Below are 72,089 nucleotides of genomic sequence, written 5' to 3' on the forward strand. Positions count from 1 at the left end.
TATTCTGAAATCAGTGCAGAACAAGGTACTGTTGACCGAGGGCGGTCTGCGTTAACATAAAAGCAATCACAGAACGACATACAGAAATATCGTTCACCTGTAACTACACAAGTTTAACTGAGAATACTCGGGATAGAGAAAACTGTACCATGAGAACGAGCCTTAGGTGAACCTCAGCGCATGGCTGGCGCTGGTGCTCTCCCGTAGTGTCGCGAAATACTCGCGACCGCCAAACGGTCGAAACGCAATAGAATTACTAGGCTGTGCCCGAAGGCGTTAAACTTTACTGCAGCATGGCGGCACGTACCTCTAGATAAGACACGGTCGCTAGCGAGACGGAAGTTGGTGAGTCTTCCAAGGCGTTGTAGAAAAGGGCGCAGAGGTGATGCTCAAATGGTTTAAATGGCTCTGAGCACTATGGGACTTAACTACTGAGGTCATCAGTCCCCTAGAACTTAGATCTACTTAAACCTAACTAACCTAAGGACATCACACACATACATGCCCGAGGCAGGATTCGAACCTGCGACCGTAGCGGTCACGCGGTTCCAAACTGAAGCGCTTAGAACCGCACGGCCACACCGGCCGCCCAGGTGATGCTCAGGAGTTTTGTTAGCTGGTCGGCATCTCACGCTAGTGTACTTACGGGTGGAGAAAGTAGTTCTGGTGCTGAGTTGCTGGGTGTTCAAGCAGTTAGTTGTCGCCTGCTGGCCCACTGAACTGGCCGCTTCATTTCTACTCCAGAGGCTTCCTAATCTGGCGCAACCGTGGCCGCTGTACCGGCGGGCTTTTGTGTGTCTCAAGACCAGGGAGACTCACCGTTTAAACTTGCACCGTTTTTTAACGGCCGCCGCCATACTGAAAAATTTATTAATTCCTGTCAGAATTACGGCAGCCGAAATCGATTTACAGATTTCGCGACCTCTATATGTAGGGATTTATTATCATAAGGCTTCTTTCCTTTCTTTAATTCAAGGATGAATCCTTAGATACTTCGAAACAAAACTGATATACAAATTATAGATAGAGCAGCGGTTTGTTCCTCATCAAAAGGTACCGAATCTGTCACCTGGTTTCATATTCATGAATGATTTTTCGATTTATCCCTTGTTTCCGACCTTGCGCGGCCGGCCACGCGCTCGTCACGGCGCCTGGTCGTCTTGGGAGGGTTCGTAACACGATGTGTTATAAATTATTTCATTTCTAGCTCTGCTTATTTGATGTATAGGTTGAACAGTAAGGGCAAAAATCGCCTCCCTGTCTTTCATCCATTTTAGGTCTTCCATTCTTATTTCTTTCCTCTTGCTTCTGGTGCGGATTATATATTACTCGTCTCACAGCTGTTTCACTGAGAATTTTGAATGTCTTGCACCATTTTTCATTGCAGAAAGATTTTTTCAGGGTAAATCGTATCACAATGACCCGAATTTTCCTAAGCCATGGTTCCATTATCAAACGCAACGTCAGAACTGCCTATGTGGTGCCTTTACATTTCCTAATGCTAAACTGATAGTCAGCTAAAGTGCGCGTCATTTACGACGGCGGCCGAGTTTAGGTTCGTTCTGCGCATCTGACGTCACAAAACACAGTCAGTCAATGAACAGAGAACGACGTTTCCAGATCTCGACTGCAGCGCAGAGCACGGACGAGTGTCTTCAGTTTTAGAAACGTTCAGTCATAAATAAAGTAATTGAACAAAAGCAATGTCTTGATAGCAGACTTTTATAGAAAGTTTGGAACAAGCATTCTTTATACCAGTTGCTTCATATTCTATTAATTAATTAAACCAAACAAGCAATAAGCCTCCTAATTCAGGCGATAGCAAGGAAAGGTGTTTGTATCATTCTCACGAACCGCTTTTTCGCAATAGACAACAGTAGTAATTGTTTAGTTCGCATTGTACTTCGACGAAACGTAAGTAATTCATAGTCATACCAACAGTGTTTGTCGGTATTTTGCATGATATTTTAAAGTTCTCCAGGAAATCTGTTGAATGACGAGCTGCATCAGCATAATGGTTAAAGTATTTGGCTGCTAAGTGAAAGTTTCTGAGTTCAAACCTTCTTCAGTGCTTAATATTTTGTTTATCTAAAAACAATATCGAAGTGTCTTACCTCATGAATTTTATTCGTTTGAATGTAATTTTTTTGAAATTTCTAGTGGCAACTAAAATCGACCATACGGAAAGTATACGCTACCTCTGCAAACTCTTCAAAATTTCGTGCAATGGTTTACTACATTTAATGCTGCACAATAACTGCATTGAACAACGACATAAAATTAAGTCATTTATGAGGGGGAAGGTATCAGTCAAGAAGATGTGTAAAATCAAATTTTGGGCCAAATAGTTTTTGTGAAATCGAATGATAAAGTGTGTCAAAGCAGTCGAAACACCATGTACCTGCACAGGCGAGCAGAGCAGTGATGACAAAATCGCGCACAGCGCGGAATGCGGGGAGCACGTCTCTGTAGCAGGTAAAGGGTTAAAGCCGCCGTGGTGGCTTCACTTCATCAACTGCGCGCTCCCCCCTAAACGTAAGTTTGCGAACTAAACTATACTATGGCGCTGCTTCTCTTGGCGCGTGCAACTGGCAACACAGAAATCTCCCGCGTCTGGGCGGGCATGCCCGAACCGCCAAGATAGAAGAATTGAACTATAGCAGATCCATATCTTGCTGTAGTTACACTTTGTTACGCTACCCAAATGTACGCCCCGCGCGTAGTGTGGTAAAAACTTGCTACGCTACCCAACTGTATGCCCCACGTGTAGTGTGGTAAAATCAGAACGGCCGCCGGAGTATGTCCCCGCGAAACACAGACACGCTGCTCGTACGTCACTGTGGCTGTTCGTCGGTCAAGAGCGGAGTTCGGCAGAGCGCGGGCTAATGAGTTTACGGCGCCCCTCCAACGACGAGATGCACAGGCAGTTAGGCCGCGCGCGTCATTTCCTCTGGGCGCGACATATCGGTTATCGAGTTTCGCGTCTGTCGCGCCGTACCATCCATGTCACTGTTGTCCGATCTGCCTATTGGCTGCGACCGGTCCCCGGGGGAGGGGGGAGAGGGGTATCCGACGACACGTGTCGCTCACATCTGGGCAAAACGGGGTATCTGCTATTTGACACATGCACACACACACACACACACACACACACACACACACACAACGATTACCCTTTCTGTACTGAAAACCATTGTCCCGCAGGGACACACACTGAACTCATTACAATAGGAAAGTGTGCAAGTGAATGAAAAATGAGGCTAGTCGTGGTAGACGTTATTTCCAGTTTGCTACTGTAATTAACCTAGAACACCAAGTAATGGAGAAACGTTATAGTGTTGCTATACTGTCAGAAATTTTACTGCTGCACATTTTATTCAAAGGACGTCATAATGTATAGTTTATGCACTAGTTAATTAGAATCACGAAGCTGCTTCGATAAGCATGGTAAAAAAAACAGAAAAAATGTTTGTTTCATAAACAACTCACCTTACTTCTCTACATAGTCTCCTTTGAGGGATGTACACTTGCACCAGCGATCCTCCAGCTTTTTCATCCCATATGGAAAATAGTCAATTGGGGTCAACAGGGTGGGTGAGGAATCAGTTCAAAGCCCAATTCATCCGCTATCGCCATTTTTATGGTGGAGTTGTGGGATGATGAGTCATCCTAGTGAAAGAGCACTTTTTTTCGTGGCAACTTTGGTCTTTTTTCAGGCAGCGCAAGTTACAAACGATCCAAAAGTGAAGCATAACCTAGCATGACCTAGTAGATAGTGTCGAAGTTCCATGCGACCTTTCGCGGATGATGCTGTAGTATACAGAGAAGTTTCAGCATTAGAAAATTGCAGCGAAATGCTGGAAGATCTGCAGCAGATAGGCACTTGGTGCAGGGAGTGGCAACTGACACTTAACATAGACAAATGTAATGTATTGCGAATACATAGAAAGAAGGATCCTTTGTTGTATGATTATATGATAGCGGAACAAACACTAGTAGCAGTTACTTCTGTAGTATGCGTACAGAACGATTTGAAGTGGAATGATCATATAAAATTAGTTGTTAGTAATGCGGGATGTGATTCATTGGGAGAGTCCTTAGAAAATGTAGTCCATCAACAAATGGGGTGGCTTACAAAACACTCGTTCCACATATACTTGAGTATTGCTCATCAGTGTGGGATCCGTACCAGGTCGGGTTGACAGAGGAGATAGAGAAGATCCAAAGAAGAGCGGCGCGTTTCGTCACAGCGTTATTTGGTAAGCGTGATAGCATTATGGAGATGTTTAGCAAACTCAAGTGGCAGACTCTGCAAGAGAGGCGCTCTGCATCGCGGTGTAGCTTCCTGTCCAGGTTTCGAGAGGGTGCGTTTCTGGATGAGGTATCGAATATATTGCTTCCCCCTACTTATACCTCTCGAGGACATCACGAGTGTGAAATTAGAGAGATTCGAGGGCGCACGGAGGCTTTCCGGCAGTCATTCTTCCTGCGAACCATACGGGACTGAAACAGGAAAGGGAGGTAATGACAGTGGCACTTAAGTGCCCTCCGCCACACACCGTTGGGTGGCTTGCGGAGTATAAATGTAGACGTAGATGTAGATGTGCAGTTATGGTTCTGCTGTACATTGATGGAGTCCCTTACGCCATCTTTGGAATAATCATGCTTACCAGTCACAATCGCGCAACAAAAATGCTCCGTTCTTTCATGGAAATTTACCATGATTATCAAACCTCCCTCGTATTAGATCTCCAGTGGTATGTCACATACAAAATAAGTACAACACATCCTGTTTTAGACACTATACTGACGATACGAGATCGGAGGGTACCACGAATCGGTACCAATTGCAATCGTAAATTTTACGAGGCTTTAGTAATCTTTGACTAAAGTGTAGCGGGAGATACCAGATTCTATCTAATAACAAGTACTGATAATATCTGAAAACTGTTTTAGCACTCACCACCTATCACTGCGAATACTTTCTGCTGGATGAAGTGGAATGAATACCTCTTTCGGGTACAAATACTACCGATACTATAGTTTTATGGTCGGCCAGTCATTACTACGTTAGGTTGTAGGAAGAGGCCATACGAATTTCAAAAACCAACAAGTGCGAGTAGTGGTCGTGCTCTGAGAGTTCCGTACAGACTTAATTTTGTACAAAGGTAATAATAATAATTACTATTTCTAAACGGCCTGGCGCAAGTTATTATCTTGGACGCCGCTTCAGCGACTTGCGAGTCCCCAACTTACTCCAGCCATCCAGCCGGGGAAACATAAAGTTGATCGTGGAATCCAAATCATTATTGCTTCTGGTTAGTGGGGACCCCTATCAATGTTGAGAGGTGAAGGTTAGATTAAAACCAGGACTGATAAATGATTGGCCTGACCGAGATTCGACCTAGCGACCTCTCGCTATCTCGGCACGCGCTTTAATGCTACACGAGTTTGCAACAGTAGCACTCAACCGACTTTTCTTTTCTCCCGGTCTGTCTATCTATTTCGCCGTTATTATTTGTCATTAGGCTTGAGCAGACGTCGAATGACACATTTCATTGTTGAGAACTTGGGTCGGGTTTTGCCCTGACCGAAGACGCTCAGCTTCCGTGTCGTCGCTAGACCAGCTCGTCCGACATTTATATAGATTGCCAATGTCAATAAAACTTACCAACAGCCGTATTCTTTACGATATTATTTTATTTTATCCTTAAAGCGACCAGTTTCTGTATTTCATTATGCTGTCTTCAGGCCCCATAGGCTTCTATCCAAATAAATGAATTTGTCGAATGGATCAATGGATATCGTGAATTCCAATAGTTATACAATTGCCTCATGAAGATGTTACAGCAACGTTGCTGTCAGCCTTCGTATGAAGCAAACCTGCCTAGTGAGCAGCAGACCCGGGTTCGAATCCTGGTTCCCCACAAATTTTCAACTTTTCACGTTTATTTCAATCAGTGCCCAGTCATAGCCAAGATCTGTAATTTCTTTGCCTCTTAATGCATAAAGGCTGCTAGACTAAAAATGATGTCTGTTCTTTCGGACATGTCCGAAAAAACAAATACCACATATATGCATAGGAGTTGTTTATCTAAACAACTCCTATCATTATGTGGAGCAGTGACGTTCTTGGTGTTGCCCCCTACTACAGCAAACCGAAGCTCTGATGCCCATCTGCCTCTTTCTTCCACGAATGTGTCAGCATACGACTTTTCCCAAATAATTCTGTCTGCTGTCAGGGCACTCATACCCCTCTACCCTCATCAAACTGACAAAAATAAAGACGTTCTCAAATTATTATTGGTGATTATTTTGCCGATCTATGCGTTAACTACCGCTTCATCGAAATCCAAAAATATACTCGGCTTTGTAAAGTATGAGTATGCGAATGAGAAAGCCAGTTAATTATCTTCTGTGACTTTAATAAAAACGTTGTTAGCTTGTTTCTCCTCACGTATGTTCGCGGCACAGTGATGTGTCGATCATTCCTTTCTGCAACGGCTTTAATAAAGATCCCTAAGTTTTAAATTACGTACATTAGTAAACATTAATTTTTCACAGGATTATATGTTCTTTTCAGAACACTTTTATTGCCATACGGCACGTTCAACATAACAAAGTCCTTCAAACTCGCTACTACTACTGACAAGACATCCTCAGGCGCAACTCATTACACCTCTTTCGCAACGTCCTCGCACCGTAACGTAAGATACATTCCCAGTGAACAACAACAAAAACAATATAACACTCACAAAACAGCGATATTATAAAGAAAAACAATATTATGTCCACAGAGTCTAAGTCTACTACTTACCATTTATTTTACAATTGTTTTCAGAATCAATTTACACATATAGCCTTAATGATAACTACTAATGTAATTTTGATTTAAAATTAGACTGAAAATATAAAAAATTATTATACTTTCTGTAAATTAAATCCTACGTCAGTTCAATGTTTCATTTCTACCTACTAAAAATAAGACAGACTAACGTTATCAGTTTTGCGATTTTGATTCCGTTTGGATGGTGTCGCCAATGTAATGCGAGTATCGTATTCTGCAGTGTGTGACAGAGATAGGCGAACTGACCACTTCCATTACAACATTCAGTGCAGCATCCCAAAGCCTGCGGCTGTTGTCCTAGATCCACCAGCTAACCAAGAAGCGACTATTTTCTCTCTTTTGAATTCTGGAACGTTAACCATGTCGATAGATCATTACAATTCCGCAACTTTCGCAGATATGTTGATTTCTTACACTACTTCCAGATGTTTTACGGTAAGACGGGGAAGATACAGTGTCCTTGCGTTGTAGATAAGTCAGAAACAAATGCTGTAACATATGGACAAGCATATTGTTTCATACACAGCTCAAAATACCACAACAATATGCTGGAGTAGTGTGAGGACGGAGAGGGCTGAGAACCTTGTTGCGCTGACAACACTCGTAATTTTTTACCAAGTGACGAAGAAACCATGAGTTTCGTAATGGATTGATGTATTTAACTCCTGAGAACTGATTATAAATGGAATAGTGTTACACAATACTAGTCAGTATCCGGAATGAAACAACCGTCTGATGTAGGAAAAGTGACGAACAAGGCCGCCACAGGTTAGTTATGTCTGCAGTGGCACACACACGTTGACAACGGATGTGAAAGTGCAGCAGAGCGGATGCCTTCGTCGTGAAATTTTGCACGTGCTGCTTACGATTCGCAGTAAACATTAACAAACATCAGGTAGTTGTATGAATTTTTCACGATCCTTGAAATCCCGTTACAAAAATACCATTGTTCACAAAAAGCAATTGCTTCAATGTCTAGGTAGTTTAAGATAGTTACAAGTGTGATCTTGCCGAATCCATAGTGCTACAAATTGAGGACAGCTGTGACATATTTTGTCATGTACAACGAAGTCTGTTCTCTGACTACTTTTCTTCAACTCAGCTGTGGTTATTGTTTTAATTGATCTGTTATCGATTTCGAAGTAACTACGGTTTCTTCTTCAGCCACATACTCACCAGTCTAGAGGATGTTATGCTACATAAACAGAGTGTAATTTCAATGGTATATCACAATTATAACAGTGCTTTAGTGGCTGAAGAAGGGCCATAGTTGCAAGTAAATTAAAACAATAAACAGAAATGAAAGGAGGGGAAGTTGATCTTCATAACATTATTACATGTACAAACAACACAGCAAACCTGTAGCTTCTCTACGTATTGTCACTTGCTAAAACGTTGTTACGATATCTTCAATCATTTATTAAATAACTAAAGAGGCTGCAATATTCCGTACCATGTCAAACGCACTTTTATCGCGCCTAGAGTTCCAAAATTACCGAACCATACTTTACGGTTGCTCTGATATTGAATAAAACATAGATGAATGGTGAGACAGAAATTGGGATCCATCGACCGTTCTTCGTCATGACCAAAGCAAGACTGTCCTTTCACCATTGATAAATGTGAAACTCGTTTATGAACAAGAAGAATATGTTTCATGTAAGCTCGACAAAGAATTGAAGTGATATTTTGATATGTTTTTTGCATTTTTTATGAAATTGCGTTTTCTATCGCTATATGATAAATTTGTGTTGATTTTTTTTTAATTTTTACTACAACAGCTCTGTATTTCGCACTACACACAACAATTTTGCAATAAAAGAAGAATCAAAACAGCGATAATTTTGGTTTTACTATACATACTGTTTATTTTTTAGTGACAGACAGGAGGATAACTGAGTAGAACAAAAATATTCGTTAGGTTATGATCACCTTTATATATCCTCATTCAGTTTCTAGACGGTTCTCCGCTAGGTGAACCTAGTAAGAGACAGATCAAAATGAGGTAACCCCTGATAGGTATGCAATACATACAATTTTAACTGTCGAGAGCTTCTAGGGAAACTACGTAGTAAACGCTTAGTTACGATAGTCTATGGTAGACTGCGGTAGTCCACATTTCCAGTCATGCCTGCAGCCACAGAGATACCTTGGCAGATTCTGCGGCGACACGCCACGCTTGGACCGATGTGCGAGGACGAAGGAGTCAACACACTCAATCGGCGAACAGCAAATGAGTATGCTACTGCTCCAGGGTTCGAGCACCCACGTGAATGATACTGTGGATATTCCACATCCTCAAGATTTGTAGTTTGGTAAAAACAAAATAAAATAGTTGTTTCTCACATTCTGTTATCAGAAAATTATAAGTAATTGAAACATTGAGAATTTATGGGAGAAGTGTCTAAGCCATTTGAAATTAAAACAGCTGTTAGACAAGGATGTGGTTTATCACCTTTACTGTTTAACTGCCTTCTAGAAAAAAAATTGTAACGATTCTGAATTTGGAGTTAAAAAAAGTCATAAAATTGATACAGTAATTCTGGGAAGAAAAACAAATGGAATTAAACTAAATTTCCTGGCTCGGGCAGACGATTTCGCAATACTTTCAGCAAAGCTGGCAGAAGCAGTTATTCAAATAAATCTTCTAGGAAAACAGCAAATATAAGTGGTCTCAAAATTTCAGTTGAAGAAACCAAATTCATCACGAATATAAAAAATTGCCAAGGGTTCCATACAAACTTAATTACTTCCATTCCATCACTTCTGCTGATACGGCAACCACTGTGAAATTTGTGATAAAAATATAGTTTTGGTTGCGGAGGTCTTTATTTTCAAATTTCAATGACGCGTTTCGCCTGTGGTAGGCATCTTCAGGCTTTTAAAACTGGTCACACCGTTCGTAAAATGAATACATGATATGAATACATAGGGAATTTTCAACGTTTTTATATTCCAATCGCATTTTGCCCTTGTATTTGTATCGTGTAATCATTTTACTGACTGCATATGCCGTGACCAGTTTCTATAGTGTGAAGATGCCTACCACAGGCGAAACGCGGCATTGAAATTTGAAAATAGAAACCTCGTCGTCCAAGTCTGTACTTTTGTCTTAAAACTGTGTACATATACGGGACATCCATCCTAAGAACTGAGAATCTCAACGACTTTTGCGTGTTATCATATCGATACTGGTAAGATATTGTTCTTGAGAATTCGAAGTCCGTATTAAAATATCGGCAGTAGTTCCTCAGACTATCCCAGACATACAAAAAGAAGTGAGCAAGGGACCTCAGTTTATATGTGTAGAGGGAGAAGATTTATTAAAATATTTTTTTGTTTACTTACTAGAACATGACTACAAATCACATTTTATATTTTCATGCAGCAATGTTCCTCTGCTATGACTTTTCCGGACGATGAACGCAATGTCTGTTCAAATGGCAAAAGATATTTCTTCTCTGGTGTAGTAACACTTTAATAAGTTTCAAATTTTTTCCTTTACTTGCACCGTGAAACTTTGTTTCTTGTCAAATTTCATGATTCTCGATCAACAAGAAGCATACTATAGTTCAAATGGCTCTGAGCACTATGGCACTCAACATCTTAGGTCATAAGTCCCCTAGAACTTAGAACTACTTAAACCTAACTAACCTAAGGACATCACACACACCCATGTCCGAGGCAGGATTCGAACCTGCGACCGTAGCAGTCCCGCGGTTCCAGTCTGCAGCGCCAGAACCGCACGGCCACCGCGGCCGGCAAGCATACTATGGGTTTCGATGAGTGAGTATCAGTACATGTGAGATAAATAGCCATATCATTTGATTGAAGTGACTTAGAAACCTAAAATTTTTTTGCCTCCAAGAGAATACAGACTTTAATACGTGGCATAAATTTGAACGTAATAGGTCTACCTGTTCATGAGAAAAAAAAGGTTCTTAACAGTCGGACAGACGGACAACAAACCGATTCTATAAGGGTTCTGTTCTTACGGATTGAGGCACGGAACCCTAAATTCAGAGAAATAGAAATAAGTGCCATAGAGCGAGTAACTAAATTTAAATATCTTGGTGAAACTATACGAGAGAATTGACTACAAGAAATTTGCAATAGATGTAGAAGTTGACAAAATGGAAGAGCATGTGGTTTGATTTGGCAAAGAATGTTTACCAAGAAATGCATATCTAGAAAAACAGAACTAAAGCACTAGAGTGCAGTGGTACAGCCAGAATGTCTATAAGGATATTAATGCCTAACGATGAACTACAAGATGGGCAGAACAGAGGTAACTGGAAGATGGAGTACTTGAAAAATAATAGGTGCCACACAAACTATAGAGGGTTGGAAAAGAATAAGTAATGAGGAGATGTACAAAAATATAGAGAAAATATCAGAAGCAATGGCTAGGCGAAGATGATTTTCTTTTTTTTTTTTTTTTTTTTTTTTTGACACATCCACCGAATGAATCAGCACAGACTAACGAAACAAATATTCTTGTATTGTTGGAAGAAGAAGTCGACTACAGCATGTTTACAGAGATCAGGAAAGAAACAGAAAGAAACAACATCAAAGAAAAACGAAGTAACAGAAAGAAATCTTTTTGAGAACAGAATACTAAATGTAGAAATCTTTCAAATCAAAAGAAAGAAGAAATGGGGAACAACATGGTCAGAAGAAAAGAAAAAAAAACAGGGGAGAAAATGAGGGAGTACTAGAATAATAGGAAACAGTAACAGAAAATATTGGCCTGGTGCGGGTAGTATTCAAGCACTAAGGGTTCCATAAAAACTTAATTATGTATGCAGTCAGCTCATCCATTCCCAGATTCGAGAATCACGACCATTATTGCCTGTTATCGACACTGATACTGGCAAGATATCGGTCCCAGAAATTGCAAGATCTTCGAGAATGTTTAATTTCAATAACTTAAATGTGACATAAAGTCATGCGGGAGGCAGGCGACCATTATTATAATAATCAGTAGTTTTCGATTCGGGTTGGTTGGGTCGCAGTGGTGAAAGATAAATGTAGGCAAAACACATCGGAGATTAGTCTGCGAATGCTTGTGTCATGGACTACTTGAAACGCCGTATCTGCGTGCAGTGATCGCTTCTAGATACCTGATGACGGATCAGTTACGAAATGCGTCATATGAGCAATGAAGTCATTCCTTGCCTGATGTTTGACTTTTACCAATGCGATCCAGTCGGCCTGAATGCAGAACTACCGATTGTTTCAATTTCAAGTTTGACATCTGATAATAAATGACGAAAGAAATATTTTTTCCGTGTGATATAAATAAAAATTTACAGTTTTCGGATTTTTTTCCTTTGGTTGTGTTGTAAAACCTTGCTTCTTGCCAAATTTCATGATTATGGCCCAACGGGATGTACCGTGTAGATTTTGGTGAGTGAGCTTGCGCGTATCAAAATATGTTACATAAATGGTCGTTTGTCTTGAATGCATTGACTTAGTACCTTGAGTCTCTTGCAGCATCAAGCGCACGTAGGCCTCAGTGTGTGACACAAATTTCAACTTGATACGTCCACCTGTTCCCCAGGAACTGGGTTTTTAAGTGTCGAACGGACAGACAGACAGATAGGCGGACGGACTGAATACGTGGCGATCACATAAATGTTCCGTTTTTACTGATTGCGACACGGAACCGTAAAAAAGAGGGAGTGAAGTCATTACATCACCCTCATTGATCAATACGGAATAAAAAACGAACATTGAGATGGAAGTTAAAATGTCATAGGTCTAAAATATAATTGTTTCAAATGTGTTTGTGCAAAGGCAACCAAGCAACACACATCCCCTTTCCTTCCCTGTCTCTGGCCAAGTCAAAAGTAGTCCCCATACTAACAGTGGAAGTATTCGTATATCGTGAATAGAATCCAGTCTTTTCGGCTTATTTGTATGTTTCCTTACGAGTAACACACTATAATACGTTCATTCCATTCGTCAACAATTACTTCAAAAAAGAAAAACTAATCGTCCGGTGTGGCCGAGCGGTACCAGGGGCTTCAGTCTGGAACCACGCGACCGCTACGGTCGCAGGTTCGAATCCTGCCTCGGGTATGGATGTGTGTGGTGTCGTTAGGTTAGTTAGGTTTAAGTAGTTCTACGTTCTAGGGGACTGATGACCTCAGATGTTGTCCCATAGTGCTCAGAGCCATTTGAACCATCAAAAAATTACTCCCCGATATTTAGCACTAATGAGTAATAACCGAAACCCAAGAAAGCTGATCCTCACAGAGTCGATTCTTTATTCTTTTGTTCGTTTCAATCAGGTAAAAGTGTCGTTGTTTACTATATCAGTGAAGATGTTTTCCTGTATTCTAGATTGTTATTGTTATTCTCCGAGAAAGAGTGGCTTGGATGCACGAGAGCTTATACTGCAGACCGGGAGGTTCTTATTTTTACAAAAAAAATGGGAGTTATCGTGTTAATAGTTGGTAAAAAGAAGAGGTTCCATTGACCGGATGGATATAGCAAAAGCTCTTCGCGTTTCGAAATTTTCAGAAGTGCCAAAATTACAGGACGCGTGTGGAACACTGAAAGACAATATGGAGTATTGCTTCTTTATATAGTGCAACGCAGCGGTTTTCGTTGTCCCTACAGAAAATGTTCAAGTCACCTTGCGGTGATCTTTTCGTCTTCTGCAGATCGAACACACGCCTTCTCTGTTAGCAAACGAAAAAAGTTACTCGACGGGGAGAGCTGTAGGAGAACCAGCTGCATTAACTGTATCTGAAGGGTGCGTCAAGTTTTCCTAGTATCAGGTCAACTGAGCTGTTAAAGGTTAGATAACTTCTGAGTGTAAAGTTCAATATATTGTTGCTAATCTGAAGTTACAGTCTAGACATTAACGCAATGGCAGCCACTCATTATAAACAGCTTATGGTATCTAACCGAAACCTTTAAAAAAAAATAACAGTAATAAACGGGTAGTATATGACAGAACGCTCGCTCTAATATTGTCCAAATCGATCTCTTTGAACGTTCGGTTCTCGGCCGCAATGTGTACAGCAACAATGCGATTTTAGTTAATTCAGCAGTCATATAAAATCCGGAATTTTGCTCATTCATCTTTAGCAACTGTTTGAATTCACTTTGTGGCACTCCATGGTCAAGTTTAGCTCAGAATTCCGCAAAATTAATGCACCTATTTAGAGCTCCTAATACATCTACATCTACATTTATACTCCGCAAGCCACCCAACGGTGTGTGGCGGAGGGCACTTTACGTGCCACTATCATTACCTCGCTTTTCTGTTCGAGCCGCTTATGGTTCGCGGGAAGAACGACTGTCGGAAAGCCTCCGTGCGCCCTCGATTCTCTCTAATTTTACATTCGTGATCTCCTCGGGAGGTATAAGTAGGGGAAAGCAATATATTCGATACCTCATAGAGAAACGCACCCTCTCGAAACCTGGCCAGCAAGCTACATCGCGATGCAGAGGGCCTCTCTTGCAGAGTCTGCCACTTGAGTTTGCTAAACATCTCCGTAACGCTATCACGGTTACCAAATAACCCTGTGACGAAACGCGCCGCTCTTCTTTGGATCTTCTCTATCTCCTCTGTCAACCCGACCTGGTACGGATCCCACACTGACGAGCAATACTCAAGTATAGGTCGAACGAGTGTTTTGTAAGCCACCCCATGTGTTGATGGACTACATTTTCTAAGGACTCTCCCAATGAATCTCAACCTATTACCCGCCTTACCAACAATTAATTTTATGTGATCATTCCACTTCAAATCGTTCCGCACGCATACTCCCAGATATTTTACAGAAGTAACTGCTACCAGTGTTTGTTCCGCTATCATATAATCATACAATAAAGGATCCTTCTTTCTATGTATTCGCAATACATTACATTTGTCTATGTTAAGGGTCAGTTGCCACTACCTGCACCAAGTGCCTATCCGCTGCAGATCTTCCTGCATTTCGCTACAATTTTCTAGTGCTGCAACTTCTCTGTATACTACAGCATCATCCGCGAAAACCCGCGTGGAACTTCCGACACTATCTACTAGATCATTTATATATATTGTGAAAAGCAATGGTCCCATAACACTCCCCTGTAGCACACCTGAGGTTACTTTAACGTCTGTAGACTTCTCTCCATTGGTAACAACATGCTGTGTTCTGCTTGCTAAAAACTATTCAATCCAGCCACACAGCTGGTCTGATAGTCCGTAGGCTCTTACTTCGTTTATCAGGCGACAGTGCAGAACTGTATCGAACGCTTTCCGGAAGTCAAGGAAAATAGCATCTACCTAGGAGCCTGTATCTAATATTTTCTGGGTCTCGTGAACAAATAAAGCGAGTTGAGTCTCACACCATCGCTGTTTCCGGAATCCATGTTGATTCCTACAGAGTAGATTTTGGGTTTCCAGAAACGACATGATACGCGAGCAAAAAACATATTCTAAAGTTCTACAACAGATCGACGTCAGAGATATAGGTCTATAGTTTTGCGCATCTGCTCGACGACCCTTCTTGAAGACTGGCACTACCTGTGCTCTTTTCCAATCATTTGGAACCTTCCGTTCCTCTAGAGACTTGTGGTACACGGCTATTAGAAGGGGGGCAAGTTCTTTCGCGTACTCTGTGTAGAATCGAATTGGTATCCCGTCAGGTCCAGTGGACTTTCCTCTGTTGAGTTATTCCAGTTGCTTTTCTATTCCTTGGACACTTATTTCGATATCAGCATGTTTTCGTTTGTGCGAGGAATTAGAGAAGGAACTGCAGTGCGGTCTTCCTCTGTGAAACAGCTTTGGAAAAAGGTGTTTAGTATTTCAGCTTTACGCGTGTCATCCTCTGCTTCAATACCATTATCATCCCAGAGTGTCTGGATTCACTTACTGATTTATCGTAAGACCAGAACTTCCTAGGATTTTCTGTCAAGTCGGTACATAGTATTTTACTTTCTAACTCACTGAACGCTTCATGCGTAGCCCTCCTTACGCTAACTTTGACATCGTTTAGTTTCTGTTTGTCTGAGAGGTTTTGGCTGCGTTTAAACTTGCAGTGAAGCTCTCTTTGCTTTCACAGTAGTTTCCTAACTTTGTTGTTGAACCACGGTGTATTTTTCCCGTCCCTCACAGTTTTACTCGGCAGGTACCTGTATTAAACGCATTTTACGATTGCCTTGAACTTTTTCCATAAACACTCAACATTGTCAGTGTCGGAACAGAAATTTTCGTTTTGATCTGTTAGGTAGTCTGAAATCTGCCTTCTATTACTCTTTCTAAACAGATAAACCTTCCTCCCTTTTTTTATATTCCTATTAACTTCCATATTCAGGGATGCTGCAACGGCCTTATGATCTCTGATTCTCTGTTCTGCGCTTCGGGTCTGTTTGTTATCAGTAGGTCCAAGATGTTATCTCCACGAGTCGGTTCTCTGTTTTATTGCTCAAGGTAATTTTCGGATAGTGCACTCAGTATAATGTCACTCGATGCTCTGTCCCTACCACCCGTCCTAAACATCTGAGTGTCCCAGTCTATATCTGGTAAATTGAAATCTCCACCTAAGACTATAACATGCTGAGAAAATTTATGTGAAATGTATTCCAAATTTTCTCTCAGTTGTTCTGCCACTAATGCTGCTGAGTCGGGAGGTCGGTAAAAGGAGCCAATTATTAACCTAGCTCGGTTGTTGAGTGTAACCTCCACCCATAATAATTCAGAGGAACTATCCACTTCTACTTCACTACAGGATAAACTACTACTAACAGCGACAAACACGCCACCACCGGTTGCATGCAATCTATCCTTTCTAAACACCGTCTGTGCCTTTGTAAAAATTTCGGCAGAATTTATCTCTGGCTTCAGCTAGCTTTCCGTACCTATAACAATTTCAGCTTCGGTGCTTTCTATCAGCGCTTGAAGTTCCGGTACTTTACCAATGCAGCTTCGACAGTTTGCAATTACAATACCGATTGCTGCTTGGTCCCCGCATGTCCTGACTTTGCGCCGCACCTTTTCAGGCTGTTGGCCTTTCTGTACTTGCCCGAGGCCATCTAACCTAAAAAACCGACCAGTCCACGCCACACACAACCCCTACTACCCTTGTAGCCGCCTGCTGCGTGTAGTGGACTCCTGACCTATCCAGCGGAACCCGAAACCCCACCACCCTATATGTCTGAGTATGATGAATAATTCTCTCGCCTCCGCAAAGCAATTCTTTAGCCCACAAATAACGCGCGAACGTATTGTCTTGTGATTGGCCGAGATACATCATAGCCAACCAGATATCAGTATTAAACTGCACAATCCCGTGTCTTTTACATTTGACTTATCACAACTTAAGAGTTTCTGTGAGCAATTTGTTAAATGAACTAATTTAGGGAACCCACAAACCATTTCTTTAAATAACTGAATTATCGTAAAATGTTTCTTGTTTCACCAATCCCATAAACTGCTAGTTTCACATCAGATATTTCCACTGAAAACTTGATAAATTCTGTTTGTACAGCCACTGTTCTCAAGTTAACGTTTACTCAGTTAACAAACGTAACAAAATTGATATATTACATTACGTCTCATTCACATTTTCATTCACACTAATAACTCAATATATTAGATTATCAATAATTAATAGAAGTCATAATATTCAGAGGATATGCACTTTTGTTTCCAAAATATACTATTTTGACTGTTTATCATTTCATAACCTGTAACATGCTGACACTCATCAGCCGCAGCCGCCACTAATAACACCTACTGTTGGATCGGAGCGCATATGTGTCACGCCAAAATCATGACTCGTTCTCTGTAAATCCATTTGTCCTCATCTGCCTTCTACAGGCACGATGCAAAGGCGCTACCTCTCAGTACTTTCGAATTCGTACATACGGTTTGCTAGTCGATATGGATAAATTCCTCATTAAATTTGTCGCCGTCACCACAGGTGGATTCCACTCAAAATGAACATGATGAAAAGCACGTTCAGTCAAAAAATTTGGTATTTGAGAATGTGTCTTCTGCTAGTTCTTGTAGTACATTAGCAACTAGTGTCAAGAAATCATCAGGCAAATCATACCAAGAAAAATGGAAAGAGACATTTTGTTGGTTTTATTACCACGAAGAATTCGGCTAAGTGTTCTGCAGTGTGCGTAAAAACGGTATTGATCCAAGTATAGTGTTTGCTGATTCGTGTAACGCATTGGTTAGAAATGAATTTTTCCAGAGGCATAAGGCAATTGAACATTTCAGGGTTCAGGAAAATTTATACTTTGTCGTTCGTACTTGACGCTCTGTCAACTACGAAAAAAGGCACCAATGTTTCACCTCTTATCTCAATACCACCACGGGGTAGGTGCGCGGTCTCAGGCGTCTTGCTACGGTTCGCGCTGCTGTCCCCATCGGAGGTCCATGGCCTCCTTCGGGCACGGGTGTCCTTAGCGTAAGTTAGTTTCAGTTAGATTAAGTAGTATGTAAGCCTAGGGACCGATGACCTCACCAGTTTGGTCCAGTAAAACTTACCAAATATTAATTTAATTAAGCTCAACACATAAATTAGAAAATCAGACAAATGCACGCAAGGCGAATTTAAAGATAATAACGACCCTCCAGTTTTTAAGTCAGCAAGAAATAGCTATTCGGGGTCACTCTGATGAAACATCAAATATTCGTCAGTTGCTGCTGCTTAGACCAGAAGATGCGCCCGAGTCGCAATCATAGTCGCTGTGAACTACAAGGGGAAGTCAAATGAAAACGAGACAGTGGAAGTAAACTGTTTATTATTTCAAAAGTAATCGCCATAGCTATTATCACAATTATCCTGCTGTGAGACAAGACAGTCAATATCTTCAAGCAAATATGTTTGCGGTTGCCTGCGGAATCATTGTAGTGCCCAGGCGTGCATCTCTTGGTCCGAAGCAAATCAAGGGCGACGAATGTCTTTCTTCAGGGCATCAAATACACACATTAAAAAAAGTTTTGCATCACCTCGGTTCTGAGAGTTCCGGAACCTGTACGGAAAATTGGAACAGACATCAACATAAACATCATTTTCGCCCTTATAATTGCTCATGGAAACCACACATTGCACGTTCTACCAGCATACAGCGAGACCTTCAAAGGTGGTGGACCAGACTGCTATACACACCAGTACCTCTAATACCCAGTAGCACGTCCTCATGCATTTATGCGTGCCTGTATTAATCGTGGCATACTATCCACAAATTCATCAAGACACTGTTGGTCCAGATTGTCCCACTCCTCATCGGCGATTCGGCGTAGGTTCGTCAGAGTGGTTGGTGGGTCACATCGTCCATAAACAACCCTTTTTAATCTAACCCAGGCATGTTCGATAGGGTTAATTTCTGTATAACATGCTGGCCACTCTAGTCGAGCAATGTCGTTATCCTGAAGGAAGTCATTCACAAGATGATGTGCACGATGGGAGGGGGGTGGGGGGCAATATGCTGCTGATATGGTTGCACTATCGGTCGGAGGATGGCATTCACGTATCGTACAGCCGTTACGACGCATTCCATGATCACCAGCGGTGTACGTCGGCCCCACATAATGCCACCCCAAAAAAGCAAGGAACCTCCACGTTGCTGCACTCGCTGGACAGTATGTCTAAGGCGTTCAACCTGACCAGGTTGTCTCCAAACACGTCTCCGACGATTGTCTGGTTGAAGGCATATGCGACACTCCTCGGTGAAGAGAACGTGATGCCAATCCTGAGCGGTCCATTTGGAATGTTGCTGGGCCCATCTGTACCAAGCTGCTTGGTGTCGTAGTTGCAAAGATTGACCTCGCCATGGACTTCGGGAGTGAAGTTGCGCATCATGATGCCTATTCCGCACAGTTTGAGTCGTAACACGACGTCCTGTGGCTGCACGAAAAGCATTATTCAACGTGGTGACGTTGTTGTCAGGGTTCTTCCGAGCTATAATCCGTAGGTAGCGATCATTCACTGCAGTAGTAGGCCTTGGGTGGCCTGAGCGAGGCATGTCATCGACAATCCCTGTCACCCTGTGTGTCCTCCATGTCCGAACAACATCGCTTTGGTTCACTCCGAGACGCCTGGACACCTCCCTTGTTGAGGGCTCTTCCTTGCACAAAGTAACAATGCGGACGAGATCGAACCGCGATACTGACCGTCTAGGGATGGTCGAATTACAGACAACACGGTCCGTGTACCTCCTTCCTGGTGGAATGATTGGAACTGATCAACTGACGGACCACCTCCGTCTAATAGGCGGTGTTCATGCATGGTCGTTTACATCTTTGGGCGGGTTTAGTGATATCTCTGAACAACCAAAGGAACTGTGTCTGTGATACAATATCCTCAGTGAACACCTATCTTAAAGAGTTTTGGGAAACGGGTTGATGCAAAACGTTTTTGATGTGTGTATGTGAAAACCGCAGCGGGAGAGATGGTAACTGTGTGGAGGATGAGTAAGGTTTTTCCTGCAAAACTTCTGCAGCGTGGTAGGATTGGATTGGATTGATTTGGGGGAAAGAGACCAAACAGCGAGGTCATCGGTTTCATCGGATTAGGGGAGGAAGTCGGCCGTGGCCTATCAAAGGAACCATCCCGGCATTTGCTTGAAGTGATTTAGGGAAACCACGGAAAACCCAAATCAGGATGGCCGGACGCGGGATTGAACCGTCGTTCTCCCGAATGCGAGTCCAGTCTTTTAACCACTGCGCCACCTCTCTCTGTGCAGCGTAGTCAAAACAATCGTAGCAACATTTGAGCGCTGACTACGCTGCAGAAGTTTCACTGAGAAACTCTTACACATCCTCCATAAAGTTTCGAACTCTCCCCATCCCATTTCCATATTTTTTGTGCTCTGAAGAAAGACTTCTATTTTCGATTTGCTTCGGACGAAGAGGTACACACCTTCACACAATTATAGTTCCCTAGGCAACACCAAAATAAATAAATTTATTAACATTTATGGGGATTACTTTTAAGGTAATGAACAATTTACTTCCTTTTTTACGTCTATCTCGTTTTCATTTGACTGAACTTTATACACATACATCGAGTGGTGAAACTGTCTCTTTATTATCCAAAAAGTTATGTATTCTGAAGTTTTGTAGTTGTACTGTGTACAATAAATTTTACAAAACTTGAAAACATAAAAAAACAAAAACAAAGGAGTCTTTTCCCTTCATGTTCTACATGATCTGTTATAATTTCCAGTTCCATATCTTCGAAGTGAGAGAAGTCACAACGAGGAACCAAAATTTGCGTCCTCACGCAATTTACCCCCACCTATATCTACATCTGCATCTACATACAAACTCTGTAAGCCTTCGTCGCGTGGTGGAGGCTAACTTGTACCACGACTCGTCATTTCTTTCCCTATTCCAACCTCAAACAGAAAGAGGGAAAACGACTATCTATACGCTTCCATATGAACTCCAATTTCTCTTATTTTCGTTGCCCTTACGCAAAATGTTTTGCAGTCAGTTTCAAATGCCGATTCTCTAAATTTTCTCAGTAGTATTCCTTGAAATGAACGTTGGCTTCACTATAGCGATTCCCATTTGAGTTGCCGAAGCATCTCTTTCCACGAGTGTCTCTTATTAGGACAATGTCCAATTTCGATACATTTTTAGCTATTGCGAAGCATTTCCGGGTTCGCTAGTAAATTATATGTACAAACTTATCCGCAAAATAATTTATATAATAATGAAACCCGTATCAAAATATCTGTGTTTGTTCATAAGATTAGCCTTCACATACAGACAGAAAAACGCGGAGGGTGGCTCCAGTTTATAGACCTGCCTCTACAGCTAACTCTGCAAACCACTGTGAAGGGCATAGCAGAGGACACGTCCCACTGCACCAGCTATTACGATTCCTTCCCGTTCCATTAGCAAGACAAAAAGGAAATTATGTCTACCAGCCAGCTCTGATGTAAATTACAAAACCCACTACAAAATACTCGTATTGTGGACAGTAATATGGGCATAAAAGCAAATGCATTATCAGAAAAGGATGACCACGTCAGATAACAAAATAAAGACAATATCGGATATAGTGAAGGAACAGTATGGTAGAGCCAGATATGAAGAGGGGCACGTAACATTAAGAGTGAATGATACTGGGTAACAGATGTGCGCAGTCTCGCTGAACTTTTCAATAAACACTTGATAACTGTCTCTAGAAAGATGGGGTTGTCAGGTTCGGTAGGTGCTGTCATAGTATATCTCAGACCAGTCACAGCAAATAACTACAGTAATATGGCACTCATGATACCAGTAGAAGTAATGTCCACTATAAAATCCGTAAAATCAAACAATTCTAGTGCCTACGATAATATATCAACAAAATTTATTAGGCATTGTGGCTCTGAATGTAGTGATATGTCAATTTATTTGTGTAATGACCCTTTCACCAGTGGAACATTTCCTGAATGGTTGAAATATGTTGAAGTACAACTCTGTACAAAAAAGGAGATAAAGAAATACCATTAAACGTCTCTTCAGTTTCACTTTTGCCCCCATTCTCAAAAATTTCAGAAAAGATAATACACAATCGTCTTCTTAACCATTTGACCACAAATAAAATATTACTCAAGTCACAATTCAGATTTCTAAAGGGTTCTGATATAGAAAAGAGAATGTGCTTAATTCATGAGACAATAAATTACAGGCTGTTGGTACATTTTGTGATCTGTAAAAGGAATTTGTGTGAATCACAATAGCCTTTTAAGTAAATTACAATGTTATGCTGTAACAGGAAATGTTGCAAACTGGTTCTAATCCTACATCTTTGACAAAAAACAAAGAGTATCAGTGGGAAAGAGACGTGTATTAAGCTATCAGGCATCATCCAACTGGGAACCAATCACATGTGGTTTCCTCTGAGGTTACATCTTATGGCCCTTACTTTTTCTTATGTATACAGGTATCAATGACGTTTCACCAGTAACATTACCAGATGCCAAGTGTGTTTTATTTCCTGATGATGCAAACATTGCTGTAAATAGTAAATCGAGTATAGCCTTAGAAAGATTGGCTAATGAAATTTTCGTGGTCAGTAATAAATGGTTCCTAGCTAATTCTCTCTCATTAAACCTTGGAAAAACATACTACATGCTGCTCAGAGCCTGCAAAATGTTTCCTGCCAGCATATGCCTAAGATATCACGACAAGCGGACAGAAGAATTTGGCAAGGTTAAATTCTTTAGATTAGAGCTTCATAATAAATTTAACTAACAGGAGCATTCGGCAGAACTGTCGAGGGTGCATAAACAAATCTCTGTTTGCTATGTGAATGTTGTCAGACATTGGTGATATACAAATAAAAGAGTTAGTGTACTACCCCTACTTTCATTCCATAATGTCATATGGGATTATTTTCTGGGTTAACTCATCAAACCAAGCTGAAGTTTTCCAAGCCCAAAGAACGTACAATATGAATTATTTGTGCTGTGAATTCAAGAACGTCCTGCAGAGGACTGTTTAAGAAACTGAAGATACTAGTTACTACTTCACAATATATTTAATCCTTAACGAAATTTGTGATTAAAAATATATCTTTTTTTTCCAGACCGACAGCTGAGTTCATGGAATCAATTCTAGAAAAAAAATTTTACAGAGATTTAAAGTCATTAACTTTGATTAATAAAGGTGTCCACTATTCAACAATAAACATCTTCAATAACATGTCAGCAGCCATAAAAAGTTTAACTAATAATAAAGTTCAGCTTTAAAAGAGTCTAAAGGATTTAGTGGTGGCCAACTCCTTCTACTCTATTAATAAATTTCTTAATAGAACCAACTAATAAATGTATGTTATTAACAATATCATATAGCGTGACTACTGCATACAATCTAACTGCTGTACAAATTTTTGGCAGTAATGTGATCATTGTAAATAAGTGCTGCAAAATGTTTCACGTTATTGTATTCTTTTCATCAGATGCTCCAATGTGTACTGGACATTTAATATTTAGTGATGAGTTGTATAACATTTCAAATTTAAATATATTTAAGATTGATGTGACTTCTGAAGATTATTATTATTATTATCTGAAGATTATTAGAAGATATTTAAGATTTTTTCTACCCATCACACATCCAAAAGGGCAATTTTATTCGTGATCTGTGGAAGGTACACAAGGTACATCAGCATGTCTGTTCTTATTTTGAAAATATTTATTGTGTATTCTTGTTTTCCGGCATGTTACACACCCCGAAGATCTTCCACTATGAATCAAATCAATGAAAATTATATCCAACCTAATTTAATCTAAGGAGTGTGGCATGAGCGATTGTTTAAATGCCTCTGTGGGTTCTGTAATTAATCTAATCTTGTCCTCTGATCCGTATGCGAGCAATACATTGCGGGCTGTAGTAAGAATTGATCTATGGAAGCTATGTTTTTCCAAAATAGGTTTTTTTCCTTGGCAGAACAACACATTAGATCAGTGGTTCCCAATATGGAGTAATTATCCCCCTGAGTGGTAAAATTAAATTTGATATGAGGTAAAAAGAAAAGGGTTAAACTTATTTTAGTCAAAAAACTAAATTATTGTTAGTAGATCATGACGATTATCACTATTTCATAAGAGTGAAATGCTTATTTGGAAAGTTACCAATAATTACAGTTTTTAATACACACTAACATTAAAGTGTGACAGAGTGGTCAGAGTAACAGCTAGAATAAAAAATGTATGAACATCTTCTCCTCACATAGTACATCCCAACACACATGCTTTGCACTTTGTATTATGCATTTATGACAGTAAAATTGAGACATATACGTCACATATGCTTATATATCTCATGCAAATCCTTCTCCTAGTTGTACATAGTTCCCACATTGGATCAGAAATTGCTTCATTACTCACATAACAACAATAAACAAACTAAATGAAAGCACAACACAACAGTAACTATATAATGGCTACTACAGACTGTATTATTATTATTTTTTATTGACTTCACCTGCTGAGGACCACAAGAAATAATGCATGTCTCCTTTCTGTCCTCCCTTCTTTCTTTCCAGTAGTTTTTCATTCTTTCCCCATGTTGTTCTCTTATTTCTTCTGTCCATAGTCCATAGTGTCTTTTTCTTTGTTTTCTCTTGGAAACCCTTGAAAATTTTTGCTTCTGCTTTGAACTTTTCTCTTTCTCCTACTTCTTCCTCCATCATTTCCATTTCCCTCATGTCTTCTATAACTTCATTGATGTTTCTGAGTTTCTGTTAGAAAGATAAAAATTCATTTGTTATTCTTCTTTCACCTTTCCTTTTCAGATGTCCCTACAATACATCTCTTTTCTTCCTCATTGTGTCTAATATTTGTTCTTTCATTCATAAATTCTTTATTACTTCTTAATTTCCAGTTCCTGCTGTCATATGTCCCAGAATTTTACTCGTAATTTTCCTTTCCTTCTTTTCTATTTCGCCAATTTTTTTGTTTAGCTTTCTTATTATTATTTGTTATTGGTGGCAGTAATCAAACAAAAACCATTGGCAGCGTATAGTTTTCCAGTGTTTGCCAGGTCAGAAGTATGGAGTTCATAAATGAAATAATTTAGTGACAGTATGCCCGAGTATTGTGAACACATATTGATTTGGTTGATTTTAAATGTAGGTGCAGCTTGTGGGTGAAGCAAATGTCAGTAGGGAGAGGAGTGGAAGTGTGCTTTGTAACAAGTGTCTACCCTCTGTGACAGAGTTGAGGGTAGCACTCATGATGCATTGAGAACTCTGTCATCATTCAGTAAAAAAAACATTTTTTAGAAACAAGGAATTGTCTCAGTGACTCAATAGAACATTTTTTAATAAAACACCTATGAAAACTAAGCATGATTTATCTTTCATCGATTAAAAGTGGAAGTTTTAAAGGAAAATTGTCTTTCATGCTAAAGTTTAGATAGGCGATAATGATCGTGGTGGAGGGTGGGGTATGAAGGAGAGGGGCAAGGTAGTAACTAACATTAAATTACACTCAGGCCAATATTACTTCCACAACGCGCCTGACATGCATATCAGACTACCTATCAGTACCCCTGACATACTGGCCGCCACACAAAGCAGGCCAAAGAAACAGGCTGATATTACGCCAACACAACACACCTGTCATGCAGAGCAGAAACGATGAGAGCCACTGCATTAGATGAATGGCTACGTTATGGAGTGTTCTCGTCTGGCACAAAGGAGCACCCCGGGCTACTGTGCGCGCTCGTGCCGAACGCACACAGTGCTATCGGGTGGCCAGTCATCCATCGGCACGGCCAGCACAGCTCATTTCAGGAGCCATCTGCCGTCATTTCCGCAATAGGACGAGCTCGGATCAAACCGTGCACGGCGGAACGACACTTCGCCGGCGGGATTAGCGAGCGACGCCACAGAACAGCACGGCACAGCGTACTGTGGCGCTTTAACTGTTGCTGGCGCAGCTAATGGCGTCGTGGCGCAGCAGCTAAAACAAAACAGGGCAGCCACTAGGCTGCGGGTGAGGACAGCAGATGGGCCAAAACTAGGGGCGGCAGACACGCAGCGTTGGGCTCTAACAACAGCTTACAACAAATGAGGAACAACGGAAAGGAAGGATGGTGACCGAATTAGAGGAAAGCATACCTACAGAGTGCGGCAGGGCACCCCAGATACATCCAGAACGAGTAAATATGTTGACATGTGATATTTTATAAGTAACCGGACAATGTGGAAAATTCTCTGACGTACGCGGGTAGTTATTCACTTCTGTAACTGCCAAATAACGACAGGGACTTGGCTCTCTTTTATTTTTACTTTTTAGGGCTCCATACATAGGTCGGGTAAAATGGAACCCTTGATGATCGCTTTATTCTCCATCTGTCTCTGTCTGTCTGTTCGAATGTATCAACTTGAAATTTCTGTTCAATGGTTCAAATGGCTCTAAGCGCTATGGGACTTTACATCTGAGGTGGTTCAAATGGCTCTGAGCACTATGGGACTTAACTGCTGAGGTCATCAGTCCCCTATAACTTAGAACTACTTAAACCTAACTAACCTAAGGACATCACACACATCCATGCCCGAGGCAGGATTCAAACCTGCGACCTTAGCGGTCACGCGGTTCCAGACTGAAGCGCCTAGAATCGCTCGTCCACTGCGGCCGGCGAAATTTCTGTTACATACTTAGGTCTATGGTCTCTTGGCGGTGTAAAACAATGAAGCATCTAAGTCAGTGTAATCAAAAAATGCAGCTGTTAGTGTCACTCGCAAACTCATTCATCAAATATTGGATGGTTGCCGTTCGACTAGAATCATGAAATTATGCTAGAAGCAAGGTTTCACGGCGCAAGTCAGTGAAAAATATGCAGAAATTGTTAATTTGTAATTATATCACATGAGAAAGACTTTTGTCGTTTACTAGCCGACGCTAACTTGAAATTAAAACAGTCATTCAAGCTGACTGGATCGTTATAGTGAAAGCCAAACATGAGGCGATGAATATCTTTACTGCTCCTATGAAGCATATCGGAATTTATCCATTATTAGATATCCAGGAGGTATTACTGTGCACAGATACAGAGCCTCAAACATGAGCAGACTAATCTCATCATTGCGAACCAGTCAGCCTGAATGAAGAACTGCTGATTACTATAACATTTGTTCACCTGCCTCCTGCATTATGTTATATTGCATTTATATTACTGACATTAAAATGTTTTCGAAAATCTTGGAATACCTAGGATCAGTATCTTGCCAGTACCAATGTTGATAACAGGAAAAAACTAGTTGAGATTCTCGACTTGTGGAATGGATGAACTGTCTGTACACATAATTAAGTTTGTATGGAACCCTCAATGCAAGTGTTCTACTTGCACCTGGCCAGTTCTTCTCTAATTTTTTTTAATAGTGGAACTCTATACAGCTTTCTCCAACATTCAAAGCGTTCATCCCAAGGAGAAGTTATCCCACAAATTTCTCCCTCTTTTACTTTCTTTTTATTTATTTCTACTTCTTAAGTCATCAGTCGTCTGACTTGTTCGATGTGCCCCACCATGTATTCCTCTATTCTGCCAACCCCTTCATCTCAGAATATCACTATGTTCTTAAATATTTGTTGAATATATTCCAATCACTCTTTTCTGCTACAGTTTTTACACTCTGCAGCCCCCCCTAGTATCACGGAGGTTATTCCCTAAAGTCTTATTCTATGACCTAGCATCATGTCCCCTCTTCTAGTGAGCGTCTTACTTGTGTTGCTTTCTTCGCCGATATCACTTGTATCTACCTTCTAAATCCCTCTACATCTGGTCTTTGTTTTAGTAGAGTGACAATTACAGTGCCATACTTTGTTCCTTCCTTTTTAAACTTGGTACAGCAAATACAGTACACATATACATTTATATTTACCGCTTCTGCAGTAAGATTATACTTGTCCACTGCACTTTTCTAAAAAACATCGGGTTATCCGATTTTTATATAGTAACAAGACTTTTCCAGATGGCATTATCCATGTGTGCATTCGCCACATATACTGAATATACTCCTCCTCTCTCGCTCTGAAGTCCACCTCTTCCTCCCTCTGCCTGTCCACCTTATCCTCCCACCTCTATCTGTCTGTCTTCTCCTATCCTCTTTTTCTGTCTTATCATTCACTTCTCCCCCTCTCTTTGCCCATTTCCTCCACCCCTTCTCTGTGAGCCTATCTTCCTCCCCCATCCCTCTGATCATACTATCCAACCTATCCCTCTGACCATATCCTCCATCCCATCCTCGTCCCCCTCACTCTGTCCATCCCCATCTCTGTCAATCTTAGCCTGCCCCGAGTCATGGTCACTGGCATATGTAGGCTCTGCAGTATAGTCCAATAAAGCAACCTGATAATACTCCCATAACGTGCCTGTCATACAGGGCAGGCTACACACGTAGTTTGAAAACTATTTATTTACCCCTTATATACAGGCTGTCATGTACAGGGCTATTACAAATGATTGAAGCGATTTCATAAATTCACTGTAGCTCCATTCATTGACATATGGTCACGACACACTACAGATACGCAGAAAACCTCATAAAGTTTTGTTCGGCTGAAGCCGCACTTCAGGTTTCTGCCGCCAGAGCGCTCGAGAGCGTAGTGAGACAAAATGGCGACAGGAGCCGAGAAAGCGTATGTCGTGCTTGAAATGCACTCACATCAGTCAGTCATAACAGTGCAACGACACTTCAGGACGAAGTTCAACAAAGATCCACCAACTGCTAACTCCATTCGGCGATGGTATGCGCAATTTAAAGCTTCTGGATGCCTCTGTAAGGGGAAATCAACGGGTCGACCTGCAGTGGGCGAAGTAACGGTTGAACGCGTGCGGGCAAGTTTCACGCGTAGCCCGCGGAAGTCGACGAATAAAGCAAGCAGGAAGCTAAACGTACCACAGCCGACGGTTTGGAAAATCTTACGGAAAAGGCTAAAGCAGAAGCCTTACCGTTTACAATTGCTACAAGCCCTGACACCCGATGACAAAGTCAAACGCTTTGAATTTTCGGCGCGGTTGCAACAGCTCATGGAAGAGGATGCGTTCAGTGCGCAACTTGTTTTCAGTGATGAAGCAACATTTTTCTTAATGGTGAAGTGAACAGACACAATGTGCGAATCTGGGCGGTAGAGAATCCTCACGCATTCATGCAGCAAATTCGCAATTCACCAAAAGTTAACGTGTTTTGTGCAATCTCACGGTTTAAAGTTTACGGCCCCTTTTTCTTCTGCGAAAAAAACGTTACAGGACACGTGTATCTGGACATGCTGGAAAATTGGCTCATGCCACTACTGGAGACCGACAGCGCCGACTTCATCTTTCAACAGGGTGATGCTCCACTGCACTTCCATCATGATGTTCGGCATTTCTTAAACAGGAGATTGGAAAACCGATGGATCGGTTGTGGTGGAGATCATGATCAGCAATTCATGTCATGGCCTCCACGCTCTCCCGACTTAACCCCATGCAATTTCTTTCTGTGGGGTTATGTGAAAGATTCAGTGTTTAAACCTCCTCTACCAAGAAACGAGCCAGAACTGCGAGCTCGCATCAACGATGCTTTCGAACTCATTGATGGGGACATGCTGCGCCAAGTGTGGGAGGAACTTGATTATCGGCTTGATGTCTGCCGAATCACTAAAGGGGCATTATCGAACATTTGTGAATGCCTAAAAAAACTTTTTGAGTTTTTGTATGTGTGTGCAAAGCATTGTGAAAATATCTCAAATAATAAAGTTATTGTAGAGCTGTGAAATCACTTCAATCATTTGTAATAACCCTGTAAAGCAGGTCGACAATACTCCAATATAATACAATTGTCATGCAGGGTGGCCTAGAAGTCGATGCCTGGAAAGCCGTTTCTTGCCTCTGATATGTAGGTTTCCCTGCAAAGGAAACTGATTTGGTAACCTGATATTGTTCCCACACAACATGCCTGTTATGCAGGGTAGCCTATACGCCAGGGGTGGGAAAAATACATTTTTGCACACATCTCTGCTCCTATTGTAGCTGGAAAATTATAAACGCCACAATGTTAAGACTTGTGAGTCCTGCCGTTTCTGTGTCAAATTTGGTTGAAATTGTTCTGTGGATTTGAAAGGAGGAACCAGACATAAAAACTGATTTATAAATATATATGTATATGACTGATAACTGGTAATTCCAGTTATGTAAAATATCGAGAGCGTTTCCAGAGGCTCCAGCTTTGCTTATCATTTGTATCTCTGAGATGCTCCTGAAACGAACCAAGTTTAATAATTGCTGACTCTTGTCACTCGTAAATTTTGCTTTTAAAATGTTATTAATTGCAAATGAAGAAACATCATACTATTCCTATCTGACTGTCCGTAAATCCATTCTCTTCCATCTTTTTTATGATTGCGGTATCTCTTATTTAAAATTATTCTTTGTAATGATTTTCTATTGAGTACTATCTGCTAATTTCTTTTTCTTCTATGAAATAGTCTTAATTAAAAAGTCTATTAATTATTCCACCTATCGGCAACTGAGGACTCCAATACTTGCAGAGCAACTACTCGAAAACGGCTTCAGTTAAATATTACTCACTTTCCTTTTAGATCAATGAACACGGAATCAGTCGATCATTATTGGTTTGCCTCCTACTAATTAACATCACACATATTCAAACATGTCTAAATCAGTCCATATCAATTTGATTTTTCTGCAGATGCAAATTTCGGTGGAACTGCACTTTTTTGCGTTAGCGTTCGTATGTTTTATCACTTGAGCAACCGACACTTTCTTCAATACTGTAACGGCTATTTCATCAATTCTCCTTCAGAATTCTCTGTACGATATCTTATAATTTACCAGCCAATCATTTCATGATCATTGATTAAAAAAATTACTAACTATCTCACTGTCCTTTAATATTATTTACCTTTGACAAAAAAATCGTGATTCCTCGCTGTCAGACTCCATCTTTTTCATAGTGAGTCCGATGTCTCTGGATTCGAGCGCTGCATATCCTACTGTACTTCCGTCAACTCTCTGAAGATAGTACATCCGACCACAAAGGCTATGCCCTTCCGAAGATTTTGTCACTATGACCGCAGTGCGATCCAGACACAGTGAAATTTAAAAAAATATTTTAGACCATCGCATTGTCTCCTCCTCGCACGGTCTTCATACATAGCTCATAGAGGGTGAACATTAATAAAACCGACAGCTTGCAGGTACGGATTTCTGACTGTAAGTGGAGGAAAGAAGGGCCTATGAAAATGTATCCGGAAATACAGCGTTTCCACGGTAGATGACGCTGACGAAAGAACGTTCCTCTGACCACGTGCCATGGGTTCTTTGTATGTCGCAGGCTGTGCGATTGACGCAGCGTGCTATAAGCAGTAGAACTGTCTGTATTCATGTCGGGGACAAGCTGAGACGATGCTTGCGTACGGCCAAGCAGATGGAAACAGTTGAGAGGCAGCACAGTGAACTTCGCAGACACACACAATATTTCACGCCCTTTCTGGGCGTTTGTGTGATCATGGGCCCTTTCAGACTGATGAATGTGCAGGAAGGCGACGGACTGTGCTCACACCAGGTTTGGAGGTCTGGGTTCTACAGAATATTGAGACGAACCCTATAAGATTTCCGTTTTTACACACTAAGGTCTGAAACCCTAAGAAAATAATAAAAGAAATTCTCTTGAGAAAGTGCTGTGGCTGTTCCTTCTTCATTGGCCGTTTCATGCTAGATAACTGAACTCGAGAGCGTACCCCAATAAATACACGTGTTCTGAAATTTTCAAAGCAATTCCCTTCCATTGTCAAACCGTCAGCAAAAATACAGTTGTCTATGCGATCCATCTGCCTCAAAGGCAAACATGCTTAAGCCCATACAAACTCACAGGCAAGACTTCCTCCCATACATACACACTACAGCTACAGTGGACCATTTCCGTGTTCAGTACCATCTTAAGCTAGAGCAGGATTTTCACCTGTCTGTCAACCACTGCCACTGCATGGTACGTTCCCTTGTACATTGTCCCTTTCCTTTGTGGTCCACAATCAACTGACACTCTATCTCCCCTGAGTGTCATACGTAACAATAAAATTGTTGCTTATAGACATCCTATTTTCGGTCTCAAATTTTCACTCATTTCCCCTTCAATTCTCAGGCTACACCAGATTCGATCACTGTTATACCTTGGAATTCTTAGTAAATATTAACTCCCTGATTGAAATGCATGATATTAAAATCCTCCAGGTGACTGCTCCAAGTGACTCCTCCAGTTGTAACTACATTTCATGTAGAGTTATCTCAGAGAGAGAGAAAAAAATATTACTCTGTCTTTTTTCGAATTCTCTTTTACTCCTAGTGTATTCCAGTATTTCTCTATTAATCTGCCATAATTAACTTTTGATCATTGTCACCACAGGAATGTAGCGAAAGTTTTCCGCAGTTTATGACTATCTAACTTAGCGCCACATTTGGACTGAGTGTTGCCGCTGCTAAAATGTTTTTGGCATTTCTCTCATCAACCGCTGTCCTTTGTTGTTAGCGTATTTTACTCTCCATATTTCCAGTTTCTTGACTTTTTCAATAATGTTCGAGAAGAAAAATCGTATGTGATTGACATGATAAGGTTGCCGTTGAGCACACAGCCGCATCGCTCTTCTATTTGTTTGGCAATGCTCGCCACAAACGAAAACCTTAACCACTCTTTCGAATGTCGTATATATTTGCGAAAGTAGGAATAGCCTCACAAGCACATTGATCACGGCATTAGCACATCACAGAGTCACGGTCTGAAGCACACATGTAAACACGCGAACCGTGCCTGAATTACGTGCCTGCATGGTTCCCGTACAGTAGGGCAAATCTGTTCTCCTAACGGCAGGAGAGTGCTTTGAGGCTCTGTTACTTTGTTATTATTTGATGAAGTTCCACACACGTTAAGTCATTGAAATCATCTTCTCAGACTCTTCTCAATGTCATTTTAAACCAAAATGTATACAGGATGCTTCAAAATATTTTTAACAAACTTTGCGGACAGCTTCCTTACGTCCAAACAAAGAAAAAAGTTCGTAGAAAAATATATCCCAAAATCCTCCTTTTTCGAGTCATTAATGTAAGTTGACGTTCAGCGGATTTCTAAGCACAACACGACAACTTGGGTTTTCTGTCCACTCGTTTGATTCATTTTATCCTAGGTGACGTTGTTTACATTCGTCATTCGTTGTCTTCATCAAGCGCTGCTTTCAAAAGTGGCGGGATATTGATTTATTGTGCAGGCAAACGTGATTTTCATATAGGGCCGTGCGAATGGTAATGGCCTCGAGGCAGTACGGCTGTATCAGACGGCGTTTCCAGACCGAAGACAGCCGAGGCATCCAACATTTGATGTTGTGTATCGCCGCACTGCCGAGGCAGGATCCGTAGCACCATAGGCTATTGACCGAGGAAAACCACATGTTGCTTGTACGCTCGACGATGAAGAACACGTTTCACGGGATGAAGGAGATCCAGGTATCAGCACAGGTCAATTGGCCCTGGCATACGTACGTATCATCTCCCTTACGCCTACCGGTCACCCACCACGGAAGAACTTTGGCCGAAGGTTTGTTCCACAAACTGCCAATATGCTGTTTTTCCAGATTTTTCTCATCTTAAAACGTTTGCAAGACATGAAATAACGTACTTCCACAGCCAACACATTTAGGCCGACCGCGATCCTCATCCTACTGTACAGGCTAGACATCAACATCAGTTTCAAATGTATGTGTGGTCTGGAATTATAGGTGACTGTCTCGTAGGGCCATGCGTCCTCACAGAACTCTTACAAGTGCTGTTTAAACAGACTTCATTTAGAACACCCTCCAATACCTACGAGAGGATGAGTCCCTGCAAACAATAGGAAACGTATGGTATATGGATGATGGATCACCAGCACATTTCAATCTCGGTGTTCCAGATGCACTAGGTGGTATCTACCATTGCAGATGGAGAGGTAGAGGAGGAGCAGTCCCATGTCTTGCACGTTCCACCGATCTCAGACCTTTGGGTTATTATCTCTATGGTCACCTTAAACAACTGGTCTATGAAACAGACCACCCAGATGCAGAAACTTTTCATCGACGTATTAAGGAAGCCAGCGAAATCGTCCGAAACCGTCAGGCAGTATTTGAAAGAATCAGCCTATGATTCGACGAGAGCATGCAAGAAGAGGACAGTTCGAGCATTTATTATGCGTTTAGGTCCAATCACCTACATTTTTTTAAACTTTCGTTAATAACTTGAAAATGAATGATTTTCAGACATACCTTTACACGCATATTTTTCTTTTCCCATAGTTTGTAAAAGTATTTTTGAAACATCCTGTACAGTCCAATTTAAAAAAAGAAAGCAAGTTGGTGTCATAATTGTTAAAAATGTCTTGCCCACATCAGAAAATTCACCATATTCTCAGCTATCAATTAAAGAAAACCACAGAGTATTCAGTTGTTCGATATGTCCTTGGGGTGCCCTCTCTCAGCTTCTTCACACTTTGTACTACTCTGTACTACGTTCGGTCAATAAACTATGTTTTCCAGAGTGCTTAGGTTGTTATAGGAGGTAAGAGGTATACGAATTATAAGTAATCGAAGTCTCGCAGCTGTTTACTTACGAAATTGTGGATTAATAAATGATAATAGGAGGGACGCGGGGGTCTAAATGGTTTGCAATAAACAGAAATTTATGGCAGGCGCCAGCAGTTCAGAAATGATCAAATCTGGAGAAGAATGTGACAGACCTAAAGAAGAGCAGGGGAGACGAGATCGACGAAATAGAACAGAGTCATAAATCAGTACGGAAATGAAAATAAAGAAAATAGTCAACCCATATTTTGTTGTTGGCTATGTGTGGTTGTTAAAAATGAACACAGCTGAAGAGCATGTGAGATTTGTCTGCAAAATGGCAACAGCAGCTGATATACGCCACCAGCTCCATGAGCGATTGAGGAGAGTAAGAAAGATTTGGATTTAATCGTTCCGTGCAAGACGAGGTTAGAACAGACGGTACACTAGCTTTGATTGTCGAAGAAGAGGCTGTAAGTGGGAGCTCACCTCTCCATGGAACCATCCAGGCTTTCGCGAGCAGAGAGACGGGTATGTGGACACTGTTCCTTGTGACTGCGATTCCAGGTCGTTAACTACATCCCTCATTCTACATCAGTGAAGTTTACTGGGCCACAGCAGTTACTGCGTCAATGACTCACAGATTTGAACGAATTTTCACTTCATGACGACGAGGAGCTGAAGTGAATACTGTGAGATATGATCGAGTATAGGTCTGAATTGTTGGTTTTACCCTTAGATAGAGAGAGCACACGTTACATGGACATTGGGTTCAAGCTCAAGAACAATTCTCTTTGCAGTCTTCGTCATCACTGCAGGTTTTTTACACAAGGGAAAACAAAACATTTACTGCAACGAGAAGCGTAGCAAGTATAAGATAATGCAGTGGAAAAGAAAAAGGAAGCGACGAATTCACATATACGAAAAACACCAGCGAGCCACAGTATGAAACATTTTGTCATGGCACCACCAGGATTGGAACCGGCTCTCTTCGAACGGTTTCCGGAAGGGTATGTTAGTTCCCTCTCTACAGAGGCTGCAATCTAAAAATTCACTCAAAGTTTACAAGGGGATTCCCAATGTTCATTGGGAAGCAACGTTCCATCGTTCTCGTTAACAATATCTGCAATATCTTATTTATCTGCCGATACTAGGGAGCGACTTTCAATTAAAATTTCCTTACCTGTACGGGAATTACATATATAATGGCATCCGTCCATCCTTGAGGGATGATGGTGTAGCATGCTTGGTTTAGAGTCTGCAGGTCTGCTGTGGCTAAAAAGTCCCACTCGAGAGTGGCAGTCCCTACTGCAGTTTGGACATGTGAAATTTGAGGGACTTCGAACAGAAGCCGCTCTGTCTCTTCACTTTGTCCTCTTCCTGATTTGTTCCTGTGTGCGTTCGTCCTCTGAGAGCTTGACGCCGTTGCGCACAGTTACTCGCCACTTGACACGGTCATCTGCAATGCTTTCCCAGCGACTTGGATTGATTCTGGTCTTGGTCAGGTCTCTCTTGCAGACATCCTTGAAACGAAGATGCGGTCGTCCCACTGGCCTCACACCTTCCTGAAGTTCGCCGTACAGCAGCTGTTTCGATATCCGTTCGGGATCCATGCGCCTGACATGTCCCAACCATCTTAGACGTCGATGACTCAGGAGTGCAAAGATGCTGGTTGTGCTTGCACGATGAAAGACTTCGGTGTTGGGTACTCTATCTCTCCAAGAGATCTGAAGGATCTTCCGGAGACAGCGGAGATGGAAACTGTTGAGTAGAGATTCATGCCTAGAAAGAGTTGTCCATGTCTCACAGCTATAGAGAAGGGTGCTTATAACACAAGCCTTGTAGACTTTTAATTTAGTTTTTGTGGTAAGCAGTCCGTTGTTCCATACTATGTTTTTCAATCTAGCCATGACAGATGACGCCTTTGCGATTCTGTTAGTAAGTTCAGTGTCCATGGACAAGTTGCTACATATTGTAGATCCCAAGTAGGTAAAGTCATCAACTATCTGGAGAGGATTGCCATCAATACTAATTGATGGAAGGTTGGTAGTGCTCTGCGCCATGATCTTAGTCTTTTGAAGGCTGATGAGTAGACCAAACTTTTCACAGGCATTTGATAATTTGTTGATTATATACTGCAGCTCATCTTCTGTGTTCGCTACTAGAGCTGCATCGTCCGCATATAACAACTCACGGATAACAACTGTATTTACTTTGGTCTTGGCCTTGAGGCGAGCAATGTTGAAAAGATTTCCATCAGACCTCGTATGTAGATACACTCCCTCCTCACAGTCTTCAAAGGCAAATCTGAGCAGAAGGGAAAAGAAAATCCCAAATAATGTAGGAGCTAACACGCACCCCTGTTTCACACCTCTATTAACAGGGAATGCTTCTGATGTTTTACCGTTAAAGCAAATTGTTGCTTGTGTTTTCTCATGGAAAGAGACAATTATCTGTAGTAGTTTAGGTGGGCATCCAATCTTCTGCAACAGTTTGAAAAGCCCATTTCTGCTCACTAAATCAAACGCTTTAACAAGGTCAATGAAAGCAATATAAAGTGGCCTCTGCTGCTCACGACATTTCTCTTGTAGCTGTCTTAAGGAGAAGATCATATCTACGGTTGATCGGCCGGGCCTGAAGCCACACTGAGATTCTGGGTAGATTCTGGAAGCTAAGATCTGTAATCGCATTAGGATGACTTTTGCATAAGCTCTCCCGGCTACACTTAGTAATGAAATGCCTCGGTAATTGTTACAGTCACTTCTGTTCCCTTTCTGTTTATATAGAGTAACTATCCTCGCATTCCGCATACTAATCGGGACATAACCTTCTTCCCAGCTGGTTGTGATAAGTGAATATAAATGTTTGAGAAGAACGGACTTATACTTAATAACCTCTGCAGGGATCCCATCTTCACCTGGGGCCTATCCGTTAGCAAGAGAATCTATTTCTCTACTAAGTTCTTCCATAGTAAGCATTGCATCTAGTTCTTCCATAACTGGCATTTGTTTGATGGCGCCACATGCATCCTTGCTAACTTCATTCTCGGATGCATACAACTCGAGGTAGAGTTCAACCCAGCGTTCCATTTGTTTGCCTTCATCAGTAATGACTTCACCCGTCTTGGACTTCAGAGGAGCTCTTTTTCTGACAGTTGGTCCAATTGCTTTCTTAATACCATCGTACATTGCCTTAGCATTCCCAGAGTCGGCCGCTTTCTGTATACCTGCACATAAATTCAGCCAGTAGTTATTTCCGCATCTTCTGGATGTTTGCTGTGCCCTGTTCTTTGCTTTTCGTAGGTCATCTCGAGTTCTTTCATTTGGGTTTCTTTTGTAAGCAAGCAAGGCTTTCCGTTTAGCCTCAGTGACTGGTTCCAATTCTTCCAAATTTTTCTCGTACCAGTCCTTATTTCTTTTTCCTTTTATTACGTAGGCCAATACTGCTGAGCTGTAGATTACACCCGAGAGTTTTTCCCATTTCTTATCAACATTCCTTTCTGCTTGCACGTTTCCTGGGAAAGCACTTTCAAAATTACTGGCAAAATCCTGCTTTCTTTGTGTGTCATGAACATGATCTGTGTTGATACGGGGATGACTTCTCGGTTTAGCGTGGTGACATTTCTTAGGAGTGAGCCTCAATGTGCACGCCACTAGGGCGTGGTCTGTGTTGCAATCAGCACTATGATAACTTCGTGTCAGTAGCACATTTTAGAGACCAGTACGCCTAGCTATGACTACTAAGTCAAGTTGATGCCAGTGATGAGAGCGCTGGTGTCTCCAAGACACCTTGTGCTGATCCTTAAGCTGGAAATATGTGTTTGTGATACAGAGTCCATAAAAGCAGCAAACTTCAAGCAGTCTCTGGCCATTTTCATTCATTTTTCCCACCCCATGATGTCCCAGGCAATTCGGCCATATGTCGTTATCTGATCCAACTCTAGCATTAAAGTCCCCTAGAATATACAGTGTCTCGGTGCTAGGTACCTTGGCTATTCTGTCACTGAGTAAATCATAAAACAGATCTTTCTCTTCCATGCTGGATGCCGCGTCTCCTGCAGTCCCGCGATGTCTACATTCAAACGATGGAGCTCTCTGTCAATTACGGCAGTCTTACGGATGAAATCAACCTCTTGGGCATCGTCAATGTACCTTGGACACATGGCCCTAACATTCCAGGTGGCAATACTAAATAGTGATTTCTTTATTATTTCATTTTTGTTGTTGGTAGGTGTACTATATCAACCCGCTTGTCGAAGATTACTCCCAAGCTTCACACACCCCGTGAAGCAGGCGGATAGTGGCGGGACAGCACCTTATTGGCTGGGGGCTGCCCAGCTTAAGGCGGGCGGTAGCTGTCCAATGAGATGCAGTGATCTCTCCCACCGTCGGAAGTGGCCCCTGGCACTCGAGTCTTACGCCAATCAGACAGAGCTTATAACCCGTAAGTGCCTCTTCCCGTGTTGTGCCGAAGTCCTTGGACGTCGCTGAAGTGTCCTCTCCAGGATGCTACAAGCCCGAGCGATAAATATGAAGACACGTGAGTTGCCCAATCATCACGGTCTCCCTCTCGACCTAAATGACAACATCCAGAGGAAAGGCAAGCCAATACATCTGGTATCACTTCGGTTGAAGGAGCTGCCGAAAAGGGACGTAGTACGCCTTCCAACCGCCTTTGGGGCCCCCCTCCAGATTTTCTTTCAGGGTTTTCTCCCTTAGCCTTCATCCCTCCCCAGACCAACCACAAGGCAGTGGTGTGTTAAGGTAATTAGAGAAAGAAAAGGAATGGTAACTGAGGAGAGGGTAGGGAATAGGATATATAGGATATAAGACGGGTCGTTGTGAGGCACACTTTTTCTGGCTCCTCTGCTGAGACCTGCCCGGCTAGGTTGGACCTGCCAGTAGCTACGCTACCGCCGATATAGCTCTCACCTTCCTTGGAGCACACAAGCTCTCCCGCCCACACGGACAGTGCTACGATAAGGCGGTGCCTCATGGGAATTACATAATGTGTGTACAAACACCGGTTGTGACGCAGGAACGACAACATATGGAAGTTTCGACTGGGCCGTGATTCGTGCACAGATAGCCAAGACAGTGCGAGCGCTCTCGTAAAGCGAAAAATCTGTGTTCGAGTCCCGGCCCGGAACAAATTTTCATTGTTGTCATTCCCTTATGCAGTTGATGGTTGTTTGTATTAGCAAGTGCGAACACATTTCATGTATAGGTAAGGAACGGGCGAATGAATTCAAACGTGTAGGTCACCTGTCGTTGACCAAAGTGAAGAGCGCCACAATACTACAACCACAAATGAAAACAGCGAGACGTCCACGATATTGTATGGTCGACGATTAAAGCTGTAACAGCTGATGAACCATCGTATCGGGAGAAGGGTACGGCAAGATCTAGGTGACGAATCGTGTGTGAGTATGTTTTGGGCCCGCTGTGTACCTTATTTATCGAACGGCTGGCGAGCACTAAGCTATTCTTCTGCAAAAATTGGGTTTAAAAATTAATAAAAGACCTTCCGTTTTACATTAAAAATCCGATATCACGACAGTGATTCCGAAATCGGAGAGTTCTTGGTTTAGAAACACACTATCTGATCGCAAGTAATAGGACATCTATTAGCAAACATCATTATGAAGTTGCGTCCATCCTTCATTTTTATGACGGCTTGATCTTTGCTGGGAATGCCTGCACTGAGATGTCTGAATACATGTGGAGGAGTGGCAGCCCATTCTTCGTGAGCATCCAAACCAGAAAAGGTTGTAACGTTGGACGGTGGGGTCTAGAGTGAAGTCCATGTTCCAGTTCAGTTGGAATCAGGTTGGGGCTCTGAATCGGCCAGTCCACTTCAGTGATATCATTGTGCACAAACCATTGCCTCACAGATGCTACTTTATCACAGGGTGCGTTGCCTTGCTGGTATAAAAGGTCATCGTCTCTGGGCTGCCTTAATTTACACAATGCTGTGTAGTGTGTTCATGTCATTACGTATTTAAGCATAATAAGGGAGAAACACACCCTAACCACGAAAAACACTGTACTTCACTGTGGGCAAGCACAACAAGGGAGAAACACACCCTAACCACACCTAGCCGTGCTGTCTCGGGCGTCTTGTAACGGTTCGCGCGGCTTCCCCCGTCGGCGGTTCGAGTCCTTCCTCGGGCATGGGTGTGTGTGTTGTCCTTAGCGTAAGTTAGTTTAAGTTAGTGTAATTAGTGTGTAAGCCTAGGGACCGATGACCTCAGTAGTTTGGTCCCATAGAACCGTAACCACAAATTTCAAATTACAGGTGACGTCCTCTAGACGTTCGTCAAACACAAGCCCTCCCTTACCACACGGTACAGCGTGATTCTCCACTCCAGATCACACATTTCCATTCAGTCACTGTCCAGTGGCGTCGTTATTTACACCATCTCAAGCGTTGCTTCGCAGTGACTACAGAAATGTATGGCTTATGAGGGGCTGTTCGACCATTGTACCCCATGCTTTTTGACGCCCTGCACACACTGAATACGCTAGCTGGACTCCTGGTAGCACGTGGGAACTCCAGAGTGATTCTTTCCGCCGATTTTATGCGATTCTTACGGCTACCCTGCGTAACGCTCGACTGTCGGTGACCATGATTATATAAAATCTGCCTCGTGTTAAATTAGTTGTGGTTGTTTCCACATCACAATCAAATGACCAACAGTCAACCTGGAAAGCTTTAGAAGACCTGAAATGTCCCTGATGGATCTGTTCCTCACATGGCATCTAATAACTTGTCCACGTTGGAAATAACTAAACTCTGCTAAACGACCCATACTTCTGTTGCTGCTTCTCTACTGACAACACAACACACCCTGCTTCCGTTTATACTGGCAGGTCCACCTCTTGGTCAGTTCTACATTATATATCGGTGCCTGGATACTTTTGATCAGATACTGTAAACATTGTTCAATATCCTCATCACTCAGAATTTGTCGTTGTCTGTAATCCATCCATTCCCCGTCTAAATAATTTGCTGCTGTAAAACGTTTTGAGTACGATGAAAAGGCTATGGGAGGTGGATGATTATTTTCCGGCCTGTCCAGAACAGATTATGTGATCTACCCCCTAGTAAAATTGTGGACGAGGTTCTTTGATTAATGGCCACAATGTCGAAAAACATAATCCATTTTTACCTAGTATACACATTCTTTCACCTTTAGGATAACTTCTCAGCTTTCGCTCGAAGAAGGGAAGGACAGAGCCCAACAGCGAGTACAGATATCGACCACATCGTGTGCATCTGTAATACTCTGCGGCAGCTGGGAAATTGAAGCGGTTGTTGCACGCGATAGTGAGCTAGGACATTAATTAATTTTATAAAGTAATAGAAAAATGGAAAAGCCTTTACAGTTCTGCCACTAAGTAGATTGCTATCGACTTCGCGGCTTCATCGGCATCGCCGGTGTACCCGTGCGGTTCTAGGCGCTTCAGTCTGGAACCGCGAGACCGCTACGGCTGCAGGTTCGAATCCTGCCTCGGGCATGGATGTGTGTGATGTCCTTAGGTTAGTTAGGTTTAAGTAGTTCTAAGTTCTAGGGGACTGATTACCTCAGAAGTTAAGTACCATAGTGCTCAGAGCCATTTGAACCATTTTTTTTTTTTTTTCGTCGGCATCGAGGTATCAAGAGACAGTCAAAGAAAACTGAGGAAGGCAGAGAGAGAAGGGGCGTTCGAAAAGAAACGAGCCGAAACCAGTACCTGTATGTTCGAAGTATTGACCCTGGCTGATGAGACACTTGTCCCTCTGTGACACAAGGCGGTGAATGGCTGTCTCATAAAATTCCCGAGGCTGATATGTGAAACAGTTCCGCACGTACAGCTGGACGTCGTCCGAGGTGAATCGTTTGCCCCTCAGGGCCTTTCTAAGGAGACCAAAAATGGCGTAATCACAGGAAGAGAGGTCCGGACTGTATGGAGGATGGCAGAGAACCCCCCATTTGAATTTCTGCAGGAGTGCCGCGACTTTGTTGGCTGTATGAGGCTTTGCATTATCGTGGAGCACACCACGGGTGAGACTGCCTGGTCGCTTTGATGTGATCGCTTGGCGAAAGCTGGTCAAGGTTTGCGAGTAACGCTGGGCATTGACTGTTGTCCCGTGCTGCAGGAAGTAAATCAGAAGGGAGCGATCTTGATCAACGAAGAACGTCAGCACAATCTTTACTGCACTCGTGCAGATGACGACGTCCAGCAGTACGTGCTGAACTGGTTCACATCGCTGCCCCGGGAATTTTATGAGACAGCCATTCACCGCCTTGTGTCACAGGGGGACAAGTGTCTCAACAGTCAAGGTCAATACAAGGTCAATACATCTAACATACAGGTACTGGTTTCTAAAATTATGCCTCCGGCTCGTCTCTTTTTGAACGCCCTGTATACACTGCAGTTCATATTGCCTGCCAGAGTCTACGCCTCGATACAGCGAGCGTTATTGATACATGACGACACTATAATATTGATTAATGTTGATACTACAATTCAGCGAAAATATTCAAAACAGGGAAAAAAGTATAAAGGAACCGAGTGTCATAGATGGTGAATGTGACAGATACGTAGTCATTAAAGCATAACCAAAGAAAAAGACAGAAGCAGTCGAATTATCGACAACACGAAAAGAATGCCACAAATTGAAAGGCTACGTTATGTTTGGCAGGAGCAAAAAGTGATCTTGTTTCAAAATTTCTTAGAAAAGCACAGTCTGGATCAGGTAATTTCATTGTAATGAATGCTTTCAGAGGCCCTAGGACATGATAATGGTTCAAATGGCTCTGAGCACTATGGGACTTAACATCTAATGTCATCAGTCCCCTATAACTTAGAACTACTTAAACCTAACTAATCTAAGGACATCACACACATTCATGCCCAAGGCAGGATTCGAACCTGCGACCGTAGCAGCAGCGCGGTTCCGGACTGAAGGGCTAGGTAGAGGTAGTCAGGACCAGACGGAGACGTTTCACGACGCGCAATATATGGTACCGGTGATAGCAGTTATCACAAGGATTCCACTCCGCCAGTAAGAGAACCCGGTTGGGGCTTAGTTCCTGCATCTGAGTCTGCGCGTTAGGCCGCCAGTCTGGTCGAGTTTGCTCAGGCAGTGGTCATTGGCGGTTGGATCGATCGGTTGGTCGGTCGCGGACTGAGACACAAGATGACTTGTCCGTCTCGAGCGTCGGCGCATGTGAGGTCGCCACGTGAGTCCAGTGGGCCGCGGCGTATAGCGAGGGGTAGTGACTTCGCGGTCGACACGAGAGCAACAGGAGTCAACCCACGACATCAGTCTGGCCGGTGCGAGCTGCGATGCCGTGAGACGGGAGATCAGCGCACCTTCCTGCGTCCGTTGAAGCGGCTGGCAGCGGACGGTTCGGGAGAGCGATTTGGGGGTGTTGCGCCAGGTCTTCTTGAGAAATCGCAGTTTATTAGAAGTTAAGTGATTGGTGATATCTTGTTTGATTTACTCTTGTTAAATTCTACTTGTTTTCTTGGTGAGCTCACCAGCCGTTTTGCTTTAGGGTCGTCCCACCATTCTTTTCCGTTTGCTCACCTGCAGGAAGGTGGTTGTTTATAAATTGGGTGATCCGTTATTCCCTTCTCTATTAGGGGCGGGTTAGAGCAACCTGCGGTTCGGGTTGTTCGGTAATCTCCCTATCAATCTGCCGTACGTTAGTAGCTGCCTCTGTCATGTTTGTCGGATTTGGTGCGCTAACGAATTTATTGCTTGGAGTGTAACGGCCTATTACCTGAAATATGTTTTGATCTTTGCAAACTTTGATATTATCGCCTATTATCTTGAGATGCGGTATCTGTGTACTGTAGAGCATCTTAACTATTCTTTGGCCAACCTTGTAGAATTTTATATAAGATTGCATTTCATAGGCTTTTATTTAAATGATCATTTTAGTATATAAAGTTGCCACCCTTTCACCGTAAGACTTTTCTTAGAAGTTAAAATCAAGTTCCACCTTCGGTGGCAAGGTTAATATTTTAATTGTTAGTGTTTTGTACCATTTCCATCCCTCTTACGGGAGGGGGGGGGGGTGCATAGTTTGTGTGCTTGTGTAAATTGTTAAAACTCTCAGTTTAAAGTAATCTGGTGTGTTGCAGATTTGCACCAGTGTAGTCTTTCAGAGGCTGTTGTGAGACGTCGTAACTACGGCCGTGTCAAAAGGGAGCAGCAAGGTTCTCTGCACGATAGCTCATACAGTCAAAACTTGTTTCTTTCTGCCTCTGAATAAATTGTAACTTTGATATTTAGAGGGTGCTTTCTTCTGATTATAATTTTAAATCTGTTTCTTTTAAAAAATGCCTTTAGGCACTATTAAAGTGAACAAAATTCCCATTTGTTAAAAGCAATTTGGTTATGATTTCATCAGTTACTCCCTGACAACTACTTCCATGCTTACATAGTGTGATTAAATGTGTTCATGTTCTTGATGAATCGCTAGTAAATAAAATAAATTCTTCAGAATATTCTTTGAAAATAAACCACGGTTCAACTAGCATACCAGAAGCGCCTTAAGAAAACTATTTCAAATGCATCTACATCCTCATCTTTAAGTTCAAAATGTTCAAATGTGTGTGAATTCCTAAGGGACCAAACTGCTGAGGTCAGCAGTCCCTAGATTTACACACCACTTAATCTGACTTATGCTAGGAACAACACACACACCCACGCCCGAGGGAGAACTCGAACCCGCGTGAATCGCCGCGCAATCCGTGACATGGTGCCTCAAACCGCACGGCCACTCCGCGCAGCCATCTTTAAGTGAACAAAGTTTGTGGAAGCAATTAAACAGTTGAAATGTTTGATACAATGATGGAATATTGCATGAAAGCCACGACTTGGCGATGTTTAAACCGAAATTATTGATTCTGGTCGACTCTCCATTCAGTTTTTTGAATACCTTTGCGAAAAGTTCGATTCAACAATAAAAATTATATCGCTGTAGTCTTTTCGAGACATTTATAACGCCATTAACAAGTACATCTTTCGGTTTTTCAAAAAACTATAAGTGCTTTAATATTTCGTTTGATACAACATTTAAAGGGATAAACCACACGACGAAATCGCTCTGAGCACTAACATTTTCCGAAAAACTCTTTTCTATATCTTGAAACTCTAATGAAACAGAAGCTCTCAGAATCTCCTTCGTAAAGAAAAAGATAAAGACGAATATTTAGAAAAATCATCACACTTTTTTAAAGGTGGAAAATAAGAAATAGAAACCGTCAAAGAATTCAAATATCGTGGAAAATGTATCATATGGAATACCCTCGAGAAAGAGGCAACGGAATCTAGAAGAAATAAAGTTGAAGTGGGCATCGAACTCGCCAAAAGCACATAATAACAAGAAGCCCCTCTCATGGAATGCAAAAATAAGGCACTGTAACGGTAAAATCAAGCCAGAAGTCCCATAAGCAGTCGAAACACTGTACTCCACGAACCTTGGCCCAATTGAAAGGCTGGAGATGAAAGAAAGCAAGATATCAAGAAAGTCCTATGACCCAGATTCCACAACAATAAACTAATCCATGTCAGAAACGAAGCCCTTTCCTTATTAACAGGAAAACACTGAGGCAGAATGAGCATGTTTGATTTTTATGGACATACCCGCAGAATGAACCTGAACAGACTAACTTTTACAGCTTTCTGACTACGTCCGCAAAAAATAGACTTAAAGAAATTGAGAAAGGATTTAAAATCACATAAAATATATTCCCAGATATAACTGATGAGAAAAAAAGACAATAACGAAAGGTTCCGAGTCAAAATCAAAACGAAACGAATGATCCAAATTTGAAGAAACAGGGAAAACAAGATGGAAAAGAATGAATCAATACTGCACTAAAAGAAATGCACATAATATAAAAAAAGTGATTGATCTAACGTACTGAAGAAGAAAAGCGGTGTTACGTCTAACACGACTCAACCTGTGTATGAAGGAAACTGGGACACATATATACTGAACATCCATACGCACGCCTAATGCCGCTTTTTTATTCCACAGTTTTTCGAAAATAGCTCGCAAAATGCTACAGGAAGAGAAAATATAGAGAATTCTCGGAAACCGATATTTTGTTGCTACATGGAAGGCTGGAGATCCTAGCACAGTCGGGGTGTGTGAGTGTAAGCACGATCGCAGCCTTTCAGCCTACGTGCGCAGCAGTGAAAGCGATGAGGACTGCTGATAAAGTGTCTGTAAAAACGTACTTGCAGCTCGGCGCGTTGCCAAGCGCGGTGCGAAGTATCGAAGCAGAGCGAGAGGCACGCGCGGCTGGTACTCGAGGGAGCCGTCGCTCGGAAGATTTTAATTGCTGGCTTTTCGCCCGCTCTCCCAGCTCGGCGTCTCGTCCCCAGCAGCTGACAACCGGGGCTTTCGCCGTTGCTGGGAGCCCGTCCAGAGCGCCTCGCTGTCTTTGGTAGGCACCACCGGCGCTTAGACGGGCAGCGGCGGGGAAAGGCGTCCCAGCCAGTAGCACGCTTCCTCCAAATGGAGGCGGCGGCCGCCTCACACCCCGCATCCACGCTGCCTAAACGCTGGCTGGCGCACGGCAGTGGATAAAAAAAAAAAAAAAAAAAAAAAGACAGCGGTAGATGCAGGGTACCGTATCCGCCGCAGCGTCGGAGGAATGATTCCAATCCGCGTCATTTGCATACTTATTTGTGCTCGTAGCCGGCGCTACGGGTCCCCTCTGCTCGCCGGAAGATTGCAGCCAATCCCAGGAGGCAACAAAATGAGATCCGGCTGCCGAGCCGGAATACTAGTTCGTTCTCGAGGCTCGTGTCCACGGGTGAATAGCTGCAATTGAGAGCACGGCAAACGTGATCAATGGGGTTCGGTTGCGTAATTGAAAATTTATGCCACTTTCAGTGAAATATGCAGTTCATCGATGTATGCAATTCTTACCTACTGTGCATGTATAAGAGGTAGTTAGAGAAATAAGACACACATGAAAAAAGAGTACGTAAGCTGTATTTTATTTCAAAAGTAATTCCAAAACTGTTAATACATTCGCTGTGGCCGAGCGGTTGTGGGCGCTTCAGTCCGGAAACGCTGCTGCTGCTGCTGCCTCGGGCATGGATGTGTGTGATGTCCTTAGGTTAGTTAGGTTTAAGTAGTTGTTAAGTTCTAGGGGACTGATGACCTCAGAAGTTAAGTACCATAGTGCGTACAGCTATTTGAACCATTTTGTTAATACATTCATCCCACTGTGAGACAAGACAGTCATTGTATTCACGGAAAAATCTTTGCGGTTGCTTACGGACCCATGATTGTACCCAGGCATACAATTCTTCTTCCGAAGCAAATCGACGGCCACGAATGCTTTTCTTCCTGTCTTCAAAAATATGGAGATCGCATGGGAAGAGATCGGGAGTGTATGGAGGGTGTGTAACGGCCTCCCATCGAAACTTCTGCAGGGTAAGCTAATCAACTTTAGCAACAGGGGCGGGAATTATCTGGCAACAGTGTGATGCCGTCGTCAGCACTCCTGAGTGTGTTGACCTGATCGCTCGCTTCGTTTAACGCACGGCGAGCGGTGCGTGGTCATCAACTTCAAACGCCCAGGAATAATGACGGATGGAATCATTCTTCTGCAGAATAATGGCCGCCCAACTGTTGCTAAGTTCTGGGAGGCCTATTTTTTGTTTACTGATGCACGACCTTCGCAGTAGAGCTTCTGTAACAGTCTGTCAAACACATCAGCTCTTCCGCATATTTGGCCGCCCGGTGTGGCCGAGCGGTTCTAGGCGCTTCAGTCTGAAACCGCGCGACCGCTACGATCGCAGGTTCGAATCCTGCCTCGGGCGTGGATATGTGTGATGTCCTTAGGTTAGTTAGGTTTAAGTAGTTGTTAAGTTCTAGGGGACTGATGACCTCACATGTTAAGTCCCATAGTGCTCAGAGCCATTTGAACTTCCGCATGTTTGTCACTGACTAGCCTTAATACAACCAGATTGTCATCTGAGTCTAAATTATTAAAATCAGTGGGCTACCTTTCCAGACATTCTCTGTAACTCTGAGATTTTTCTGAGACGTATAATCACGTAGAGAAGCTTCAGCGGCTGGTCTCGGTCTCATATAAAGGAAGGGAGTCTGATTACAAAACAGTCGTCTTTCGAATCGCAGATTGTAATCACAACTTCAGTGATAGTAATCTCGGGTCTGTTCCTTGATTAACTACAAATTCGAAAAAATTAGTCAGTTTAGTCATCCATCAGCAAACGGACACCACCGATGCACTATGTAAGTAGAGGAAAATGGAATGGCTGGGACGGATAATCGTTAATAGCAGAAGCGGTGTAACAAATACGAGTATGTCTAAAAAGGTGGCGCGCAAAATCGCAGTTTGGGCGCTCTTGGTTCTCGGTTCGTAACTGTGCAAGGGACACTGAGTAAGAAGTTTTTGTTTTAGCTCGGAATGGTGGTCATTCGCATAGTCATTCGACTATCTGTCTTAATGTATACTATACAGTATATAAAGCAATATTTGAACGACGTACCTGAGCTGGTGCCCTTTCACATTGGACGATTAATTCCTTCTGCAAAAGATTTCCTTTTTCAAAAGATTTTAATTTTGTCTGCAACTAATGCTCAGTTAATAGCACCATTTTTATGTGCACCGTTCGGATTGTAATTGCAAAAACAAGCAAAAAACACGTTTTGATAGGAAGTTTCTGAAACGCACCACTTCCATACTTTAAACTTGTACAAATCAGTTCAAACTTTGCACGAAGTTAGGTAAATGGATTAAGCCAAACCCAAATTTTTTATCCAGTAATGTGTATCCGTTGTATAGATACGATGCTTTGCAGTCGAGGTAAACGTAGAATGTAAAACTGTTTCTTACGTGAACTGAACGAGCGGAAACGGTTTAAAAAGTTTGAAATAAAAAAAAATGCATTCTTACGATAAAATTGAAAACTCCCTTTCAGAAATATAGCCTAATTCAGATTTTACGTGCCAGAAAACACGTTTTGTGAGCTTTTTTACGCGCGTGACTTTTAAGTTTCAAATTTATGCGAGACGGCTCAAATTTTGTAATAAGGTGGACAAATACATGCAATTACTGGTCTCTTGTTGTTCTTTGAAAGCTTTGGAAGCTTTATCCGTTGCCACGACAGAAGCAACACTTTCCGAAACACAACAAAAAATCCTATACCAGATCAGTCGGCGCCCGAATCAACAAAAATCTACATCGATTGCCAAGCTATGGCGGTCTAATGTCAAAATTATGGTAGAGTAAAAGTTAGGAACCAGAATGAAAAGGCCTCTATCATAGCGCAGAAAAGGCAAATATATTAGGGATGTGAAACGAGGTAATAACTAGCTTTTTGTCTAACAAGACAGCATGAAAGACATTTAAATCAAAACATCTCGACAGATTCGCACTTTATTACAAGTTAATCCTACTTCCCCATTGAAAGAACGTTCTTACTGCAAGGTGTTGACACATTTACATATTGCAGTCTATAAGCTGAGTCCTTGATGGCTTGCCGAAAATCCAGAACATTCGCTAGCCATAGTAAACAGTGAATAACATCATATGGCTGAGGAGCATACGTATATTAGCTAAAAAAGTTTTTCGGGGAGGGGGGAGGAGTTCCTTTTGGGTGGGTTTTTTACTGGGTGAACGCTAAAACAGTTTTTTGATTTCTGGGTGGGAGGGGTGGGGTGGATCTTGTCCTAGGGAACCATTTTTCCCACTCCCTGCTAAACGTATACAACAAATTAATGTGCCCTAGAGAGTGAAATGCATCTACAGTAGCCAGTATCTCAGAGTGGGGGTGGATCTGTAACAGGAAGTATTCCAGAATGGGGGTGTATGTATCTTAAACTTTAGTGACATGTTGTGTAATCTTGCACGACGTGACAAATGCCATGTTGGATGACATGATGGCCTGTGTCACATTACACGACATGACATGATGTATCATATTACTTTCCTTGACACGATGGATTATATTACATGACATGGGTACTGACACTAGAAATTAAAAAAAGTTTCCAGATAAGTCGAAAAGCTAGTTCCCTTCTGTTATATACCTAACGCTGCCCAGGACATACTTGCCTTGCCTGTGCTACGAGAGGAGCAGTTTTCATTCTGTTTTTATGTTCATTGCTCAGTTTAATTAGAAAAAAAACACACAAGATGGCTAAAATCAGTAAAATTCGAGGCCGTTACGTTCAAATATCGGCTACAGACACGTCTTTGAGTATATTCAACTACTTTCTACCATCTCGTTGATCTGGTGCAACAACAGGTTAACCAAGCCTAAGAGGACGAGCCACCTCGCGGCCGGAAGCAGCATGAACCGTCTCCGCTGCCAACCCCCAGTAAAGTTGGCTACAGAAACTATTTTCACTCTGATGAGGCGCATTGCTGTGCTGCGTCATGTTTAAAAAACCACGGGGAGACGCCCTTTGCAGATTTTAGATGGTACGACTTCGTCGCAGCTGTTTTATCGTACATGAAGAGGCTTGCATCACCTTAGAAACTGTCTTGTGCTGAGTCAGTCAGTTGTGGTTAGGATGCTTTATGATAAAATAGTTTTTGCTACTTTGATCGCCTTTATTACGCGATTATGCCGGGGGCAGCTGCTGCCACGATTTCACCAATGCTGTTGCCGTAAGCTGCCCGTGTCTTTGCATTCGTATACCTAATCCTCACGGCTAAATCCCTTTTTTCCTCGTTTACTCCTAGGAGTAAACAACAATCGTCCAAATACCACTCTCTAGGGACTGAAGCAGTTTTCATTTGATTCTGAAAGTTTTTCCATGTCTTTTTCTCGTCCTACAGCAATATGGCTTGGTTCCAAGTAGTACAAAATTATTGATTGGTTTCGTTCCAATTATGTAAAAAGGCCACCTCGCATTTATTCTGTTTTAGACCAACAATATAATTTAATTTACTTAAAAATGCTGTCTGTTACTGGTCTGTAGTTTCCCCCGTGCCTTTAATTCTTCATGTCTTAAACCTGGTAACTGAAGCACTTGCGTTAATTGATCAGATCTGATGCCTCCACGGTCAGCAGATAGAAGATTGGCAGATGAGAAAAATAAATCTGCTAACACGGAACGATGTTAGGCAGTAGAGCTGATCTGATTTGCCCCGTCCCGTAGTTTAATAAGCACAACACCTGCAACTCGTCTAACAATGATTATATCCAATAAATGCAATCGTATATTAACCGCACCATTGCAGAAATATAAATATACTAGCTGACAAACACAGCACTGCCCAGGTATTCATTTCGCCAATTTCCAAAAAGGATTTTGTTGATCTGTAATATCGAAAAAATTTCATTTCTGTGTATTCGTGAAAAAACCTAAGAAATTATGATACAATAGTGCAAAGAAATATCCATAGTATATAAATCTATAAGTACAGTACCCCGGACAGTTTCTGTTAGCTAGATGCATTTCCAGAACGCGATTTTGTAAACGTCTCTATGGCAACGCCTCTTCATAATTCTATGGACGGCAATTGTTTTCGCCTACAGCCGTTTGCACTTCGCAGTTGAAAGCACTGAAATTTGTCAGGGATTTCCTTAAGCTGATTTGGCTGTTGAACCGTATTAATAGTAAAGAGTAAATCTATTACAACTTCACGCATGCTGCGGAGATTTTTCACGGATCTCAGTAGTTATGACGTCATATCTCTTGAACTATGTGTCGCACAATTATATATTTGTGTAGCTACTTTCAGAGGCATGTATGGATACTGCTTGCAAAATAAGTTGCGAATAGAGTCAACATACAAAAGAAGTAATGAATTTAAACGTCATGCATGATGTGCCGGTTTTTCACGTATCTCAGTGTTTAGAATGTCATATCTCCTGATCTAAGCGTCATACAATAATATATTTTTGCAGATACATTCAGCAGCATATGTGGATACAGAGTTAGTAGCAAAGAAGCAATAAATTTAAAGGTCTTGCAAGACGTGGCAGTTTTTCATGTATCTCACTGTTTATGACGTCATATCTCCTGAACTATGATAGGTAGTTGGTTCTGATCCATACATCGATTGTTGCCTGACAGTAAGGAATAAGTGTATGCCAAGCTTGGTTGAAATCGATTCAGTGGTTTAGGAAGGGATGTAGAACGCACACACATACATCCATTTTTTATAATATGTATGGGTCTATGAAATAAAAGCAAATTACAGATCAGAGAATGCACTAATCAGGGTAATGGCAAGAGATGTATAAATCGCTGGCCGCAAACTGTTAAGTAACGACCTCATTCCTTTTTTCCGTTGCGAATGATTTGTGTTGATTACTATACAGAAGAAGCGACATTTTCCGGAAAACGTAATCCTTGACTGAGTCCCTGCGAGTGGAAAATTTAGAAAGTTTCCTGCAAATAAAATAGCTTAGAGCTCCGCCGAGAAGACATCGTAATGTAATTAGGGGCTCCGGCTGGAACACTAATTGAGTCTTGGAGTCACGCTCTGACTATAAAAAAAACGCAAAAGACTCCGCACTCTGCATTAATTTTCGATTACGGATAAGCATCTACTGTGCATCACGTTGCTAAGGAGCGCAGAAAACTATTGACTCCAGACACACTATACATGCGAGTTAATATTATCATGAAGCCATCGGATAACTGTAATCCTGAAAGAGCAGCTTAATTCACGGTAATTTCCGTCTAACAGGACGGGATAGGAACGGAAAGTGAATATATCTGGAATCTCAGGTCTGATTTAAGAAGCACGAGTTTGAAACATTCCTCCGCTGCGTGGCCTCGTTAGAGTCTGGCGCCTAAACGTAGCGTAAGGCAAACCGCGCGGCATAATAAACTAAGGTGAGAAAAAGTCATTAGTAGCGATATGCACGTATACAAATGGCGGTAATATCGTTTACACAAAGTATAAAAGGGCAGTTCATTGGCCGAGGTGTGAATTGTATCAGGTGATACCTGTGAAAAAGTTTCCGACGTGATTATGGCCGTGCGATGGAAGTTAAAAGACTTTGAACGTGGAATGGTAGATGCAGCCAGACACGTGGGACATTCCAGTTCGGAAATCGTTAGGGAATTCAATATTCCGAGATCCAGAGTGTCAAGAGCGTGCAGAGAATACCAAATTTCATGCATTACCTCTCACCGCGGACAACACAGTGGCCGACAGCCTTCACTTAACGGCCGAGAGCAGCGGCGTTTGTGCTAACAGACAAGCAACACTGCGTGTAATAACCGCAGAAATCAATGAGGGCCGGCCGGAGTGGCCGAGCGGTTCTAGGCGCTACAGTCTGGAGTCGCGCTACCGCTACGGTCGCAGGTTCGAATCCTGCCTCGGACATGGATGTGTGTGATGTCCTTAGGTTAGTTAGGTTTAAGTAGTTCTAAGTTCTAGGGGACTGATGACCTCAGAAGTTAAGTTCCATAGTGCTCAGAGCCATTTGAACCAGCCAAATCAATGAGGGGCGCATGACGAACGTATCCTTTAGGAAAGTGCGGCGAAATTTGGCGTTAATGCGCTATGGCAGCAGACGCCCAAAACGAGTGGTTTTGCTAACAACACGACATTGCCTGCAGTGGCTCTCCTGGGCTCGTGACCATATCGGTTGGACTCCAGACGACTGGAAAACTGCTGAGGCCTGGTCAGATGAGTCCCGATTTCTGTTGGTAAGAGCTGGCACAGACAGCACGAAGCCACGGACCACAGTTGTCAATAAGACACTGTGCAGGCTGGTGGTGGCTCCATAATGATGTGGGCTTTGTTTACATAGAATGGACTGAGTCCTCTGGTACAGTTGAACCTATCATTCACTGGAGTCCGCCGCTCGTGGTCTCGCGGTAGCGTTCTCGCTTCCCGAGCACGGGGTCCCGGGTTCGATTCCCGGCGGGGTCAGGGATTTTCACCTGCCTCGAGATGACTGGGTGTTTGTGTTGTCCTCATCATTTCATCATCATCCAGGAAAGTGGCGACATTGGACTGAGCAAAGGTTGGGAAATTGTACGGGCGCTGATAACCACGCAGTTGAGCGCCCCACAGACCAAACATCATCATCATCATCATCATTCACTGGAGACTATTGGAGACTATTTGCAGCGATTCATGTTCCCAAACAACGATGGAATTTTTATATTTGACAATGCCCCGTGTCACCAGGCCACAATTTTTCACGATTGGTTTGAAGAACGTTCTCTACAATTCGAGCGAATAATTTGGTCCGATCGCACGACATGAATCTAATCGAATATTTATGGCAGATAATCAAAGGACAGTTCGTGAGAAAAACCATGCACCGGCAACACTTTCGCAATTATGGACGGCTATAGAGGCAGCCCGTAGTCTTGCGGTAGGGTTCTCGCTTCCCGCGCAAGGGGTCCCGGGTTCGATTACCGGCGGGATCAGGGGTTTTCCCTGCCTCGATGTGACTGGGTGTTGTTGTGTTGTCTTCATCATCATCATTCATCCCCATTACGGTCGGCGGAAGGCAATGACAAACCACCTCCGCCACGACCTTGCCTAGTGATGCTAGTCTTCCGCATCTTCCCTACAAGTGCATTTTTAAAGCAACTTCATTGTCAAACGAAAATCTATGCCTCAGTACATGCTTCAGCAAAATTATCTCCACTATAAAAACACTTACAACTTCTAAATACAGTTCTAATACAATTTTGGTGCTAGATTTTCCAGTCACTACTAAACGGCTGTTGTTGTGGCGCTGACCACTTAAACCTTTTGTTTAGTGCTGGGACAAGTAGTATGGCTTCAAACCTTATCTATGGGTTCTGTGAACCTCTGTCAACATGTTTGGTACACAACGTACACACAATTTTTAGAAATTTAAATGTTCTGTAAGAACGTCGTTGAGGGCACTTGTTGTATCCAAAGGAACCGATTAGATAAGGGCGTAATTGTAAATCGTCAATTACTTCGAACTCCTGCATGAACGTTCTACATCAAATCTGTGATGGCAAACTCACTTCGCTTTTCCATCATGAATGGCCATTTTTAAACGATCTAATCTATTTATTACCAGTCGATAGCTCATAGTTTTTTCTCCATAAACTTCAGTCATCTATCAATGAATTTTGATCCCTTTCATCTCTTTTGCACACAGAAATCGAATCATTATCTGAATGTTGAATGCCACGAAATTTTCAGCTAAATGAAATATTTAAAACGAAGAGTACAAATATGAGCAGGGGTGAATACTTCCTTTATGGCACCTATGGGGAGCTAAAAGATGCCACGGACATACGTAAGACATATCGTTTTTACTTCTACATCTACACAGTTACGCTCAAATTCACAATTAAATTCCTCGGAGAGGGTTCATTGCACCGTCTTCAAGCTAGTTCTCTGCCGTTCCACTCACGAACACCACAGGAAAAACTTATGCTGAAATCTTTTCGTGTGAGCTCCAATTTCTCTTATTTTATTATGATGATCATTGTTTCCTCTGTAGGTTGGGACCAAAAACATATTTTTGTACTATCATAACGCGGAGAATATTATTAGTAGAATACGTGGAGCCTTTGAACAGTGTATAACAGCCAGTATTATGATCTGCGCAGTAAACTATACATTCATCAATGCTTTTATTTATTCTTCACGGATGGTTATCTCCTATCACTCCAACATTTGGCAAGATCAAAGGATTTTTGTGTGCTTGAATTTATACAATCTGAGACTATTAGGTTAATGTTGTCACTCATTTTACACTCCTGGAAATGGAAAAAAGAACACATTGACACCGGTGTGTCAGACCCACCATACTTGCTCCGGACACTGCGAGAGGGCTGTACAAGCAATGATCACACGCACGGCACAGCGGACACACCAGGAACCGCGGTGTTGGCCGTCGAATGGCGCTAGCTGCGCAGCATTTGTGGACCGCCGCCGTCAGTGTCAGCCAGTTTGGCGTGGCATACGGAGCTCCATCGCAGTCTTTAACACTGGTAGCATGCCGCGACAGCGTGGACGTGAACCGTATGTGCAGTTGACGGACTTTGAGCGAGGGCGTATAGTGGGCATGCGGGAGGCCGGGTGGACGTACCGGCGAATTGCTCAACACGTGGGGCGTGAGGTCTCCACAGTACATCGATGTTGTCGCCAGTGGTCGGCGGAAGGTGCACGTGCCCGTCGACCTGGGACCGGACCGCAGCGACGCACGGATGCACGCCAAGACCGTAGGATCCTACGCAGTGCCGTAGGGGACCGCACCGCCACTTCCCAGCAAATTAGGGACACTGTTGCTCCTGGGGTATCGGCGAGGACCATTCGCAACCGTCTCCATGAAGCTGGGCTACGGTCCCGCACACCGTTAGGCCGTCTTCCGCTCACGCCCCAACATCGTGCAGACCGCCTCCAGTGGTGTCGCGACAGGCGTGAATGGAGGGACGAATGGAGACGTGTCGTCTTCAGCGATGAGAGTCGCTTCTGCCTTGGTGCCAATGATGGTCGTGTGCGTGTTTGGCGCCGTGCAGGTGAGCGCCACAATCAGGACTGCATACGACCGAGGCACACAGGGCCAACACCCGGCATCATGGTGTGGGGAGCGATCTCCTACACTGGCCGTACACCACTGGTGATCGTCGACGGGACACTGAATAGTGCACGGTACATCCAAACCGTCATCGAACCCATCGTTCTACCATTCCTAGACCGGCAAGGGAAGGTGCTGTTCCAACAGGACAATGCACGTCCGCATGTATCCCGTGCCACCCAACGTGCTCTAGAAGGTGTAAGTCAACTACCCTGGCCAGCAAGATCTCCGGATCTGTCCCCCATTGACCATGTTTGGGACTGGATGAAGCGTCGTCTCACGCGGTCTGCACGTCCAGCACGAACGCTGGTCCAACTGAGGCGCCAGGTGGAAATGGCATGGCAAGCCGTTCCACAGGACTACATCCAGCATCTCTACGATCGTCTCCATGGGAGAATAGCAGCCTGCATTGCTGCGAAAGGTGGATATACACTGTACTAGTGCCGACATTGTGCATGCTCTGTTGCCTGTGTCTATGTGCCTGTGGTTCTGTCAGTGTGATCATGTGATGTATCTGACCCCAGGAATGTGTCAATAAAGTTTCCCCTTCCTGGGACAATGAATTCACGGTGTTCTTATTTCAATTTCCAGGAGTGTATTTATGGAAATTTTTCTGAAGTAAACTCCTGAATTAATTCTATTGTTTTGTGTTAATGTGTAACACACATAGATATAATTTTTCTTTACATTAAGAAGGGTAATAGCGTCCTCTTTTCATTGGCTAAATACACACTGCCTATACCTGGATGTTATCTACCATTATTGTCTCCTGAGTCTTTTTAGAAAATGATAAAGTATCGTATTTTTGCATGTCAAATGACATTATCATGATGCTGAGAACAGTGTTAGTTTGTTATTGTACTCTCGATAGCAGCTTTTCCACATAAAAAATTTACTATATATATGACTTCGTTATATTGACCAAAACATTCTTTAGTAATAACTTATTATGTTTGCTGTATTAGGTTTTTCTTTCTCGACCGGCAGTGCTAGTCCCACAGTCTGCTGTTATATAAAAAACGGTATTCATTTTACAACTGAATTGTCGTATGGCACTGCTTATATCGATTATATCAACTACTTTGCTTCATCTTTGTGACTGTGAATGCTTTGGTCACTTGTCTTATATCTGGTCTGTTTATGTTTTGACTACACATGCCCAGTTACTCTGTTGCTACTGAATGGGACTCAACTTCATATTTATGAATTTTCGCTTTGCTAGATGTGCACAATTGTATTGACTATGCCAGTAAATGTGTTTTCATGTCTCAATCAGTGTAACGTGTGAGTAGTATTGTTCATTCTTTCGTAATCATCACTGTATGTTCTGTTATTCACATGATGATATCTGTCTTTTGTTGTTTCTGTAACTGGTTTCTTTCTTAGAGTTGCTAAAGATAACAACATGGTGGTCTACGACCGAAGCCACTGTAGCAGTAAATGAATACAACACAAGTTTATGTAATGCATTTTTCGAAACGTGTTACTGTCGTTGATAAGCACCTGAAGAAAATGTTTCACATTTAAGATGATGTACTTGCTTAAATATAGACCTTAACCGTGTTAAACGAAGGAGCACCACGTTTTTGGAAACGTATTTTTCCCTACCAAAGAACATAGCCACATCGTAGAAAGTACAAACGTTATGCGAACTTTCTGTACCAGATCGGATGATTTCATGGCACGTGCAGCAGTCTACATATCCACTGCAATGGCCCATTAACGACCTCTTCTGTCAACGGACGCAGCAGAGACATGTGAAACTTGCGAAGTAGCCTAAACTGACCACTGGTGAGCCTTGGGTATCTGTAACATTACTTCTGCGTCAGTCAGTTGCAGGAAGAAATTCTATATTAGCGGCAGTCCTTATTGACACTGCTCTCACCTTACTGTTCTCTATTAACCAGGCACCGCTGCTCACGTCTTAAATCTAGCCGATACAGGTAGGTCAAAACAGGGAGGAATGTTGTAGCAGTTGGCCTTGCCTCGTTGGATACACCGTTTCCCATCAAACCATCGAAGTTAGCAACGCCCGATGCGGCCGATACTTGGATGGGTGACCGCTCGGGTACATCAAGCGCTCTTGACAACATTCCCTTTTCCCTCCCGTCGACGGGTAGGCGGGAGGGTGGGGGGGGGGTGGCTTAGAGTTCTAGATCATCAGACATTGAGCCAATGTCATAGATTAAATTCCATGTCTCTCCGCAGAGTCATATGGAGTGAGGGCACGTCACACTGTTAATGGTGTTCTGTCAGTCGCGTGGGAACGTTAAGCTCGGTGCTGCCCTTAGTGCTATTCGAGAGGGGTAGGCTATGGTCCGGCATCGGGTTGCTGTGTTAAAAGATGAGTCTCAAGCTACAATAGAGAATATTAACTGCACGAATTCACAACGACGTTGTCTCGAAAACAACTGAACTATCATTCATGATTCCTTGAAACAACAAACACAAAGTTTACTGGCGTGAAGACAGATCCGCGGGAAGCGTCATCCCATATGACTGTAGGGCGGTATCCGATGCGAGGCCGCGCAACGTGAAACAGCATAGGTACGACGGTGAAGCGAAGCAGAGTGGAGCGCCCTTGATTGTCTTGGTGAGTTCCGTTAGATGAGCTGCAAATGTAGTCGGCTCTTGGCCCGGAACTGCGAGAGCAACTGAACTGCACTGTACTGGAACTGGAACTCTATATGCAACTGGCCTCCTGCGCTGTCGCTGTCTTCTCTTTCTGGGGCGGATGTAAGGCAGTACTTATCTTTGGGTGTTTACTACAACAGCAGTGTGTGTAACTGTTATTTTATTTCTTCAGTATATTGGTCTATCGTCGTGTGAGCGATAGCGACATTGAATGTAGGGTTATCTGCCAAGTAAGACCACAGGCGACCAGAAGTGGTCTTTGTTGTCATTTCGTCGGCTGGATGGGGGGATGAACGGGAAGGGGGATTTCCTTGTCTTATCGTACGTCCTGCAGGCGTGATGTTGGAAGCAGGCAAGGACCTCCATTTCTTATGCTGCGTCGTGCAAGGGTTGGCTGTAAACCATCAAGGAACATGTAAGGCCCTCCATAGTGCTAAGTTTGCGTTTGTTGAAGAGAGCGTAGGTGGTAGTTAGCCACGGAGCCCCATGCCTTGCACGCTTAGTCCATGATGGGCCGAACACAAGCTCGGAAGAGTGTGAGGTCACAGTCGACCGACAAGAGTGGCTTGCCGAGACGTAGCTGCGTCTTCCGTTTAACGTCATGCACATGCTTCTGCCAGGTGAGCACAGGGACGAGGGTGCGCCAAGGTACTTCGCGTCAACAGACAATTGTGTAGGCTAGCCAAAGAGCTGCAACTACGACATCACTGGACAAAGTCTTTTGACAAACTGTACAGCTTGACTTTTAGTCGCGTTAAAGCCTGTGCTCCGCTTCCCAATCCTCTGGGACGGAATACAGCCTTCTGCAAGCGTCGGTGTATGACTAGCGGCTAGCAACTTCTCGTAATGTGGGCAGTGTCTCGCGTGTAAACCACCTCAGTAACTTGAAGCGGCCTGGGTGGACTCATGCTGTAGAGCGAGTAGAAGACCGGCACAACGACGGATCTTATCGGGACACCTGCTCGATGCGTCGGACATACAGATGGCCTCACCTGCAGGGACTATGAACATCCTCCCCCGGAGATAACTTTCCATCAATGGAAGAGAGTTGTCATGAAAAACATACGCGAAAAGTTTATACGATACGCCTGGGTGCCAAAGCTGTAAAACGCTCATTTCACACCCAGAAAAAGGGCAACACAATATTCTGTATAGTTGCAGACAGACGTGATCTCTTTAACCAATCGAAAGAGTTGGAGCACGGTTGAATGTCCTTCTTTGATCCCAAATTGTTCTGGATATGGACGTCCGTCTCTCGTAATTTTCTGAGAGATCTGTAGCAGAAGGTTTCGTTGGAAGACCTTGCTCCGAGCCGGCCGTTGTGGCCGAGCGGTTCTAGTCGCTTGAGTCCGGAACTGCGCTGCTGCTACGGTCGCAGGCTCGAATCCTGCCTCGGGCATGGATGTGTGTGATGTCCTTGGGTTAGTTAGGTTTAAGTAGTTCTAAGTCTAGGGGACTGATGACCTCAGATGTTAAGGAGTGCTTAGAGCCATTTCAACCATTTTGCTCCGAAAGAGAAACAGGCTACCATGGCAATATTTCTTGTTTTCGGAATAACATCAGTTAGGGCATGTTTCTGTGGCTGAGGGTACTTCTTACTCTGGATGATGCAAGTCAACATATCTGCTATTACAGCACCAGCTTCCTTTGGTAACGCCCTCAAACCCTGACTCGATACTGCATCGTATCAAGGAGCCTTGGAGATGGGCAGAAGCTGAAGAATGAAGTAACATGCGGGATTGGGTCCTCTGGGTCAGCATTGGCGCAGCAAGATACATGGTGAACTTACCGCAACTATTTTTACATGTGGAACATACTATGGCTCGTCCATAGGGCGGAAGTTGGCTTCAAGTATGTCCACAAGATCAATCACATTGTCCTCTTGGTTGTAGACTGGGCCAGCCAGCGTCTGAAGTGATGGGAGGTGTGGGCATGAGCGTATGAAATAGCGCACCATATCCCAGGATCTAACATCAGATTCCATATCCCAGGATCTAGCATCAGATTTCAAGTTAGCGATCTCGTCTCAGGAGATTGGTCTGCGCCTATTTTGCAAGATCATACGTGTGTCGTCAGTCCCTCTGGAGTCTGTTCCTGTCACTGATCATGACGAGAAATTCCTGTGGCAGCGAAGGAACTGTGCAGGCAAGTCTTTGGAGGGTGGTGCTGCAGTCACTAACACACACGTGACAGAGGTCCTCAGGGGATGGCGCAGTAGCCTGTTTTGGCCTAGAGACCTTCTTCTTAGGCGGTCTCGTGTCGCCGTCGCTGTTTGGAGAGAATGGAGGTGCGTCACTAGCCTTCTGAGATGCGAACTTTTTGCGCCCTGTTGTAGTGGAAGTCACGTTGCGGTCAGCCGAGTCCGTATCAGAGTGTCAGCCGTTGTCTCATATCCGCTTGCCGGATCGGTTGCCGCTCTGGTGGCTCTTAATGATGCCGGGACGTCGTAGGGGGAACGGCCGATGGGGCCGTCATCGCAACAAGCCCCACTCTACTATGATCAGACACTTCCTGCGCGGCCGAGGCAGCTACGTCAGCCCTGCTCGTAAACACGCCCGCTCGGTACGACATCGCGCTCGCGAATTGACTAACTGATTTTGGCCTGCGGTAAGCAGTGCTGTGTACCCAGCAGGCGGACGTATGCTTGCGTCCATGTGATGTGCGGATGATGTTTGTTCTTCGATAGCAGCACTGCCGGTTTCCTGGCGCCCACACAGGTCAGGAGCGTAGCTGGTGCTTCCTGGTGGAGCCTGGAGCAAACAGAATGTAAACATACTGGTTGCCTACAGGACGGTGTCGTCACATATGATGCCCTTCTTGTAAGAATACACAATGGCCGGAGAACAATGGGCATTGGATGGGCAACTCCGTACGCCACAGACGTCGGCCTACTGCAGATATACATACAACAACACACACCCATTACAGACATCTACAGATATCAGATACATTTAACACACTAACACTTTGTGAAAGCATTAGGTGGCTGAACCTGCCCTTCAGGCATCTGAGCCAATCATATACGAATTTAGTATGTACTGTGTGAACATTCGTCTGTTTAATGTCATTGCATAGTCTAACATATAAAATGAATGTTTGCTTGTTCGTTGGTCTCCTATGCGTTCCTCTAACATTTATCCATTGCAATGACATTTTGTTGTGTACACCGACAAAGGTTTCTGAGGGAATAAGAATCTCCTGCCTCCAGTAGAAGTGGCAGTAAGGGTGAAAAAAGTTGACATAGCAACATAATCCAGGAATGTCACAAAATTAATCGCTATTAAGAGAGTAAGATTCATTGGAAGCATCCTCAGGAAATGTAGTCCATCAGCAATGGAAGTTGCCTAAAAAATCGTTCGACTAATAGTTGAATGGTGCTTATCAGTGTGGGACCTGTACTAGGTAGGACTGACAGAATAAGTAGAGAATATCCAAAGAAGAGCAGCACATTTCGTTATAGGTTCATTCAGTAAGCGAGAAAGCGGTCAACTGTTAAAGTTCCGAAAGCCTACATGCCTAGAAGAGTCGACCAATATATTGTTTCCTCGTACGTACATCTCACGGAAAGGCTATGAAACAATTAGAGAGATTTAAGCTCAGAAATCATTCTTCCAGCATATCATTCGCCATTGGAGCAGGAAAAGGGTGAAGTGACACTGAAAGGCAAAGTACGCTCCACCATTCTTCGTAATGTCGATTACGAAGTGTAAATGTATATGTAGAATGTACGCAGCAGTTTCATCAAAATTTTGCATATAAATGACTCGGTATTTGGTTAAAATTACTGTGGTGGCGCTACGTCACCGCCACTTCTAGGGGTGGGTGGAGAGTGAGGATGCCTGACCTGTATCTGCAGCTCGTGGCCTGGTGAGGCTGGCGCAGTAGCTCAGAGTGTTTTTATAAAAAAACTGAGTGAAGTACTCAGCGATGAACTTAAAGGTATCCTCTGACGTCCGCCCAGACCAAATGCCGCGAACAATGACGAACAGGGTAGAGTAAAAAAAAGTGTTACAGCCTTTGACTCCGGTTGCAGGATTGAATCCCAGATGGGTCAACTAAAAAAGACAAAGAGACAAGAAAAAAAGAAAAGTTAGCGTTGCTGGATCATGGTGTCCCGAGTTCGATGCTCGATAGGGTCGAACATACTTTCTCGAAGTGACGACTAATAGAAAGAGTAGGACCACGCGGGAGATCCTCCCCAGATCAGATTTCCTGCCAATAATGCCATTCGACCGTTACATTTTCCGTGACATGTAAATATTCGTTAACGACCGACATTAGTACCGACTGCATAGTTTTCGGAAGCGCTAGGCTCATTGGTAACAGTCCTGATAAAATTGCACTCCTTGAAGTGCAAGTATGTGGGAGGGGCATTCAAAAAGAGTGACGTATCAGCGTATCTCTGTAACGACTGAAAGAATTTCTAACGAACTTGGCACATGTATTACTGGAAAAAAAATTACTGTGGCAGTAAGGTACGCCTAACATCCCTACGGCTGAGTGTTGACATGGAAAAAGGTGACATAACTCTGGAGCGCCTGGGGCAATTTCAACAAAATTTGTTGTACATATGACACTCTACTTGTATAAAAATACTATGACAGTGAGATACTCCTAGTATCCCTAGGGGAGAAGGGGTGTGGACGAGAAAAGGTGGCCTGTAAAATTGTACGAAAGCGACTTGTTGGTATTTCTCTCCAGTGTTTAGTAGACTTGGAATACTTTAAAAGGCCAATATATTTTTCTGGTCGTCAACCAGGTCGCGAGAATGAGCACTGCAGTAAGCGAATAATTTTGTCGCCGTATTTATACACGGGTGTGTAAAATATAAGGACGGAAGTAACTTTCGCATTGTGTGTCCTACCAATTAACGAAGTCCGATGAAACTTGGACCATACATAGAAAAAACTGCTTAAGTATAGCACAGAAGGGAATCGAAGGAAGTACGCAGTGAGACCAACAGAAATGACACGTTTATTCAAAGACAATAATTATACTGAACTCACCACGATTCATGATAGTCTTGGGAAATTACAGAACGCGAGAGGTGGTTCATAATAGGGTATGTAATCACGACGAACGGCATTCCGTGGTCTGCAATGTGCTCACATGCTAGATTAGTAGATTAGATTAGATTAGTTTTTCGTTCCATAGATCCGTGCTGAGGAGATCCTCGTGGATGTGGAACACGTTTTTTTTTTCTTTAAGCTGAAATAACAGTACTAATAGTATGAGTATATATAATACATCATTTGTTTCTATTAAAAAATTCGTCAATGGAGTAGAAGGAGGTGGCCACTAGTAAGTCTTTCAGGCTCCTTTTAAACTAATCTTTATTTGTAGCTAATTTTTTTATGTTTGCTGGAAAATTATTGAAGATGAGTGTTCCTGAATAGTGGACCACTTTTTGAACTAAAGTAAGTGCTTTTAAGTCCTTGCGCAGATCATTTTTGTTCCTGGTATTGTACGTATGAACTGAGTTGTTTGTTGGAAAAAGAGATACATTATTTAGGACAAATTTCATTAAGGAGCAAATATACTGAGAGGCACTAGTTAGTATACCCAGTTCTTTGAAGACGTTTCTACAGGACGTCCGTGAATTTACTCCACAAATAATACGTATTACACGCTTTTGGACGCTGAAAACTTTTGATTGACTTGAAGAGTTACCCCAAAACATTATACCGTATGACATTATGGAACGAGAGTAGGCAAAGTATGCAAGCGTTTTCATTTTTATGTCACCTATGTCTGCTAACACTCGAATTGCAAATACAGATTTGTTAAGGCGTTTCTGCAGTTCTGTGCTGTGCTCCTCCCAACTGAACTTATTATCAAGTTGTAATCCCAGGAATTTAAGACTGTCAACCTCTTCTATCTGCTCTTCTTCATACTTTATGCATATGCTGGGTGGAAACCTCTTACAGGTTTTGAATTGCATATAGTGAGTCTTTTCGAAGTTTAATGTCAGTGAGTTGGCTTTAAACCATTTATTAGTATCCATGAAATTATCATTAGCAGATCTTTCTGGAACTACACTCGACATACTATTTACCGCAATACTTGTGTCATCTGCAAACAAAACGATCTCTGCTTCTGGCAGTGTAACTGATGAGAGATCATTAATGTACACAAGAAAAAGCAATGGCCCTCAGATGGATCCTTGTGGGACACCACAAGGCTGGTAAACGTTCTTGTGGGGGCTTATCAGGCTTGACAACTGCTGGAGGGTCGTTCGTGCATATGGGCATGTTGCAGTACGTCTCCCCAACGTATCCCAACCATGATCGATGAGGTTTAAGCTGAGGTAACGGGCAGGCCAGTACATTAGCCGAATATCCACTTGTTGCGAGACCTACTCCATCTGTTCGGTGCGGTCGCGCGTTGTGATCCATAAAAATTAAGTCGGGGCCAAACGCACTCCTGCAAAGACTCACATGGAGACGAAGGACAGTGTCACAAAAACGTTGACTGGTGTGCACAACGTTTTCAAATATCTGGAGGTCAGTACGTCCACGCTACCTTATGGCTCACGATATCAACAGCTGGACCAGCAAAGAATCATCTTCGACAATGCTCCTGGTGCATTATGTGTTCCCACCTCTGGCCATATGAGGATACCTGCTGCATCGTGTAAATTAGTTTTTACTTGCTTTGGCCATATTTAAAACTGAACAATATGGAAACAAAACGAAGACCTTCACGTCACTCAGTGGGACTGTTGGACATGACGTGACCATCAATCTTGTAGTCATGACATCCAGTACAAATAATAAGTATGAAAAATGGTTCAAATGGCTCTGAGCACTATGGGACTTAACTTCTGAGGTCATCAGTCCCCTAGAACTACTTAAACCTAAGGACATCACACACATCCATGCCCGAGGCAGGATTCGAACCTACGACCGTGGTGGTCGCGCCGTTCCAGACTGTAGCGCCTAGCAACGCTCGGTCACTTAGGTCGGCAATAAGTATGAAGTATCGCGTTGTGGCAGTAGTTCTGTAGTGAGATACTGTCGCAGGTTGTGTTCTGCAAGTTATTCAAATAGGGTAAGGAACTTACTGACTGAAGAAACGAGAGTGATAATTGGATAATCAAATAAAACAGACCTGGCTTTCATTTTTTTCTTTACATAAGCGTTTTTAGCTCTAGTACAGTGTCACAGTCAGGCCTGGTTTGCCAATTATCTTTTATTATCATTGTCATTATTATTATTATTATTATTTTGAAATCATTTTATTCTATACAGGAATCGCCACAGATATGATTTTCTCCAACATAAGGAACTTGGTTGCAGTCTTGAACCGTCCTTTGTGGCCGAGCGGTTCTTACCGCTTCAGTCCGGACCGCGCTGCTGCTACGGTCGCAGGTTCGAATACTGCCTCGGGCATGGATGTGTCTCATGTCCTTAGGTTACTTAGGTTTAAGTAGTTCTAAGTCTAGGGGACTGATGACCTCAGATGTTAAATCCCATAGTGCTTAGAGCCATTTGAACCAATTTGCAGTCTTGAGTTTTGTGTACTTCCAAAATCGTTAACCAATGAAAAGTGATATTAACGTAATGAAATATGCTTACTCAAGGAATCATAACAAACTAATGATCGTAGAAAACATGGCCTGCTGCCTTTCTGTCCTAAAGACACGGCGCTCCTTTCGATTCCATGTTTTAATAAAAATGCTTGCTTCCGGGATGACGGTGCGACATGCTTCGCAGTATTTGCAGCATTCACTCCAATCTTGTAGTGCAAAATAGCTCCGCCCACGTTAAGCACTTGCAGACGCACAAACACGGCAGCTTCTGTACCGAGCGTTAAACATTATGGTCGCTATTAACGTCATAGGCGCTCTTGCAGAGAAAATATAGCCTGCCATTAAGTCAACAGAGTTTGTACACCATCAGACGCGAAGCTTTTATAGCGCTTCATTATTATCCGGTATCGCTTCTATCGTGTATGAGAAGGAGAGTACACATAATTTATCGACTTATCCTTCTTTTGCGTCAGTACTCTATTAATTTTCCCTGGTGGACTAGTATTAGGTGTCCAGATAATACATTTTTAAATCTTCTTTTTTCATATGTAAACAGACCATTATCCTTGTTACTTTGAATTTAAAAACGGGTTGTTGAATGCTTATGTCTTTCCTCGTCATTTTTGTAGGAATAATTCTGGCTTTACTTGCACCCGTGGTATGCTGATTTCCTGCGCAGTGACTATTTGTATTGTTATAATTTCTTTACTATTCTTGTAAGGGACTTGCAAAATATCATTTGTTTCCATCACTGTGACTAAGAAAAATTTGGTCAAATTTCGAAATTAGTCTCATTTACGGGGTCCATTGCAAGAGTTACCTGAGAATCTCACATTTTTATGAAACCTCCCCTGCCTTGCGAGGTGTAGTAATTCTAATCATACCTCTGTATTACAAATTCTAAAATCAGTACATATCCCAATTTTTACTTCTGTTTTCAAGTAATCTACGTTAACGTGAACGCTCTTCCTGTCTTTCGCACTAATTCTTCGGTCACTGCTTCACCAATAAATTTGGATTTCCTTATTGGCATTAGTGAAGATAATTATACAGTACTATTTTAGATGTAATTTATTATCATCTGCGCTTCCAAAGACCACGAGAGCTGTATAGCGAAGCATTTGAGGTGTATACAAAGAGATTAATGATCCTGGACTTATTCGTGATCCGACACATCCACCTCCTCCAGGAGTGCGTGATAAAAGAGGAATGAAATGCTGGTAAGATACTTCCATCCGAAGGCACAGCAACAATGTAGTGAACTGGGCAGTCATTATAAAACAATATCGCCCTATGATATGCTTCGCTTAAGACATTAACATAAGGTAGGAATCATCATTTAAACCTGGTGTTAATTTCAGAAAAGAACATTTGTCACTTTTAAAGCTTAAAATTTTGGTTAATATTCTCTCCAATACAGAGTTTTGACGACTTGGTTTGACACAGTTAAAAGAATATATTTACAAAAATGACAATGAAAAGATGTAAACGTTAATACATTCCTAGATTCGACAGGGGCAACCAGCTATTGCAGGAAATGTAGCAAGAGCTCTAACAATCTGACCCATATTGTGATGAGGCAGTCGCAGCTGACGCCACCTCCAAGAATCAAAATTGTGTATCTTTTGATGAGAAGCGGGCCGGTGTGGCCGAGAGGTTCTAGGTACTTCAGTCTGGAACCGCGTGGCCGCTACGGTCGCAGGTTCGAATCCTGCCACGGGCATGGGTGTGTGTGATGTCCTTAGGTTAGTTAGGTTTAAGTAGTTCTAAGTTCTAGGGGACTGATGACCTCTTGTGTTAAGTCCCATACTGCTCAGATCCATTTGAACCTTTTTTTTTTTTGTGGAGAACACGAAACAAAATAGCAGACGAGCCTATGTACTTCGCAAAATCTCATGACGATGCTATCAGCACCGTCACTATCTTTAAGTACTGTTGGATGATATCAAGTGGCATCTCAGTCTTTTCTTTTTTTATCCACTCTCTGGCGTCCCCTACAGTTTTTGCCCCCTACAGCTCCCTCAAGTATCATGAAGCCATTTTTGATATCTAAACACATATCCTCTCCACCCAGTCCCCTCCTCTTGTCGCTGTTTTCCATATATTCCTCTCCCCGCCAGTTCTGCAGAGAACCTTTCGAAGCTTATCTCGTTTTTAATAAACGCCAAAATAACGCAGTGGAGTAGGAGAAATGTGCAAGATGTGACAGCAAAAGAAGGCTGCTTAAAGAATTAATTCACATTAATTAAACGCCAATTAACAGAGGTCACTTCTAACGTAACGTTCACTAGAGTCGCTAGTTAGCATTAAATCAAATTTTGACCTTGGTCCCAAGTGACTTACGTGGTTATTAGCTCTGGAGGCCGCTTGCACCACCACAATGAAGTCTCTGAACTACGCAAACAACCCTGTTTCTTAACAATACTGAGCTAGGAAATCAGGCCAATGATCCAGTGTTTGGGCAGGCTGGAGTGGCCGAGCAGTTCTAGGCGCTACAGTCTGGAACCGCGCTGCTGCTACGGTCGCAGGTTCGATTCCTGCCTAGGGCATGGATGTGTGTGATGTCCTTAGGTTAGTTGGGTTTAAATAGTTCGAAGTTCTAGGGGACTGATGACCTCAGAAGTTAAGTCCCATAGTGCTCAGAGCCATTTGAACCATTTGATCCAGTGTTTGTCTGCTCTGTCAGACTTTTAATACAATAGAAGAGACTATTCCCAATAGGATCTCCGTTTTTATAAATTAGCAACTCATTCCAAAGCAACGTGGTTTTACACTTGAAAAGTGCTGGAACGTCCTGTCGATATCAAGGTCATTAGAAACGGAGCGAAAGCTTGGAATGTATTAAGGATGAGCAAGGAAATCGGCCATGCCTGCTCAAAGGAACCATCCCGGCATTTACCTCGAGCGATTTTGGAACTCACGGAAACGTAAATCTAAATGGCCAGACACGGATTTAAACCATCATCCACCCGAGCGCGAGTCCACTGTGCTAACCACTGCGCAACCTATCTCGGTGTGTGAAGCACTGCTTAAACTTACGTTAAACATACCTAGTACACCTTGTTTTGAACGGTTTTCAGGAAAAGAAGATTACAGAGTGAATTGTTTTGATCTGCCATCCACCTACGATATAGTGAAACTTAACTGCTATGGGAAAATTATCAGTTAAACAAAGCGCTCTATCCTTACATCTATTATTGGACTTTCTTCACAACCAAACATTCATTATCAGCCCTCTAGGGCAAAAATAGCATTTGGCCATTATAGAGAAACGGACTTGCTCAAGCCAGTGTTCTTCATTCAGCCTTGTATCAGAATAACATTTCATTTAGGCCGTTTACTACCATAGCTGCTCAAAGCAGGAACTTCTAAGACATAGAACAATGGCTGACACTACATGAGCTATCGAATTACTATGATGAGAACTTCCTGAAGGCTAAACCATCGAACCATACACATACCGAAAGACGAACACCAATTTGATCCCGTAGTCACTATGAATTAAAGACATTAGCTGCCAGTGGGCTTTGATTTGTATTAAGGGGGCAAATTGAAACTTTGTACTAGACTGGAATTCGAACCTGGGTCTCCTGTTTACTAGCAGTTGCACTAATCACTACGCCATCTGGAAACAGTAGTCACCATAACTGTGCGGATCACCCTAGCACGCCTCCCGTCAGACCCAAATTCTCAACGTATACCACACACTAATGATGTTGTGCCCCTCCTCGTTAGCCTCATTGTTCGCGGCATCTCGCCGATTACCGTAAGAGTCCCAGACTGGTGTGCATGTCTCAAAGAATGGTCACCACATACATATAATTGGTGCGATGACGGCCAGTGCACACCAAGCTCGAACTCTTCCTTGAATCGGCGAGATACCGCGAGCAATGAGCCTACTGAGTAGGGACTCTACATCAGCAGTGTATGGTATAAGTTGAGAATTGGGTCTGTCGGGAGGCGTGCTAGGGCAGTCCGCACAGTTGTGGTGACCACTGTGTGCTGACAGCGTACTGTCCATTATAATTATCCGGGCTGTTATGCCGTGGTCGATTGATGAATTCTGTGTCGATTCCAACGTTTCGTCTCCGACTGCGGGAGACATCTTCAAGGGGGTCCGTAGCTCAATGGAAGGTCCAACACACCCACTGGCTCGCTACTGACTGCCGCTAAATTCCGTGTCCGCGCGCTCCCACGCCGCGGCGTGACGTCACGTGTTTTGAAAACGTCAGTGCAATTGGCCGCTATCCGTCGCCGTCGATCGCCGTTGCCATCACCCAGTACACATCTTCTTTAACACCAGCATCCATATGCCGTTTAATTTCACACCCTCCTCCTTACGATTGAAATTATTTGGGTGTTTAGCGATTTCGATTGCCTCCCTGTAGAGCCTTTCGTAATATCCGCTTGTGGCCGCTAGTACTTGCGTCTCCTCGAAACGAATATTGTGATTCCCTGGCTGGAAAGCATGCTCCGCAACAGCTGATCGTT

The sequence above is a fragment of the Schistocerca cancellata genome, chromosome 1 (genome assembly GCF_023864275.1).
Source record: "Schistocerca cancellata isolate TAMUIC-IGC-003103 chromosome 1, iqSchCanc2.1, whole genome shotgun sequence".
Lineage (NCBI taxonomy): Eukaryota > Metazoa > Arthropoda > Insecta > Orthoptera > Acrididae > Schistocerca > Schistocerca cancellata.